Source organism: Brachionichthys hirsutus, chromosome 16 (genome assembly GCF_040956055.1).
Source record: "Brachionichthys hirsutus isolate HB-005 chromosome 16, CSIRO-AGI_Bhir_v1, whole genome shotgun sequence".
In the NCBI taxonomy this organism is placed as follows: Eukaryota; Metazoa; Chordata; class Actinopteri; order Lophiiformes; family Brachionichthyidae; genus Brachionichthys; species Brachionichthys hirsutus.
The window spans coordinates 12,807,907-12,864,248 of NC_090912.1; the positions used below are offsets into that span (position 1 = coordinate 12,807,907).

At 45.6% G+C, this 56,342-nt stretch overlaps 2 protein-coding genes across 2 annotated transcripts in view; both read right to left on the reverse strand.

Annotated features, from left to right (window-relative positions):
- Positions 1 to 935, reverse strand: part of LOC137905754 (SWI/SNF-related matrix-associated actin-dependent regulator of chromatin subfamily E member 1-like) — a 16,961-nt gene extending 16,026 nt beyond the window's left edge. The window contains exon 1 of the mRNA XM_068750012.1: positions 917 to 935. Coding sequence (XP_068606113.1) covers positions 917 to 935 — 19 coding nt within the window. The remainder of the gene's footprint in view (positions 1 to 916) is intronic.
- A 7,818-nt stretch (positions 936 to 8,753) lies between these two features.
- On the reverse strand, positions 8,754 to 47,741 carry clpp (caseinolytic mitochondrial matrix peptidase proteolytic subunit). The gene is made up of 7 exons (XM_068750219.1): positions 47,659 to 47,741; positions 25,665 to 25,766; positions 24,989 to 25,060; positions 24,808 to 24,904; positions 20,927 to 21,114; positions 20,744 to 20,849; positions 8,754 to 9,363 (listed from the first exon to the last, which is right to left on the reverse strand). The coding sequence occupies exons 1-7, from the start codon at positions 47,668 to 47,670 to the stop codon at positions 9,149 to 9,151; spliced, it is 792 nt and encodes a 263-aa protein (XP_068606320.1). The 5' UTR covers positions 47,671 to 47,741; the 3' UTR covers positions 8,754 to 9,148.
- Between the last annotated feature and the right edge of the window lie 8,601 nt (positions 47,742 to 56,342).

Genomic DNA, 56,342 nt, shown 5'->3' on the forward strand with positions numbered 1-56,342 from the left:
ACGCTGCAGGAACCGACAATTAGCGGTCACAGGGAAAACGTGGACTGGAGTTTCAGTGATGTGGCCATTCTCTATATACGCCATGAAAGTGAGGGGAAACTGATTCATGATCAGATTTAAGTAAATAATGACAGGTTATATGTTTATTTATTTAAACTCATATTCTGGTGGCATTAATTGAATATGTTGACATTTGTTGCAGCCTGAAGAAAAAAAATTATAAAAAAAAAAAAAACTTTTGTTATAAAACAACCCCAAATTATTTAGTGGGGCTGAAGCCCCCCTAAAGTAGGCCTAACGATGCCGCTGCCCTGCACAGATCCGTCATGGTGAAGAGAGAGCTGAGCCCAAAGGAGAAGCTCTCGATTTACCGGTCGATCTCCGTTCCTACCCTCACCTACGGTCACGAGCTTTGGGTAGTGACCCAAAGAACGAGATCCCGGGTACAAGCGGCTGAAATGAGCTTCCTCCGTAGGGGGGCTGGGCTCTCCCTTAGAGATAGGGTGAGAAGCTCAGTCATCCGGGAGGAGCTCGGAGTAGAGCCGCTGCTCCTCCGCGTTGAGAGGAGCCAGATGAGGTGCATCTATTCAGGATGCCTCCTGAACGCCTCCCTGGTGAGGTGTTCAGGGCACGTCCCACCGGGAGGAGACCACGGGGAAGACCCAGGACACGCTGGAGAGACTATGTCTCTCTGCTGGCCTGGGAACGCCTCGGGATCCCCCCGGAAGAGCTAGAGGAAGTGGGAGAGGGAAGTCTGGGCTTCCCTGCTGAGGCTGCTGCCCCCGCGACCCGGCCCCGGATAAGCGGATGAAGATGGATGGATGGATGGATGGATGGATGTCTCCTCTCTAACACTGTAGACCTGCCCCCAATGCTCCGGTCTGGAGGTCGCCGTTCCGGCTGTTGTCCTGCTCGCCATCTTGTCTCCGTGTCATGCAGCTCCTTCTGCACCTGGAAGATATTCTTAAACTCCTTAAGCAGCACCTTTCCTTATTACATGTTTCCTTCTCTCATACTTACCCGTTCTCCATTGTCTTCCAGTTCTCCCTTCTTTCTTAAAATACTTTTTCCTTTACTTACCGAACCACATGACTTCTTCCTTTTTTTTTTCTTTTTTACCTTGTCTGCATTCCTGCTCCACAGTAACAACGTACACAACGTCAGTCTCTGCTAGAGTTCTATGCTTTTTATTCTTATAGTGATTGTGACCGTCACCTGCCCTCTTGGCAGACTAGCCTATTCCTATTTTATTGATTTTATTACCTGCTTACCGCCGTAGAGGGCTGTGCACACCGCAGTGAACACACAACATGGACAAACACAAAGTGACAAATACACAGTGTTCTGAGAAGAGAGAGAGCAATGGATTTATTTGTGCTCCTTAATTCTATCCCTTCATCCAATCATCACCAAGAGTTGTCCCAATACACCAGGTTCACATCAGCCTCCAGAGGAAAGTCTGGATCACCAAGTTCTCAGATCTGAGGAAGAAGAGAGAGAGCTTAGTGAGAGCCACAAACACTGAACCAGCAACCTCCACTGACTCAGAGATCTGTGGGCGGAGTTAACTCTCAGATCGAGTTTTGATAGGTGCTGGAGTGGTGGATCTGGCATGCGTGAAACCTCCACCTAAGAACGGGGCAGCCATCCCGGACCCAACAACGGCAACATGAGCCCCCAGATCACCCCAAGCAGCTACAGCAACCCAAGAACGACCACCATGGCCCCCCCAGAGCCACACGCAGAAGAACCAGCCCAGGATCAGGGAGCGACCCCCGGGGCCCCCCCAGAGCCACACGCAGAAGAACCAGCCCAGGGCCCGGGGGTGACCCCCGGGGCCCCCCCAGAGCCACACGCAGAAGAACCAGCCCAGGGCCCGGGGGCGACCCCCGGGGCCCCCCCAGAGCCACACGCAGAAGAACCAGCCCAGGATCAGGGAGCGACAGTCACCGATGCAGCAGATGAAACCTAGGCCAGCGCAGCGGCACGGGGCACAGCGGGCCGGCCTGACGCCCCACCAGCACCCAACACCACGCCCCCCACAAGCGCTGCTCTTTTACTCCGGAACCCTAATTAGAATTATACGTCAAAAACGTCTAAACAATTTCTGCTGCTTTTATTTAACGTAGAGCCAAATCAATATTATACGTTAAAAATGTCTTTAAACAATTTCCGCTGCTTTTATTTAACGTAGGACCAAATCAACATTACACGTGGCTGGGTCTTGAAGCCGTTTTCGCGCTGCCTTTAGCCACGTGATGTAATTAATCTATAGTGCTGGACCCGCTACCTGTCGCTAACGCACTCACAACCGGGCCAAGTAGGCCCGATGGCCTATCTAATATTTAATCTTTTCGTCCTGGGGTCTTGAAACCCGCCGCGCTGCTTTCCAGGGCATTAATTACCACACAGACTATATTTTAATACGTGAGAGGATGAATTGTGGTATAATCATTCATAACCAATGCAGTTTTCGGATTGCGTCTCTGCAGAGACCAAACCACGTTTTCAAACGCCCTAACCCTTTATTAACTCTTTACATCAATAACGGGGTCCTTTTGTTTTATAGTGCACACTTTTCTCGTTTTATCACATTTATTCTTATCCTCTCCAACTGCGCTGATCTGCTTTTCACAGAACGCAAACTTTAACGTTACTTTATTAAACGGGCGTTACTTCAAATACGACTTGAACTCGTACGCTCAGCTACTATCTGGCAGAATTAATCAAACAGGCTCTGCTCACCGGAGTAAAGACTGCATCTTTAAGCAAAGAGGTGTTAAAGCGCCACGTCGACGGGGGTTCAAAGGTCGCTGCGATTTGTAAGGTGAGCGTGACCGGAGCATGATCGCTGATAATTATTGGATTAATTTTAGTAGAAATATTCTCAATCACAGAATTATTTGTGAGAAAATAATCAATTCTTGAGAATGAACGGTGCACAGAAGAAAAGAACGTGTATTCCCTCTTCATTGGATTCTTTCATCTCCAGCCGTCGCCAAGGCCAAAGTCATCCATATACTCCAGTAGTACTTTGGCTGATTGTGAACGCCTCGTGTGTACTGTAGTACTGGAGCGATATACTGATGGATGTAGAACTGTGTTGAAGTCTCCGCCGATGATGATAGTTGAGTCTGCTGTTAGCTCGAGTAGCTGAGAGAACAATGTGTGGAAGAAGGCCGGATCATCACTATTAGGAGCGTACAGATTCACTATTGTGTATAATTTATTGAATAATAATGTATCGGCCCTCTGGATCCGTTACAGTGTTGTTTAACGTGAAGAGTAGTCTCTTGTGTATTAATATAGAGACTCCTCTTTGTCTGCTGTTATAGCAGGCAGAATAAACTTGACTGAAGTTTGTGTCTGTGAGTAATTTCTCTTCTGATTTTTGTAAATGGGTTTCTTGTAGGAGACAAATGTCTGCTTTTAATTTTGAGAGATGGTCTAAGATGTTGATTCTTTTTGCCTGAGAGCGAGCGCCACACACATTCCAAGATACCAAAATTAACTTAGACATACCGATGGTGAGCAGTCAGGTCTAAATGTGTGTATCTCTGTAAGCTGCTTACTATTCTCTGCATGTGATGAGTTAAAGTCAAGGTGTTGGATGGTTGGATAGCTGAGAGGGATATAAAGAGTCTTAAATGTGTGCACAGCAGAATCAAGAACACTGATACATAAACAAGTATAACAAACAAGTGATAGACATAGAGGGTGTGTGTGTGGGGAGAGGGGAGGGGTGGGGGAGAGGGGAGGGGTGGGGGAGGGGGGGAGTGGATCTGAGGGGAGAGTTGGGACAAGAGGAATACATTAATTCCTAATAGCCCAGTGAGATTTGAATCATTTATTTTTCTATTTCATATACATATATATACGCACATACATAGCCATATACATATATAAACATGTACAATTACACAAAAATATAACTACACTTACACATATACACATTGATGATGTATTATGTTAAAGCATAATCCTCATCCACATGAAAATGCCTCTAATTCTTGGCTGGATGGGATAATTACGGGTGTTTCTGTCTCAGAATAGCCGGGGGGGGGGGGGGCAGGGTCTCGGTACAGCTGGTTGTCGATATATAGTTTATCCACAACCAGCGTAGCTCGTTTGCCCTTCTGCCTATTCTGCTTCATGATCGGATACAGTACCTTTCGCCGCTCGTTGATCTCTCTCGGGAACTGGTCATTCATCCCGAAAGAGGTTCCTTTAAGCTCCCGTCCTTTGCTCTTTAGCAGCATTTTATGTTTAAAGTGTTCAAATTTGGCGATAATAGGACGGGGCCTATCGCCTCTACGGGCCCCGAGGCGGTGGACGCGGTGAAAGGAGATTGTACTTACCGTCTCCGGGGGAATTTTCAGTGACGTCGTCATAAAGTTTTTAATTAAGGACTCTGGGTTGTCCGCGGCGCTCTCTGAGATGCCTGAGAATATTAAATTGTCTTGCATACTGCACGACTGAATGTCCAGGACTGTCTCTTTGAGCGTCTTATTTTCTGTTTTAATTTTCTCCATTTCGACTGACACAGTCGCAACGGAGGAGCGTAGCTCGATGTTCTCGCGCTGAAGCTCAGCCATCATACCATACGCGAGCTCCAAGCTAGCCTTCAGATCAGGGGTCCCCAAACCTTTTCCTGTGAGGGCCACATAACGTTTCCCTTCTCTGATGGGGGGCCGGGGTCAGTTTGTACAGGAACAGTGTGACGATGGCAGGGGGGCCGAAACATTTATTGTTTTCCAGACAGCCACCAAATAACCAAATAACCCTTTCTTCACAGAAAAAAAGTCAGGACATAAATAATAACACTATTAATAGAATAGATAATAACTAAATAACCCTTTCCGGGTTCGTCACAGAAAAACGTCAATGGAACATTAACTTTCTGGTCGTATGTGATCATCATTAAAATTGTCCCAAATGAAAGGAAGAATGCTTTTCTTCATAATATTAATATATTCTTCACTATCAATATTATTTTTAGGAAACACAAGATCGAATTAATGACCTGTAGCCTGTACTCTGCACAGGAACATGATAATTCACACTTAATGAATGCAACATTAATCATCCCATAATGATGACAATAAATATGGGTCAGGTCAGAAGACCATCGTTCGCTGAGAGAGAGGAAGCAGGAACTGTTTCAGTACCTTAAATTCAGTTTAGTGGACAAGAACAATAAGTATACAATGACATTTAAATTGATGGCCATTCAGTGCAAACACATAATTTACCAAATCTCAACATTTACAATGAAATCAGCACATGAATTGGACAGTTCATGTCCTACGGTCCACAAACAGGGAACGCACAGGATTGTTGTAGTTCCTTGCACGCATCAGCACGATGCGCACATGGGGTAACTCGCAGTTTAGAAACAGTTCATATGGGCCGACTGTATGATGGAGGAACCACACAGGAAAACAGGGGGCGAGTGGAGAAAGGTCAAGGGTCGGCTGCAAGAGCCTCCTACCAACCCGGACAGAGCAGGAAGTCGGGGGTTCTGGAACATTTAGTGAGAAATGCTGTTGTTGGCACAGACTCAGCTATTCCGTTTTTCTCTCTCATTCACACAGCCCGGCACCGACAGTCAGCTCCTCCGAGTTAACGAGTCAGCAATGCAGATCGATAGTGATAGAGTCATATTAACAGTCATGGAAAAACCAGGCAAAAATCCCACCTGCAGCCTCAATTGATTGCGTGTCCCTCACGTCTCCCACCTACTTCCTACTACCTGAGATTTAAAGCTACCCAAGTGGTTGTTCCCGGTCACGTGACCCAGGAACTATTCTCGCAATAGCACGCAGTAGTTTACCAAAAAGTATTTATATTTAACAGAGCAAGAGGATACAGTTTCTCACAAGGTGAATTTGACATCTATGCTACAAACCCCTCTTAAATGCATCGAATACCATTATTGATCCCCCACCGGCTACTCACGTTGTATGGAAAAAAAAAAAAAGAATTTTTCTTTTTTTTTGCTCTGGTATTGTTCAGGGGGCCGGTTCAAACGTGGAGGCGGGCCGTAGTTTGGGGACCCCTGCTTAAGATCTTTAACGTCTGCGTGAAGCACGCCGAGGACGTCCAGTTTTTTATTAATGGAGTCCAGTACGTTAGTCGGAATATCTTCGTTGCCGAGTCGGCCTTTCTTTTCTTGGAGGGATTATTGCCCGACGCGGATTCCTCCATGGCGCAGCAGCTATAATAATAATGATGAATAAATACCTCGAGGTTCTCCACACTGAACGCTAATCCAATCCGTCAATTTATGAAAGTAATCGAAAGAGGCGAATTATGCGATGTCTAATATTGTTCCGTCTATAGTCAAAGGCCTCTCAATTAATCAGTCAACCCAAAGGAAGGACGCCTCCTGAAGGTTGGGTGGAGCAGTGCGGGTGAGAGAGACTCCTTGCTGAACTGATTTATCTAAGTGAGAGCACCTGCCTGCAGCCCTTCAGCAGATCACACTGCAGTTCAGAGTGTGAAGAGCAAAGAACGCCGCTCAGCTCGGGTCAAACCGCGAAGAAGCCGCCGGCACGGCTCGACTCGTCAGATTAACTCTGGGTGGGGATTTTGGTGCGTTAAGGTGATGCATCAAGGAAATGGCAGCAGGTCATGTTGTGTATGGGGTGTTTAACAGAAATAGGCACTTCAAATAATTTAAGTTAAAGTTACACTGTAAAAGCATATCATTTGAATTTTGTGTTAAAGTTACAGTGTTAAACATTAAGAGGAATTGAAATGTTGATTCCCTTTTTGGGTGATTTGAAGGTTTACAACCTGATGACTGATAATCCTCCAATGCACAAAATAAAAAGTGGAGAGAGAAAGGAGTTGTTCCAAGCATGTTTGTGGGTGACCAAGCCCGTTTCAAGTTGGGGCAGAAGCTGAACAAAAGTGAAGAATAACTTGACAAATATTATATTAGTAGCAGAAAGCCATCATGTATTATATCCAAAAATCACACGGGAGGTCTCATGCGATCACATCGTAACCCTCGTGAGGGTTGTGGCATTCCCATTGTGCCCCGCCCCCACCAAACCATGGACCACCTGGAGAACTTGGGGCCGCAGGGCCCTTGGCACCAGCAGCTGCAGGAGATCGCCCCCCCTGTCCCGGCATTTGCCACCTCTGTCATGGACCTTGAAGTTGCCCCACAGAGTAATGTACCAGAGTGGTATGCCTTCACTCCCAGAACAGACACCTCTGCCCACTGTGGATGGCGTCCCGCCTCCAGCCAGTCCCCCACCAATGCCAGTCACATCAGCCTCCTGCTGCTGCTTCAGCTGCTCAGTGGGAGCCCCCCTTCTCCATCATTGTTGGGCCGGGCGCTGGCCACGCTTGGTGTAATTTGTTCCTCCTGCTGCCAGCAGTAGCGACACATGGACGTCGGGAGAGTGCATCAGCATTGCCATGAAGTCACCCCCCCAAAGCCCTGGACCAACAGCCGGGAATATGAAGCCAGTACCAGGAAGCTCCGCAGCTCTGACATTGGCAGGGGTCAGCCAGTCTTGAACTGCAGCCACCTTAGTAGCCACACCACGAGCGCTAACAACATGGCCCTAGAACTCCATCTCCCTAGACAGCAGGCGACACTTGGCAGGGTTCAGCCGCAACCCGGCCTGGCGAATGGCAGAAAAGACCCCACCCAGGTTGGCCAGGGCTCCGTCGAAGTCAGTGGCGTGTACCAGCACCATCTCCATCAGCCGCCCAAACGGCATGACACGGAACTGCCATAGCCCCTGGCCGATGGTGAAGGCAGTTTTTGGTCTCGCTCCGTGGGCCAGCTCCATCTGCCAATAGCCACTGCGGAGATCAAGGGAACTGAACCAGCTGGACCCAGCGATGTAGACGAGGGCATCATCGATGTGAGGGAGTGGGTAGGAGTCTTTCTTGGTGCCCACATTGAGGCGACGGTCGTCTACCCAAACCGCCAATAGCCATTCTTCATCCTCACCAAGGCAACCAGAACCGCCCACGGGGTATTGGATGGCTCGATCACACAGGCAGCAAGCATCTCAGATCTTTTCCTCCACCGTCTAGCGAGGGCCAGTCGATGAGGGTTAAGGGGGGGTCTTCCTTGGAACTGCAGTGGTGATGGCGTGGCTTTGTGGGTCTCTTTGGGTGCCTCCCCTTCCTCATAGTCAGCCAATCTGATGTGGCCGTGGAGCGGGAACCCTCTGTGGTGTCCCTTGACTGGAGAGCACCGCTTCCGCCCGTTCAGCTGAATACAGTGCCTCACCGAGGTACTGGGGCATGGCGAAGCAAACATGGTGCCGTAGTCAGGTGTGAGCCCCACGTAGGAAGGCGCGGAGGGCCAGTTACCCCTGAACAGCTGCATCAAAGTGTGGCTAGCCCTGCTGGGCATACAGCTGCAGGTCTGCGGCAAAGGTGCCCAGATTCCCTTCCTCCCGGCAGCGTCATCTGACCAGCTGCTCCCTGCTCTGGCCAGTGAAATGCTGTTACCCAAACCGCCTCTGTAGTGCAGTTGTCAAGTTGTGGAGGTCCTGTTGTTCTGCTGGGGTGAGATCAAGGATCTTGAGCTATTTAAACCTTACAATTGATCTTGTTGACTAGGTTTTTGCAAACAGCTGCTAGATAGTAGATTAGTCAAGTAGATAGATTTTGTAAAGGTCAATATAGTTGAGTGATTTTGCTTCCAGCTGTACTTCGGAAGCAGGATGACAAGACAAAAGTTCATTTACTGAAGATAAGAAAAATGTCAATTGGTCAAAATTGCCATTTATTACAAATATGAATATTCTAATACAGGTCATATAGTTCTTCTCCACTCTTCAGTGTCAGCAGAAAAACATGGCTCCATCTTAACAGGGTTCCCCTCCCTTAAATGTATATCTTACCCAGCGGTGCATGAGGATCATCTCAGTTAAAAGTTGACGCCACATCTCCTACATTGAGTCATAAGATGTCTTACTACTTCTCAGCCATTCCTTGGCTTTAATTTTAAAGACCACAGGAATCAATAGCTCAGATTTAAATTAAAATCCTGGACATAAAACGAAGCTGCATTTTGTATAGCGTGCATATGTCCACCGGTTTGGGTACGAGGTAGAAAGAAGCTACCAAATTGAGGCTCGACCTTGTTCTGGGGAACAGCTCTGTGGTGGGTTCATGGCTGAGGTGGAGGGGGTGTCCCAGTGGTGGCCTTCTCACTGACGAGAGACTCCGCCTGTGGGGAGGCACTAGTTACGGCTGACTGCTCTTTCTGCACCAGCTCAGGCTCATCCTGGCCTGCCTGGGGTGGGTGAATCAGTACCCGATCGATGAGACCAAAGTCCTGGGCCTCCATGGGGCTCATGTAGCGATCCCTTTCCATGACTGTCTCTAAAAGGAAGGAGAGGCACAGAGATTTGAGCAGAGGTAGCGACCCAACATTAACATAGATTTTAAAGGCATCACAGTCAAGTTACGAATAATCTGTTGTGTAGAGTTGCAGATTCTACTATAGGCAGTAGACTGGTTAACGGAACAAGTTTGTATTCATGTTAGGGATGCACCAATCAAACGGCCAGCCAATTGATCGGTGCCGATTGCCATAATTTTGCGCGATTGGCCGATTTCTACATATGAAACCGATCTTATCCACCAATCATATCCAGGTCCGCCTACTTCCACGAACCTTTTGCTCCGCCCCCTGCTGATTGAAAGCGAGCACCTGTTTAGCTTGGCTGGACATGTAGTAGATCAGGGGTGCCCATTACGTCAACATATCCTTTGATTGACATGCAGGGCAGCCAGTCAGAGTCATGCGCCACCCTTTTCGGGAAGATGCTGAGGTTGATACACTCGCATCAAAAATCGCAACACTGTTTCACCTGAACCCTTCTGGAGTGGAGATTGAGATTTAGAATCTTCAAGCCGACATCAAACTGAAGTCAAGACCTCGTGGACAGTTCTGGAACTTGCTCACGGAGGAAACGTCCCCCGATATGAGGACGTGCGGGGCTGCAGTGGCTCAGTGGGTTGGGCCCTGGGCTGGGAGGCGGAGAAGTCCACTGCTTCCCTGGTTCGAGTCCCAGCTCTGATGGGATGTGGTGTGTGGGCTGGTGACTGGAGAGGTGCCCTTGAGCAAGGCACCGTCGCCGCAAACGGCTCCAGGTGCGCCGACCGTGGCGGCGCCTTCACCCTGCTCCCTCTCCGTGTGCTAGGGCCCCTTGATGCACGTGTTAGTGTGTGGTTGCTTCAAGGGGCCCGTTGTTCTAGGGCTCCACTTATTTATGCGATGAAGATCATTCAGTCCAAGCACCGTTCCACCATGACCGATGAACATTTGGAAATGTGCTTCAGGCTGGCTGTCAGCTACTGTCTGGACTACGCATCCCTGGCTGATTCAAGTCAATGCAAGTCATCAAAGTAAACTGATGTAATTACAAAAGAACTTCACAGTTAATTAAATCGTGTTGTTCAACATTGGCTTATGCGGTTACGCAGGGTACATCAACATACATTGTAAATAAAGAATCCTCCATATATTTGAAAATACTTCCATGTCTTGTAGATCTTTGTGACTTGGTCATTTTATAAGTAGCTCGCACGCTGAAAAAGTGTGAGCACCCCCGTAGTAGATGATAAAAGAAGTCGCTTGTCTGGTGAAAAAGCAGAAATTACCTGTGGCATGTTAATTCCTGTTGTAATGACATCAAACCTTGTCATTTCCTCTTATTCCTAAAAGCAAAATACTGCTGTGCACTTTATTTTTGGTGAGAGACTCAAAACAGGTCTGCAGTGTAACCTGTTACAAAAGTTTTGCTTGTTTGTAGCGCCCTTAGACTGATGCTAATGACCCAACATTCACGTTAGGTTCGGTAGTTGGACAATTCTTACTTTGTTGTGTTGACCCACTTTAAAGAGAAGACGTTTATACGTTGAACAGTGACACATTTATTGCCTCATAACAATAACTAGCAACATATTTACAATATACAAAATAATAGAAATAAAAAGGTACAAAAATAAATCCCTCCTATAATAAAATAAAATAAATAAAAGTACAATGGAATGGTCTTTCTTTGAATTGCAAGCACGAGAGTTGAGTCCTTCCGTTTCTCCTTTGAGGAAAGGAGAGCGAGTTCATGTAGGTTGTGTGTCTTATCTGAATGTGTGATTCAGATAAGACACACAAGCTACATGAACTCGCTCTCCTTTGAGGAAAGGAGAGCGAGTTCACGTAGCTTGTGTGTCTTATCTGAATGTGTGATTCTTGTGTGTCTTATCTGAATGTGTGATTCTTGTGTGTCTTATCTGAATGTGTGATTCTTGTGTGTCTTATCTGAATGTGTGATTCTTGTGTGTCTTATCTGAATGTGTGATTCAGGTGAATCGCTGCTCTGACGTCTCTGAGGACAGAACCCACGGCTGGCCACGCCGTGCGTCCGGTCCGTCCACAGTCTCTTTGGAACTGGCTCGCCACTGAACCCTCCAGGGTTCAGAATCTGTATTCGGTCTTAATCCGCTAAAAGAAAAACCAATCGGAGCTCAGGTTGAGAGGGCCCGCTGGATGATAGCGGCTCCTCCGTTCAGTTCAATGGCATTCGGTCCAAGGTTCTCTTCAATTTCGCGTGACGTTCTCTTTCGCTGTCTTAGATCAGAATGAGCGAGTATCTGAGTGAGCGCGAGCTTGCAACGGCACTTTTTGAGTGCAACACGGAAGGATGCGTGTGCCTCCTTCTGGCAAGGAGGTGCAACTACATCTCTAAATTATGTATATTGTTTTGGAAACAATATCTTTCATGTGGGTTACATGTTCAATAAAATAAGATTGGAACATTGAAGGTGGATGCTGTCAGGACTGTTAAAAGATCGGCGATTGGCCAGAAAATTGCAATCGGTGCACCCCAAATTTATGTATACACAAAGTTTGACAATACATCCCCAATGTCTTCCCAAATCAGTGCCAACTAAGCTGTTAGCTGTTGATTTTAAAAAGACAAATCATCAGCCATAACTAGAAAGTAATGTCATAACTCCCTTCCCTGAGCTGCCACCTTATCGTGGTGGAGGGGTTAGGGTTGAGTGTCCCAGTGATCCTAAGAGCTCAGTTGTCGGGGGCTATATGCCCCTGGTAGGGTCACCCATGACAAACAAGTCCTAGGGGAGGGGCCAGACTAAGGGTAGCTCATAGACCCTTATGATGAGTGAAATAATTGGTCCAGAGTTTCCCCTCGCCCGGACGCAGGTCACCAGGGCCCCCTCCTGGATGGTGGGGGAGGATACCAAACAGACTTGGGCAGGCCCAAACGGATTGCAAGTGTTTGTCCAAAATCTCCTTTCAGGAGTTTTAACTCCCACCTCCTGGAGAGCTTTAACCATGTACCGGGGGAGGCAGGGGACATTGAGTCCGAGTGGACCATGTTTCATGCCTCCATTGTCAAAGCGGCCGGTCGGTGCTGTGGCCGTAAGGTGGTCGGTGCCTGTTGTGGCAGGAATTCCCAAACATCTTGGTGGACTCCGGTGGTGAGGGATGCCGTCAAGCTGCAGGAGTCCCACAGGCCTTTTTGGCCTTTGGGACTCCGGAGGCAACAGACAGGTACCGACAGACCAAGCGGAGTGCAGCTACCGCGGTTGCTGAGGCAAAAACCCGGGCATGGGAGGAGTTCGGTGAGGCCATGGAAAACGACTTCCGGACGGCTTCAAACAGGTTCTGGACCACCATCCGGTGTCTCAGGAGGGGGAAGCAGTGCACGGTCAACACTGTGTACGGTGGGGATGGTGCGCTGCTGACCTCGACTCGAGACGTCGTAGATCGGTGGAGGGACTACTTCGAAGACCTCCTCAATCCCACCGACATGCCTTCCAGTGAGGAAGCAGGGCCTAGGGACTTGGGGGTGAGCTCCTCTATTTCTGGGGCCGAGGTTGCCGAGGTAGTTAAAAAGCTCCTCGGTGGCAGGGCCCCAGGGGTGGATGAGATCCGCCCGGAGTCCCTTAAGGCTCTGGATGTTGTAGGGCTGTCATGGTCGACACAACTCTGCAACATTGCATGGACATCGGGGGCAGTGCCTTTGGATTGGCAGACCGGGGTGGTGGTCCCTCTTTATAAGAAGGGGGACCGGAGGGTGCGTTCCAACTATAGAGGGATCACACTCCTCAGCCTCCCCGGTAAGGTATATTCAGGGGTACTGGAGAGGAGGGTCCGCCGGATAGTCGAACCTTGGATTCATGAGGAGCAATGTGGTTTTTCATCCAGGCCGCGGAACTGTGGACCAGCTCTACACCCTTGGCAGGGCCCTTGAGGGAGCATGGGAGTTTGTGGATTTGGAGAAGGCATTCAACCTTATCCCTCGGGGAGTCCTGTAGGGGGTGCTCCGGGAGTATGGGGTGTCCGCTCCCTATATAACCGGTGCCAGAACTTGGTTCGCATTGCCTGCAATAAGTCGGACCCATTTCCAGTGATGGTGAAGAGGGAGCTGAGCCGAAAGGCGAAGCTCTCGATTTACCTGTCGATCTTCGTTCCTACCCTCACCTATGGTCACGGAGCTTTGGGTAGTGACCGAAAGAACAAGATCCCGGGTACAAGCGGCTGAAATGAGCTTCCTCCGTGGGGGGGCTGGGCTCTCCCTTAGAGATAGGGTGAGAAGCTCAGTCATCCGGGAGGAGCTCGGAGTAGAGCCGCTGCTCCTCCGCGTTGAGAGGAGCCAGATGAGGAGGCTCGGGCACCTATTCAGGATGCCTCCTGAACGCCTCCCTGGTGAGGTGTTCAGGGCACGTCCCACCGGGAGGAGACCACGGGGAAGACCCAGGACACGCTGGAGAGACTATGTCTCTCGGCTGGCCTGGGAACGCCTCGGGATCCCCCCGGAAGAGCTAGAGGAAGTGGCCGGGGAGAGGGAAGTCTGGGCTTCCCTGCTTAGGCTGCTGCCCCCGCGACCCGGCCCCGGATAAGCGGATGAAGATGGATGGATGGATGGATGGATGGATGGATATTCACATATCATGAGTTAGGGTAGCCTTCTATGTTACATGCCTAGAAAGTGAACTTCTAGATAAGTACAGTGATGCTATACAGTTAACGTAAGGATGTCGACGTTCTTTGTGTTAAAATAGAGTAATGATTTAAAACAATAAAAACGCACCATTTGTTCAAGAGGTGTCCGACATTGAGTGTCCAGTAATAGTTGGGATGAAACATGTTTATTGAAATGGCAGGTTACTACTATGCTGACACGCCTTTCTCTCAGCAGAGATGCAGATACCCGTGCACAATGCGGACGTAGCAGTGGACTGTTATAGTGCACAATGACGTCTGCTGCAGGCATATGACATTAACAGGAGATCACTGAGGACAGTGCCTCATCTGCCTATATTTTATGCATATCAATGTGTGGACATAATTTCATGATGTGAACTGGTACTCATGTTTGGATGCCATTACATTTTTGAGGGGAGAGTGTGAGGATTGTGAGTTCTGGTAGCAAAGCAAGGCACCCCCACACTCTTACATATTGTTCATAGGTGTTCTTGAGTATTTTTCTGAAGTATTGTTACTGATATTCTTCAGGGTATGGGTTTGTTGTGAAATGTTATACTCCATATTCCTACATGCAGGCAGTATACGTTATCGGTGTTATTACCGACATACAGTAGTCCCTCGATATAATGCGGTTCATCTTACGCAACTTCGCCGCTTCGGGGAGTTTTAATGCAATTTTTCTGATTTTTTCTTTTTGCACTTGAACGCGCCTTGAAGCGGCGCAAGGACGAAGGCGCGGTCGGAGGAACTGTGAAATACGCGCAAGTTGCTATTAATAACTTCTCATGTGTTCAACCTCGTAGGTTGATCATTAAAATTAAATTCGTTATTTCTAGAAGCTATCATGTTTATTTGTTAAGCGTTTGTTTAATAGCGCTCTTATTCTCTGTGTAAAAAGAGGCTTTTATTTTGTAGGAGCATAAACGTCACGTCCCTTTTGGGTTTCGTTTCTTCCTGTTGATACATGTAGCCGCTGCCGTTCCGCTGTGCTAAGCTATCCAATAAAGCAGCATGAGAGGCTAAAGACAGCACGAGTAGAATATTTGTTCTTCTGCACTCCAAGCGGCTCTTTCCTCGACCTGCACGCCTTAACATTATTAACAGGAAAACGTTTACTGTACGTACTATATATTTATATTCCTCAAACAAATGTTTAGTTCTGAAAAGGTTTTGATCTTTGGTTTCATTCTATAATACTGAAACAATCTATTTAGATTAATGCCTGACTGTTAAACGTGTATAAAGTGTGTGGCGAGGGGTTTTACAGCCTTAAAACATTTATGTACATGTACAATAATTTTTTTTAAATTAAGATCACTACTTTGCGTATTTCACTTATTGCGGGTTGTTTTTAGAATCAGAATCAGAAGCAGTTTATTGTCAGTGAGGGTTTAGACTAGGAACGTTTCTCGGTGAAGTCGTGCTTCATGTAACAGTAATGACTAAATACAAAAAACAAAAACCATACAAGTACAGACACATCAGCAGCAGCAGGAGCGGATACACAGATGTGTACTAGCAGCAGTAAACTAGCGTAATCACGCAGTGCAAATGGAACAGTGCAAGTTGTGTTCAGGAGTCCGGGACAGAATTATTAAGTGTTCATGAGTCTTACAGCTGAGGGAAAGAAGCTGTTCTTGTGGCGGGAGGTTCTGGTCCGGATGGACCGTAGCCTCCTGCCTGAGGGGGGAGGGTCAAAAAGTCCGTGTCCAGGGTGAGAAGGGTCGGCTGTGATCCGACCTGCACGCCTCCGAGTCCTGGAGACATACAGGTCCTGGAGGGACGGCAGCTTGCAGCCAATCACCTTCTCCGCAGCACGTACAACAGGGGCGCCCACACTTTTTCAGCATGCCAGCTACTTTTAAAATGACCAAGTCACAAAGATCTACCCACTAAAAAAATGCTAAACATAGAAGTATTTTCAAATATATCGATTATTCTTTATGTACAATGTATGCTGATGTACCCTGCGTACCCACATGAGCCAATATTGAACAACACAATTGAATTAACTGAACATGTTTTTGTAATTGCATCAGGTTTGGAAGGACTTCTTGTTATTAATGATGACGTGACGGAACGATGCCTCGGTGGCGGCTTTCGCTTTTGAAGTATGTTGTGTGTAAAATGGCTGCTGTCCGGACAGCTGGGATCTTAATTCATGAACCTTTCTGTTTCTCAGCTCGCTTTTCGGTGGAAAGTCGGTGTCGTATTGTCGTTATTGCGATTGTAGACTGGCAGTGTAAATGCAGCGCAGCTGCTTGACGTTTATTTTGAAATGTGCGCTCTTATTTTGTAGTGCAAGGGGAAGTTGCAGCTGTGCTAGCGTTAGCGGCAGAGAGGAACGCTCAGGTTTCATTAGTTTCATTACTCCGAGTATCTGATGAAGAGTACTGCAGGAAGAAAACTGCCTCTTGGTCGTGTTGAAGCAGCCGAAGTGTTCTCCGGTGATCAATAAATAAAACATCTGGAGAGCGATCGATGGGCGGCACAGGCAGAAAGGCGTTTAAACGACATCGTGAAACAAACTTGTTCCCATTCCGCGTTAAAGTGATGTGTTTCTGTCTTCTTACGATGGTGATAATCTTTCTGTAGTTTTAAAGAAAAAAGCGAGGGCTGAAGATCGGAGACAACTCGTGACTCGTGCTGTGAGTGTGTCTGTGTGTGCGTCCAGCCCCTCCCCCCTCGGGAGAGAGACAGAGAGAGAGAGAGAGAGCATGGCGCAGCGACACTGCGCTTAGCGCCTATTTGCGCATGTGCGGTCAGAAAAAACAAGTCGTCATCTGACTGGCTGCCCCGCATGTCAATCAAACAATATGTCACGCGATCGACCCACTTTACCTTCGCGATCTACCGGTCGATCGCGATCGACGTAATGGGCACCCCTGACGCACAATGCGCTGCAGTCTGTCTGTCCCTGGTGGTGGCGCCAGCGTACCACATGGTGATGGAGGAAGTGAGGACGGACTCCACGATGGAGGTGTAGAACTGCACCTACATCTGGGTCGGCAGCTTGAGTTTCCTCAGCTGCCGCAGGAAGTACATCCTCTGCTGAGCCTTCTTGATGAGGGAGCTGATGGTCGGCTCCCCCTTGAGGTCCCGGGTGATGGTGGTGCCCAGGAAGCGGAAAGAGTCCACGATGGAGATGGGGGTAGGGGAGTCTGTGAGGGCGAGGGGGGACGGTGGGGCTGTGACTTTCCTGAAGTCCACGATCATCTCCACTGTTTTCTGGCTGTTCAGCTCCAGGTTGTTGCTGCTACACCAGGACACCAGCCGGTCCACCTCCCTCCTGTAGGCCGACTCATCACCGTCCGAGATGAGCCCGATGAGGGTGGTGTCGTCCGCAAACTTAATCAGTTTGACGGACTGATGGCTGGAGGTGCAGCAGTTGGTGTACAGGGAGAAGAGCCAGGGGGAAAGTACACAGCCCTGGGGGGATCCGGTGCTGATAGTCAGGGTGTCCGAGACCGTAGACCCCAGCCGCACATGCTGCCTCCGCTCCGTCAGGAAGTCGGTGATCCACCAGCAGAGGGAGTCGGGCACATCGAGCTGGAGCAGCTTGTCCTGGAGCAGTCCCGGGAGGATGGTGTTGAAAGCTGAGCTGAAGTCCACAAACAGGATCCTGGCGTAGGTTCCTGGGGAGTCCAGATGCTGCAGGATGAAGTGGAGGGCCAGATTGACTGCGTCGTCTACAGACCTGTTGGCTCGGTAGGTGAACTGCAGCGGGTCCAGGAGGGGGGCGGTGAGGGTCTTCAGGTGGTGGAGAACCAGGCGCTCAAAAGACTTCCTGACTACAGATGTCAGCGCTATCGGTCTGTAGTCATTAAGTCCTGTGATCCTTGTCTTCTTGGGGACAGGAACAATGGTGGAGGACTTGAAGCAGGCTGGAACATGACAGGACTCCAGGGAGGGGTTAAAGATGTCTGTGAAGACAGGAGTCAGCTCACTGGCACAATGTTTCAGGGTGGGGGGGAAACATAGTCCGGCCCCGCAGCTTTGCGGGGGTTCAGCTTTGTGAACTGTCTGTGCACATCTTGCTCCTGGATGCAGGGGACAGTGGGGGGAGAGTCTGTGGAGGCATTTGGCAGTTTGCCCTCCATGTTGTGGGTGGAGGAGGGGGTGACTGGAGGGTCCGGATAGGTGTGGGGGGCTGGTTGAAGCAGCAGTAGTGCATGTTTAAGCGCTGGGCAAGCGGCAGGTCGTTCAGAGCTCGGGGGGCTTTGGGCTCGTCGTTGGTAATGCCCCCCCCCCCCCCCCTCCCCCTCCAAACTGCTGCAGGGTCGTTGGCAGAGAACTGCTGCTGGAGTCTGCGTGAATATGCTGATTTAGCGTTCTTCAGCTCCCTGCTAAACCTGTACTTCACCTCCTTGTAGCTGTCTCTGTCTCTGCCTCTTTCTCACGTCTGATCTGGCTGAGCTTCGGCGTGAACCAGGGCTCGTCGTTAGCGTAACTCACCCTGGTGCGCGTTGGTACGATGCGCTCCTCATTGTAGCTGATCCATGAGGTCACCGTGTCCGTGTCCTCGTCCAGGTTATCCGTAGCAGCCCTAAATATGTCCCAGTCTGTCGTCTCCAAACATGAGCGGAGCTCCTCAACAGCCTCACCGGCCCAGATCTTGGTTGTGCTTGCTACTGGTTTAGCAAGCTTCAGTCTCTGTATGCTGGGATGAGGTGGATGACCACGTGGTCTGATAGTCCGAGGGCAGCATGTGGTACAGCGTGATAGGCCCCGCCCACCGTCGTGTAGCAATGGTCCAGCGTGTTCTCCTCTCTGGTGGGGCATTTCATAAACTGTCTGTATTTGGGAAGTTCCTGGCTCAGATTTCCCTTGTTAAAGTCACCAAGAACAATAACAAGAGAATCAGGGAAGGTCCGCTCCAAACATAAAATCTTTACCGCGAGTGCACGTTGAGCAGCGGGTCACGATCCGCGCGTAAGAGGCGGAAATCCTCCAGCTGCAGCGCGCTGTCCGGGATCTGTGCGCTGAGCCACGTCTCCGTAAAGCACAAAACACAAGAGGAGGAAAAGTCCTTATTTCTCCTCATCAGCAGCAGGACCAGCTCGTCCAGCTTGGTGCTGAGAGAACGGACGTTGGAGAGGAATATTCTGGGTAAGGGGGTGCGAGATCCGCGCCTGCGGAGTCGGACGGGAGCGCCGGCACGCTTCCCTCTTCTCCGGCGTCTCACTCGTTTCACCAAAACATGAACTAATTCTGCAGCAGAAACTAAAAAAACGGGCAAAAGGTCCGTGGGAGTCGATCTAAAGTTTAGAAGCTCTTCACGGATGTAAGAGCACGCAGACGCACAATTAACGTTAAAAAACAAACACAGAACGCACGAGAGCACCAGGGCGACCGTAGGAGGCGCCATCCGGAAGTAGTTACCCCCGCGGAAAATGAGGGACTGCTGTACGCCACCAGAGGGAGTGTGCTGCTTGGTGAGCACATCTGCACGTTGCAGCCACTTCTCCTCTAACTCACCTCCTACCTGTGGAGCGTAAGAACTTCTCCTCCTCCTCTAACTCACCTCCTACCTGTGGAGCGTAAGAACTTCTCCTTCTCCTCTAACTCACCTCCTACCTGTGGAGCGTAAGAACTTCTCCTTCTCCTCTAACTCACCTCCTACCTGTGGAGCGTAAGAACTTCTCCTTCTCCTCTAACTCACCTCCTACCTGTGGAGCGTAAGAACTTCTCCTTCTCCTCTAACTCACCTCCTACCTGTGGAGCGTAAGAACTTCTCCTCCTCCTCTAACTCACCTCCTACCTGTGGAGCGTAAGAACTTCTCCTCCTCCTCTAACTCACCTCCTACCTGTGGAGCGTAAGAACTTCTCCTCCTCTAACTCACCTCCTACCTGTGGAGCGTAAGAACTTCTCCTTCTCCTCTAACTCACCTCCTACCTGTGGAGCGTAAGAACTTCTCCTTCTCCTCTAACTCACCTCCTACCTGTGGAGCGTAAGAACTTCTCCTTCTCCTCTAACTCACCTCCTACCTGTGGAGCGTAAGAACTTCTCCTCCTCCTCTAACTCACCTCCTACCTGTGGAGCGTAAGAACTTCTCCTCCTCCTCTAACTCACCTCCTACCTGTGGAGCGTAAGAACTTCTCCTCCTCTAACTCACCTCCTACCTGTGGAGCGTAAGAACTTCTCCTTCTCCTCTAGAACACTCTGCACCAACTCCTCCTCCATTCCTCTTTCCTCTCCTCCGTTATAAACAACTTGAATCCTGCTCCTCAGCTTCTAGCCTTGCTTCCTTTCCTCCTGGACACACATCAACCTTCCTCCTCATCATCATCATCATGTCCACCAGCTCTCTAGCTTTTCCCGTCATCCTCCCAACATTCAGAGTCTCTCCTCTCAGTCCCTCTTCTCTCGCTGCGGATGCACGGGTTCTCCTCCTCTTCGTCATTCCGTGGGCTAACGAGACTGCTGGCGTTCGTTGCTAACCCGGGCCTCAACCAATCCGGTATGTCTTTCTAAATCACATTGATTTGCATGTTCAGTTTAGCACATTTTACGATGGATGCCATTCCTGTCGCAGCCCCCTGCATTTATCTGGGCTTGGGACCAGCACAAGGGAAAACTGGCAATGCTACATTAGCTCCTGCTAACGGCACTCCCCATGAGGCTGCATTACCTTGTCACACACAGCACACTCCTTAATTACTGGATAGCAGGTAGAGTACACGCCGTGTGCAGTATGAACTGTGTCGGGTCGTATCCTATTCTGACTGCCAACATACCGATGGTCTCCAGCATCTGTCCTGTGTGTTTGGCATAGATGATATTGATCTGCCTCTTGAGCTTCAGAATCTCCTCAGCCTGGATGGCGATATCTGTAGCCTGACCCTGGACACACAGCGGTTTGGATATTATTACACTGAAGCGATCACAGCTCTAATTTACGTTTAACAGGATCACCTTACCCTTGCGCCTCCTGATGGCTGATGGACCATGATGCGAGCATTGGGCAGTGAATGCCTCATGCCTGAGGTTCCTGCTGCTAGCAACAGGCTGCCCATACTGGCTGCTTGGCCAACGCACCACGTGGAGATGGGATTAAGGATGTACTGCATGGTGTCATAAATGGCCAGGCCTGATGTCACCGCACCGCCTGGAAGAAGGGAAAGGATGAAAAACAGTGGTCATGTTGGATTGCTTACTCAAAAGAAAAACAGAAGCAGGAATAAAAGGCTAAAGAACGCTGCGTGAAGCTCAGAATCACCTTATTGGATCATTCCGCAGGTTCACCCATAACAGGTGATAAAATCACGATTGAGTGCGCTCGTCAACTCGTGTTCGAGGATCTCTGTGTGTGTGCGTGTGTGTTGTTTAGTGTCGGTGTGTGTGTGCGTGAGTGTGTTGGTTGTCCTCAACAGTATGGCAACGTTGGATGCCGAGGGTTGACTCGCTGCGCTCGTCAACTTGTCGTCTTCTGCGTTGCAAAAGGCGCTCGGGCCTAATTACGCCTAAAAACAACAAGGAACTTGAGGCTTTCACCACATACAGACCCAGGGCCATTCACCCATTCATTTACATGAAGTAGCCACACAACAGAAATTTGAAAATTACTCTTAATGACAAAAACTGAAGTATATAAGAACATTACAAGAACTTCACAACCAATTTCAATTAAATTGAACAAAATTTACTGATCACAAACAGCTGATTATTCATAAAGACTGCAATCATCTGCTGGGTAATATAATGCTAATTCTCACATTAGTTTAGCAGGACATATTTCAGCCTTCTCTACTCATTAAAGTCATCAAATTAACAATTCACAATCAGGAAGTATGACACTCCACAGAATCAAAAGTGTTTTCTTGATTCTAGGGTCATTAATAATGTCACTGAAACGGAGTCTTTGAACGAGCTCCCTCTCAACGGTCAACATGGCTAAACTGTTAGCCTGCCCTGGGACAGGTGGAGCGCAGGTCGTCTTTAATTATCTTCATTTTCCTGAAGGGACGCTCTCCTTCAGCTGGCCAGGACAAGAGAATGTGCAGCAGGACACACAGGTTAACTGAAATACTCTGTAGTTACCCCCGCCCATTGGGTCTGTTTGTCTACGCGCATATCTCAAAAACTAGTAACCCAATTGACTTGAAATTTTGGCTCGGTCCTCCCCAGAATGGCGTTGATCCGGATCTGGATCCAAATTCTAGAATGTTTTAAAGGATTCTTTAACATTGCGAGATAGGGCACTTTTTGACATTTTTCTTAATTTCTTCAAAACGCATGGCGGTATGGATCTGAGAAGAATCACACATAAGTACTCCTTAAAGGTCAATGACCAGGACTAATTTCGGCCGGATCCGGATCACAATCCGGATCTGAGAGCTAATTTTCGTTCTAAAATCTGCATTTCTCAGGAGTCCATCCTGACCTCAATTCTGGAGCTAGAGACTTCAGATTTGGTGTGAACACTCATAGTTCATTCTAGTTTCATATGTGTTACAGTTGTAGTTGTATCTTTTCCCGTTCCGGAGCAGCAAGCTAGAGCAGTTTGGCCCCTCTGATCCGGAAGCCCTGTTTACTGTCTCACAAGATCCAATAGTCTATTGGAGGCGGGGTCGCAGGCTCTGATTGTCTCTTGTTCCAAAGATGCATTAAGCAGGTCTGGATGTCCCAGCATGTCCTCCTTAGATGTTGCTGCATATATTTTATACTGAGTAACTGTAACAGGTGTCGCGCTGTTTAAGTCATGGAATTGTATTTGGGCTTGTTACAATACACATTTGGGGTTTAAATCATATTCCCAGGGGATTCCTGTCACACCTCATCCAACGTCCATCCATCACCATGGGAAACAAACAGGAAACTCCCCTGTTACTGCTACTGACACACATCTCTGCCCCTCCAGACTTCCTCCTGCAGTGCTACAGTTCCTCTCTGGGCACCCCGTTATTCTTTCTCTAGATCTACAAAGACACAATGCAGCTCCTTCTGAGCTTCTCTGTACTTCTCCATTGCTAGCCTCAATGCTAACACTGCATCTGTGGTAATGTTCCTCGACATAAAGCCATACTCGTGCTCACAAATACTTCTGTACTTAGGGTGCATTCCCGCTGCCGCCGTTTGCTCCCTTTTAAACTGACCAGAGTTCCTTTCCTCGGATAATCCGCTCCGTTTGGGCCAGTGTGAACGCGCATCTGGACTCTGGAGAGGATCAAAAAAGTCCGCCTGAAAAGGAAGGTCTCGGTTCCTTTCGGCGGAGCAAAGGCAGGATCAACTGTCCGGAATGACGCTACGCGGTGCGTCTCCGGTAGAGGAAGTACAGCGAGTACTCCAAGCTGCTCTGCAGGGGAAGCTCAGTTACCAGAAACACAAAGCTACCCCCTGATTACCCCCTCCTATAGGACTAACATGGGTAAATCATCTTTTTACAATACTGCCCCCTAAGGGTGGAACTGTTTGACTCCTGCCCTCAAAACATGCACCTCTTTGGCCTCCTTCAAAAAGGCCCTAAAAATACACCTTTTAGGGGGACAGAAACGGAGATAGTCATCACAACTCTCTCCGGATCAACCCCCCCCCCCCCTTTTTTGTCCACCTATGTTGCACATATTAAGTGTCTTTGTAATTTATTGTAATTCATTGTCATTTATTGTCATCTATTGTCATTTTGCATTGGTGGTGTAATTTATTTTAAATTTATTGTTAGTTTGCACCTGTGGTGTAAAATTATTTTTATTTTATTTTTCTAGTGTTATTTTGCACCAATTGAGTAATTTAATATTGGTTTTATCTTTATTTGGACTGTTAAATTTGTAGTGTTAAATGTCGATGATTTATATACCAAGGACTTTTTAGAAATGCTCAGACAGGATGTTTGTACTCTAACATTCTATCTAATATATTCATTCATTGAAGTGGTGAAATATGTACCACTGTGTAGATTTCACTAACTAAATATGTGTTATAATACTTTAATCTTTTGTTCAGAACCAGCTACGTATCACCGGTAACTGACGCGACTTCTCCCCGCAGCGTCACGGCGCTTTAACACAGCCCAGCAAAGTGAACGCAGACCTTTCAACTCATTATAAATGCAAGAATTTGCTCTGCTCCCAAAGGAACCGAGTCCTCTTGGTGCAGTGTGAAGGCACCCTTAGTTTAGTCCAGGGGGGTGCAACCTAAGACACTCATCATGGATGGCACGCAAGCGTATTTATGTTGGCACGTAGAGAATATTAACTATTTCAGTGCCATTGGCATCGAAAGACGTTTTTTCTAGCCCAAACATTCACTGCCAACCCCGACATTAAAATCTGCCTTTCTTCAACAGTAGGAATCAATCTCAATCCTAAACTCTTCCATTCTCTCTTCTCTCGCTGCTGATGCACCAGTCTTCCTCATTTTCCTCGTCTCCATCTTCGACCTGCGCTGTATTATGAAGAGCCAAAAACGACATCAGAAGCCTGTGACCTTTGATCAGATTAAACCATATATGAAGCAAAACTGGGAGTGTTGAGAGAAAAGGTGACGTAACACAACGGTAAACGTAAAGCTGTCCACGTTTTTAGAAACGTCTTGCTGGCATAAATTTAGGAACGAGTGCATTTATAAAAGCTACAAAGTTTATTAGTTTGAACATTAAATGCTAATACCATCAATAGTATTTTGATTCAAAATTATTATTAAATTATTGTAAAATCTTCCAACACTTTATATAAAGTTCAAGCTTTTAGGGAATTGGGATTTTTGAAAGAAGTGGCTTAATAGCAGAAAACAGTCTAACTGTACATTTCTATTTTATTTGCAATCTACACTTTCTGCATGCACGGCATCAGACATGTCTTACCAGGGCTGTTGATGTACATGTGGATGGGCTTGTTGTTGCTCTCCGATTGCAGGAAGAGCAGCTGGGCAATAACCAGACTGGCTACAGAGTCATCAATCTGAGCAGGGCAGGATGAACAATGTGAGAAAACATCGGAGATGTAACGATAAAGAGACTCTTTCAACCTCCAGGAGACACTTACTGGACCCATGACACAGATTATCCTCTCTCTTAAGAGGCGAGAATAGATGTCATATGATCTGTCTCCTCTCCCCTGGGGTAAAAGAAATTGAGATTTCAGATCAATCCAACAATCGGACGCTGTGACAATCTAAAAAGTGGGACTGTGTACAGTCAGTACAAACTCGTACATGACTATCAATTCAGCGTTTGTTACTTACTGGAAATGTTACACATCAATGCAAGATCCTTTTTTCTGTCATACACAAGGGACATTTTACTATATACAGTTATTCATGTACACGTACACAGTTAAACTGTTATTCTCACTAATCCAAAGCTTGAATAGGCTTTCGGTCTAGAGATGTAATTGAAGCATGTTCATGTTGTGTTGTCCAGGAAAATAACACAATGTTATTGCCGTTTTGTTGTGTTCTAAAAGTCGTCATGAAGCTGTTATACCAGCTGCCATAATTCCTAAAATGGAAGAAGCTACTGTGAGTGTTCCATCACAGCTATAAACCCGTCTACAGTCTGTAGACTGAGAATTCCAGCACATTTTGGTCATCCCCTCCCAAATTCCAATTTTTTCAGTTGAAAGTTTCCATTTTTAGGGTTTTTTTCTCTCTAGTTTGTTACATGCCAACATCTAAGTGAGGAGGCTCTGCAGACACGCAGTTAAACGTCATCTCACTCACCGTTTGCTCCACCACTATGGGTACAAGAGGACTCATCCATGCTGAACGGTGCTGGAAGGACCTGCAGTGTTTCAGCGTCAAGCCTCCGATGTGCAACACCCTCTGACAGACACGAGCACAACACAAACCGTGAACTCTACATTTTGATATTCCATGGAAGAGAAATACATAATTGTGATTATGTTTTACAAAATTACATTAACATTTACAAGGACACAACAGTTAAATGCAAAATTATTCAACCTCTATGTAAGATTTACTAACAAACCATATGTCTCAACAATACAAATAACATAAAAATACTATAACATAAATAAGAATATTTTAAACATTTAAATGCCATAAAGTTAAAGCCCCCCCCCCCCCCCCATTCAGCACAAAAGTTAGCTTTTACCAACTGCTGCAGCCTCAAAATGACATCGTCACCTAACAAGCATCAAATGTTTTCAAACTATAAATTAAAAACTGTCTTCACATTTTAACACACACTATAATGTTGTTAGTGTGTGTAGTGTTAGTATGATTATTAAGTCTTTCAAATTCGTTACTGAGGTTCTCCTTGGGAGTGACCAGGTTGGACAGGATTCGAAATGAGACAATAAGAGGGACAGTGAAGGTTAGAAGTCCAAAGTTAGTGCAGTCTATTTACCATTAGAAGTTTTGGAGACAAGGTCAGAGAGACCAGACTTGGATGGTTTGACTATATCCATAGAAAAATGTTGAGGATAGAACTACCAGGGAACCGGGCTAAAGATCAGTGGACATGTTTCTTGATCAGCGTACCCAAACGGACCCCGCCCCACCCCATCTTTCCAAGAAAGTAAAATTACGCACAGCCCCGGGTGAATGATGATGATGAATATATTTATTAGATAGAATGTTAGAGTACAAGTACAGTCAAACAGTAGCATGTATTACAGTACAAGTACAGTCAAACGTCCTGTATAAGAGGAGCATTTCAAAAAAGCCCTGGCGGTCTTGTTTCCGTTGAAAGTCCTTCATACATAAATCAGACATTTAACAATACCAATAAAACTAATATTAAATTACTCAATTGATGCAAAATAACAATAAAATAAAAATAAATTACTCCAGATGCAAAATAACAATAAATTACACTAAATTAAAAAGACACATAGTATGTACAACGTAGGTGGACAAAAAAGAGAGGGGGGGGGGGGGGGGGGGGGGGTTGATCCGGAGAGAGTCGTGATGACTATCTCCGTTTCTGTCCCCCTGAAAGGTGTATTTTTAGGGCCGTTTTGAAGGAGGCCAAAGAGGTGCATGTTTTGAGGGCAGGAGTCAAACAGTTCCACCCTTGGGGGGCAGTATTATAAAAAGATGATTTACCCATGTTAGTCCTGTAGGAGGGGGTAATCAGGTTGTTGTTTGAGCTCCCTCTAGTGTTGTGGCTGTGAGTGTCACTAAATCTGTGGAGGTGTTTATTCAGGTATGCAGGGATTGAGGGGACTGAGGGCAGAGCTGCATTGACTATTTTAAATGCCAATCCCATTTTGAGTTGTTTCACCCTGTCTTCTACCCTGAGCCATTTTAGGCTAGCAAAATGTCCAGGAAGAAGGTGGGTCATGGGCCCCAGATTGAGTAGTAGGTGGACATTCAAGATCCAAGACTCTTTATTGTCATTATGCTATGTTAGCATAATGACAATAAAGAGTCTTGGATCTTGAATGTCCACCTACTACATAACAGGGTTATGTTAGCGGCGGCCTCCGAGGAATCAGCTGATGGGCGCAGGGGCGATGAACCCGCGGCCGAAAGAGAATCACTGGAACAACAAGTCGTGGGCTTCTTGGGCAGTAGAAATATCGATGTTGACAGTAAAGACATCGAAGTCTGCCACTTGGATGCCCAGTAAAAACAAAACTGTGCCACCGGCGATAATGATCCGCTTTACAAACAGGAAGAATAAGTATGCGCTCCTCAGACAGGGACGCAAACTAAAGGGTCTAACGTGTACATTGATGAAAACCTCACCAGAAAAAACGCGGATATCGCAAGACGAGCACTGAAGAAGCAAAACATGATCCAAATGACTTGGCACTTCGCAAACTGCAAAGTATTTATTAAATTGGACAGAGGAACGCCAGAGGAGTCTAAAGTTCTTCTCATAAGAGACATCCATGCACTGGACAGATTTGGGGAATAATGGATCTGCTGCTGGATTATCACGGAGGTAGGACTATTTCATTTAAGTCCGGCAAGTCCTTGGAGATAAAGAATGAGTCATTGTCCGTGTAGTTATTTTTTTCTACACCTTTTATACGACAGCTGAATGTCACTACAGTCCATAACTTGATACAGATAAGAGCATATTGTGGGTCACAAATTGCAGCATGCTAACATCTCCTGCTAAGGGCCTTTTGTTGGCTCATTTAAATGTTTGCAGTATCAGGAATAAGGTACATGAACTGAACCATCTGGTCCAGAGGAACACCATCCACATCCTAGCTGTGTCTGAGACTCATCTGGACGCCTCCATTCACAATGTAGAGGTTTCTATTGAGGGCTATAAAATCTTCAGGAGGGACAGGAATAGACATGGAGGAGGAGTGGCAATATATGTCAAAAACCCACTTTCCTGCAACACTGCTTCTGAATTTATGTTTACCAACTTAGAATCTTTATGGATTAGGGTGCATTTTCCACACTTAAAACAGATACTGATAGGTTGTTGCCGGTGGCGGGCGGTGCATTTTACCCCTAGGCCTTCAGTGAAGTCCGACTTGAATAAATACCCCTCATAATACCATTATTTATGACACCACGGCTTCAGAAATAATGTACAAACACACACTTACGCACTACTGGGTGTTGCATCACCTCAATCGTGTACAACACGGGATATGTTTTCCGGAGCATTTAAAAATCAATAAACTGCATCAGCAATTAAAACTTATCACTATACGTGGTACTATCAAAGTTATAAATAAAAGGGAATTTAACATTATTTGTCCAAAGCGTTTTAAAGTCCACCATGAAGCTTTAAATTGCAAACTTGCAGTTTAATATAAGAAAGACTGCAACACAACGTGTTGTACTTCCACTACAATCACACAGCTGCACCGGCGCGCCACATTATTTACACACATTGCATTTACAGTATATCTGTGACTTTATTTCGTTATCATGTTAAATAAATAAAATGTTGGTACTCACCAAAACAGCTGTCCCCCAAAACAGTTATTTGAAAACAAAATGCATTCTCCTCTCTTAAAGTTCCTAAATCCAGTGTTGCTCCAAACATTAAATCGATCCCTTGCAAACAAAAGGCATTCCCAGCAGAACAATTTGCAGCGACCCTCGGAAGCTGTAAGCCAAAAGTTTGAGGCCTGCAAGTGGCGTACAAATCCTTTCCCCACCCGGGACAGGTTAGCTAGCTCCGGAGTTGGACGACGTCGGCTCACAAGAGCTAGCTTCTCTGTAAAGGTCCGTCTTGAAAATGGCCTTTCAAGAATATCCACAACCAAATCCACACTTTCCCCTCCTTCGGCCGTTGTGGGTTAAAAACGCAGGAATAGTTGTGGTTTTATTTTCGGTCGGTCGCGCCGTACCGGTGTGTATTAGTTGATGACGCAATATGCATAGCGCTGCCCTCTCACACGGAGTATCCAATCACAGGCAGGAAGGCCTTACTTTCACCAACTCGTGATCTGATTGGCTATCGCAACTGTCTATCAACTCAACTCTACGAGCCCGTTCACTCACACAACACAGACGGCAAGCAGCGCTGATTCTGAAGGTCTTGGACGGATAGTATTTGCCACTGGTACAATGAAATCCGCCTGGCAACACAAGCTAGCTGAATTCTGATTGGATAAAAACTCTCACCTAAAAATACATCACTGGAATATAATATGACATGAATGGGAAGAATATATATATATATATATACATAAAATTAAATTGATTTTATCACAAACATCATGTATTCTTGATTTCTGGTTATGTTAGGCAAGCAGAGAAGGCCTCGCAGGCCCTGACCGCCCGCCACTGGTTGTTGCTACAGGCCTCCTGGTACTGATAATCAATATCTGGACGATTTATGTGATTTAATTGACAGAGCTGCAGATGTGAAGGGTGATATTTTCATATTAGGGGACCTGAATATTGACTGGCTTGCAAGTCAGTGCCCAATGAAGAATAAGATGGTATCATTAGCTAATGCTTGTAATCTATCGCAGATGATCTCTCAACCAACCAGGATATTTACTAACAGTGCTGGAAATACTTCGGCTACCTGTATTGATCATATCTACACTAACGCTCCTGAACGCTGTACTCATCCAGTCTCTCTACCTGTAGGTTTCAGTGACCACAGTATTGTAGCTATCACCAGGAAAACCAAGATCCCTAAAAGTGGAGTCAAAATCATTCATAAAAGAATGTTCAAGAAATTTGTTCCAGAAAATGTTTTGGAGGACAAACATAAATTGGACCATATGTGCAATACAGGACCCTGAGGCTGCTTTGAATACTTTTATGGACATTTTTATGGGGGTTGTCGACAACCACGCTCTTATGAAAAAGTATGTTGTCAAATCCAGACCAGCTCCATGGTTGAACGAGTCTCTAAAAGATCTTATGAGACTAAGAGACGACGCCAAATCCATATCAGCAAAATCAGGTTCTGTGGAAGACAGGTTCCAATATTGTCAATTGAGAAACCAAGTGACAAAATTGAATAAAAGATTAAAGAGGGAATATTATAAAAACAAAATAAATGCGGCAAAACAAGATGGAAAAGAACTCTGGAGAACATTAAATGAAATAATGGGAAGAAATAAAACTGGGAGCCCTTCCTTTGTGGAGACAGAAGGCAGGTTTTTAACCAAACCAGCTGATATAGCCAACTGATTACTTTGTGAATAACGTTGTTGCCTTGCGGACAGGTATGAGCAGCACAAATTCCAATAATCATAGACTCATACTTAATAATATAATGCTGAATAAAAGTTGCTCATTTCAGTTTAAGAGCGTGGAAGTGAGTGAAGTTAGGAAACCATTGAAGGCCCTGCCAGAACATGGCTCTGTTGGCACTGACTTGTTGGACAGGAAGGTGCTTTGTCTCTCAGCTGACTTCATTGCTAGTCCTACATGTCATATACTAAATAAATGTCTAAAGGAAGGTATATATCCTAGAATTTGGAAAGATGGTAAAATGATTCCCCTGCCTAAAGATGTAAGATTAGCATTTACTGGGCAAAACAGCAGACCCATCACTATTCTCCCGGTACTCAGCAAACTGATGGAGAGAATAGTTCATTCACAAATACATGATGATTTAGAAAATAACGGCTTGAACACCAGACACCAGACACGCTTACAGACACCACTATTCTGCCCGTTCTGCTCTGACACAAATGACGGATGACTGGCTAAAGGAGATCGACAACTCGAGTTACTAGATCTAAGCGCAGCATTTGATGTCATTGATCACGAGCTCTTAATCGATAAATTGCAATGCTATGGATTTAGATCTAGTGCCATCACATTTATGAAGAGCTACCTCTCATGTAGAACCCAAACGGTTTATTATAATAGTAGTATGTCAACCAGGAAAGGGTTGAATTGTGGCGTACCACAAGGCAGCTGCCTTGGACCTCTCTTTATTCCATCTTTACTAATGACTTGCCATCTGTTTTGCATAAGGCAAGTATGCACATGTATGCTGACGATTCAACAATTTATTATGCAGCAAACGAGTGCCTAGAACTCAACCAGGTGTTATCTTCAGAGTTAGAATTACTTCATGATTGGATAAAACAAAATAAGTTGGTGCTTAATATTTCAAAGAGTAAGTCCATTATCATTGGATCGAGATATAAACAGTTACCAATGCTAATTTTGAATCTTCATTTAGAGGGTAAACCTATAAAGCAGGTGGGCAAGGTCAAATTACTCGGACTGAAAGTAGGTAGTCATTTGTCATGGGTGGAGCACATTGACTCAATTGTTAGGAGAATGGGATCTGCTATATCTATGGCAAGAAAATATCTTTCTTTTGTTCCAGCACACGTTCTAGGACAAGTTGTTAAATGTTTAATTTTAAGCCACCTGGACTATTGCTCACCTGTCTGGTCATCTGCATCAAAAAGTATTCTTAAGAAATTACAAACAGCCCAAAACAGAGCAGCAAGGCTAGTGCTACATTGCCCTCCGAGAACGAGCATAGACAGCGTGCATCGTAAATTACCATGGTTACCATTTGAGGACGGACTGGCGATAAACACAGTTACATTCTTCAGCAACAGCATTTATTCTGGTAAACCTGAGTTCTTGCAGAGTCAAGTCATCAAATGCAGTGACGTCCACAGTCATTTAACTAGAACAGCAGGTGAAGGCCAACTCACGTTACCCCACCCAAAATCAAATGCCCTAAGAAAGACAGTTATCTATCGTGCTATCACTCACTGGAATAGCTGCCCTCTGCACATCCGTCTCTCCAGCAACAAAACCTCATTCAAATACAATTTAAGAAAGCATTACTTACAGCTGATCAATGCTCCTGTAATGATCAATTAAATGTTTGTCCTGTTTTCTGGATGCTCTGAGAGATGGTTTTGACGAATACATGATTGTAAAGTCTGTTCAGGTATACTGATATGATGTTCTGTATGGATATGTAGTGTGGATATCTAGTGTGTATATGTATACATGTACATATAGTGCTTTCATGATTTGAGTTATGATGCGTGTAATCCCGGACCCCAGGAAGACTAGCTGATGCCACGGTGTCAATGGGGATCCTTTTCAAATAAATAAATAACAAAATCGTGTAAAGAATATAAACAAGGATACAAAAACAACCACAAAAAGCCGGAAGCCTCGGGCCGCAACGTGTGTATGCGCCGCCATCCCTGAAACAGACTGTAAAAATGTGATCCGAGGCAAAAATATAGGTTTTGGATTTTAATCGACTTGGATCTACTTTTGGAACTCGATGGTGTGGTTGTTTGTCATGTTGCGGCTTTACCTCAGCCATCAGCCACTGGACCAGCGGCAACAGTAACAAATTGGGAAATTCCTAACATTTCAGGAAGTGTGAGTAATTTATTCTGAAGTAAAATGCCACCGAAAATGATGATCAGGTATCGCTCACACAAGTTACAGAAATGTTTCAACATACCAAGAACCCGAAGGGAACCAAGATCTACATTTATGAAGACTACACAGATGCTGTGAGGAGGAAGAGGAAAGAACCGATGCCAGACCTGAGAGCCGCGAGAGAAAGAGGAGATATTGCTTATCTACGGCATGACAAACCAATCATTCGCCCTCGCAACAGTGCTTCAAAGTAGACAGCAAGCAGCAAGCAGCCAGCCAGCCAGCCAGCCAGCCAGCCAGCCAGTCAGCCAGTCTGGGTCACTACACGCACAAGTCCAATGACAGAACACACAACATTCATGCATCCTGAAATTAAGAACATTCAACGATGGATTAGTGAACATGAGGATCTGGAAATAAACCCTTTTCATTACACTGACCATCATCCACAGGACAATGACATTGATCCAGAAAACAACCTTCTCATTAACATAAATAACAAATGCCACTATTACACGGAAGAACAATTCAACGACACCATCATTCCTAGAGACAAAATATCAATAATTCACTTTAACAGCAGAAGTCTGTATGCTAACTTTGACCATACAAAATATTTCCCAAGCCAGTTCACACAGCCTTTTATCATCATTGCCATCTCAGAAACTTGGATGAATAGTGACCTTTGAGCTGGATGGTTATGAACTGGTGTATGTGAATAGAGAAAATAAGAAGGGTGGTGGCGTTGCGTTGTTTGTGGACAGGAAAATGCTTTTCAAGGTGGATGAAAAGCGGTCGGTGGTAGTGGATAATGTTCTTGAATGTATTACGATAGAAATATTATTAGAGAGAAAGAAAAACGTCATTGTGCGTTGCATATAGGCGCAGTGGTAAGCGTTGTTGCCTCACAGCAAAGATTTTGCGGGTTAAAATCTGACTTGTGGCATTTCTGTGAGGAGTTTGCATGTTCTCTCCGTGTCTACGTGGGTTCTCTCCGGGTTCTCCGGGTTCCTCCCACCACCAGAAACATGCAGCTTAGGTGCCTCTCTCCCATTGACTGCTGAGATGGGCTCCAGCTTGGCCCGCAACCCGGTAACGGACAAAGCCGTTGGAAAATGAATGAATGAGTTGCATGTACAGAACACCAGGTTCAAACATAGACCTATTCAGGGACTGGATGGAAGATCATTTTTCCATAAGTCAAAGAGTCACGTTTACTTGTGTTGACTTTAACATTGACTTACTGAACCAAAATGAACATAAAATAACAACTGAATTTATCAACACATTATACAGTTTAAGTCTTTATCCTAAAATCACCAGAGCCAGCCGTATTACCTCTCATAGTGCCTCGCTCATTGATAATATTTTTACAAATCATATTGACAATAATACATTGAGTGGATTACTAGTCTGTGATATCAGTGACCACCTGCCAGTCTCCACAATTTACAACAATAGCTATAGAAATATCCAGAATGACGACAACCCACAATATAGAAGGGTTAAGACAGAAGAGTCTTTGGATAAACTGAGGAATGATCTACTAGCGCAGGATTGGGAAGTTGTATATAAAGAAAATGAGTGATAAAGCATATGATTTATTCTTAAATATTTTTAGTGCCTTATATAATATATTGTCCAATTAAACAAAACAGAATAAAACAAAATTATAATTATAACCAATGGATTACAAAGGGTCTTCAAAATGCTTGTAAAAAGAAGAATACAGTACATTATATAGAGAATACCTAAAGTATAGAAGAATAGAAACTGAAAATAAATATAATATAAAAATAAATTGACGAGTATTATGAGGATATGTAAAAAGGAATATTAGAAAATAATAAAGGCAATATTAAAGGAACTTGGAATATTCTGAACAGAATAACAACAAATGGCTCTACACAGCATAAATTCCCAAATTTCTTTATTTATAATGATTTAAAGATTGATAATATGAAGGAAGTGGTTTACAAGTTTAATCAGTTCTTTGTAAGCGTTGGCCCAAAATTGGCAGAAAAAATACCCAATACAATATTGACTGGAACCTTCGAGGAAGTCATAGAAAGGAGTTCTTCTTCAATGTTTCTTAATGCAATACAGGAAAATGAAATAATAAATACTGTTAATAAATGTAAAACTAAAACATCAACTGATGATTATGATATGAACATGAAGATGCTAAAAAAGGTCATCATGGGGATCTCTGAACCACTTACCGTATTTTCACAACCATTAGACGCACGTAAAAGTCTTAAATTATCTTCAAAATGTGCCGAACGTCCTATGGTCCGCACGCCCTATGTTTCGTCGCGGAGCGATGCGTACCGATGCTGTCCTTCAGCATAGAGTTATAGTCAGGCGCCTCGCAGAGTGATACGTGCCGATGCGCTTCACCATAGTATTATGGCGTGCTGGAAGCGGAGTTCCAACTCGAGGCTGTCGGTCCCGCAGCAGAACACGGGAACAGAGCAGCGGCGAGAGAATCCAGCATTAATGAATCAATGGAGGAAGAGGAGGAAGCAAGAAGAAGACCTGCAGCAACTCGGCTCCTGCGATCTGCGACTCCGTGCGCGCCGATCTCACCGACACGGTCTAAACCGGAGTGAAGCAAGCTAACGCGCTAACGGGCTAACTAGCAAACTATCTTATCATCGTCATCCCCAGTGGACTAACCAAAGAGCTCCAACCGCGCAACGTTAAACTGCGGGCTGCGTGGGAGCGCTGGACGACAGAAGGAGAACACAGTTCCACTGAGTGGAAGGCAGCGCAGCGCCACAGTTTGTGAATGGAGTGTAGATGCTAGGGCTAACTGTCTGCTAGCATTGTTGTTCGAGCCTTCGCAAACGCCGGCATCATTTCTGAGGCGCTGCACGGCACGGAAAGTGACTGACAATGAAGAAAGGGAGCCCGGCATGCTTGACGGAGATCTAGCGCAGCTGTTCACTACAGAAACAGAGGATGAGGACTTTGATGGGTTTGATTAATGACTCTGTTTTGCTCCGGCTCTATTTTTTAAAACGCGCACTAGTATGCTTGTTTGGTTGATGACGATTAAAGACGCGAGTACCAAACTCAGTTTTGCTCCTGCTTTATTTTGCGCACCTATCATGCCGGCGCCGTTTGAGCCCCGCGCCCTTTGTATGTTTAAAATACCGAAAAATCAGCCGTTAATGAGACTGCTCAGCAGTTGCCTCATAAGGCCGTGAAAATACGGTACTCACATCTTTAATATTTCATTTCAAACTGGGCAATTTCCACAACATATAAAGATACCAAAAGTTATACCGATATACACAACTGGGGATTGTCACTATTTCACTAATTATACAGGCCAGTCTTTCATCTTCCTCAATTTTCAAAAATTCTATAAAAACTTGTTTATTACAGATTAGACAAATTCATAGGAAAATATATAGTCAATATGGATTTAGATCAGAACATTCAACATCACTTGCTTTAACTGAACTCGTAGAAATGATAACAGATTCAATAGATAAAAAGCAATATGCAGCAGGAATATTCATTGATTGAGGATTTTGATACAATTAACCATGATATATTGATTAAGAAATTGGAGTTATATGGGATCAGGGGTGTGGCTTTGAACGGGGTGAAAAGTTAATTAGGAAATAGAGAGCAATATGTTAAGGTCGGTGACTGTTCTTCAGAAAGACTGACAATTACGTGTGGGACCGAAACTATTTATTCTTTACATTAATGACATATGCAACGTATCTAGCCTGGTTAAATGTATTCTGTTTGCTGATGACACAAATGTTCTTCGTACCGGTAAGAATATGCAGCAACTTTTGAATGTTATCACTTCGGAATTATCTACCCAATCCATCCATCCATCTTCATCCGCTTATCCGGGGCCGGGTTGCGGGGGCAGCAGCCTAAGCAGGGAAGCCCAGACTTCCCTCTCCCCGGCCACTTCCTCCAGCTCTTCCAGGGGGACCCCGAGGCGTTCCCAGGCCAGCCAAGAGACATAGTCTCTCCAGCGTGTCCTGGGTCTTCCCCATGGTCTCCTCCCGGTGGGACATGCCCTGAACACCTCACCAGGGAGGCGTCCAGGAGGCATCCTAAATAGGCACCCAAGCCACCTCATCTGGCCCCTCTCAACGCGGAGGAGCAGCGGCTCTACTCCGAGCTCCTCCCGGATGACTGAGCTCTAAGGGAGAGCCCCGCCACCCTACGGAGGAAGCTCATTTCAGCCGCTTGTAGCCGTGATCTTGTTCTTTCGGTCACTACCCAAAGCTCGTGACCGTAGGTGAGGGTAGGAACGAAGATCGACCGGTAAATCGAGAGCTTCGCCTTTCGACTCAGCTCTCTCTTCGCCATGACGGATCTGTGCAGGGTCCGCGTCACTGCAGACGCTGCACTGACCCGTCTGTCGATCTCCCGCTCCATCCTTTCCTCACTCGTGAACAAGACCCCGATGTACGTGAACTCCTGGGCAGGATCTCCTCCCCAACCTGGAGGGTGCACTCCACCCTTTTCCGGCTGAGAAACCATGGCCTTGGATTTAGAGGTGCTGATTTTCCTCCCGGCCGCTTCACATGCGGCTGCGAACCGATCCAGTGAGAGCTGGAGGGCACGGCCTGATGAAGCCAACAGGATCACATCGTCTGCAAAAAGCAGCGATCCAATCCTGAGGTCACCAAACCGAACCCCCTCAACGCCCTGGCTGCACCTAGAAATTCTGTCCTGAAAAGTTACGAACAGAATCGGTGACAGAGGACAGCCCTGACGGAGTCCAACCCGTACTGGAAATCGGTCCGACTTATTGCCGGCAATGCGGACCAAGCTCTGGCACCGGTCATATAGGGAGCGGACACCCCGTATGAGGGGGTCCGACACCCCATACTCCCGGAGCACACCCCACAGGACTCCCCGAGGGACACGGTTGAATGCCTTCTCCAAATCCACAAAACACATGTGGACTGGTTGGGCAAACTCCCATGCACCCTCAAGGACTCTGCCGAGGGTGTAGAGCTGGTCCACAGTTCCACGGCCAGGACGGAAACCACATTGCTCCTCCTGAATCCGAGGTTCGACTATCCGGCGGACCCTCCTCTCCAGTACCCCTGAATAGACAGCCGGGGAGGCTGAGGAGTGTTATACTGAACTATTTTGTGTTGATCTATGCGGTAACCTTACAGGGATTAATTTTCATCGAGTCCCAGGAAGTACTTTTACCGAGGATATTGGAAAGAAATGGATCGTTTCCGAGCGCCGCTTCTTCAGCGCATTTTAAAACTCTGGACGATCCGAAGCAGTTTCAATCCAGGAGGAGAAACGCGCATCATCTGGACGGCAGGACAGTAAGGAAAATCATCTGTATGAGCCTACTTCTGTCGGGAAATATACACCCAAACCCGGGACCCGGAGACGCGAATTCTACGTTCACGGAGACGCCGTTCGACACAGCCTCCGTCGCCGCTCACAACATCTGGAGCAGCGACACGTGGAGGACGCGCCCCGAGGACTTCACGACAAACCTCCCGAGGACAACCCAGCCAAACGCCACATCGCCCGCCACCGTACCCCCCCAGCAGCAAGACGGAGAAGGAGCTGCGCAAGCGTTCTCCCTGTTTTCACTTCCGGCTCTTCGCGCCGAGGGATGCAGCCGACGCAGATACGTCACGGCGATGGAAGGGGCTTCCCCCACCGCCCTGGGAACACAGACAGGGTCACATCGAGCAGAGACCTCGGAAATGCGGATTATTCCCCCGGAGTTTTTCGCCACGAAGCAACGCCTGAGAACACCAGCTGCACCCCCCCCCCCAGCTGCACTCCCCCCCAGGTATCAGTTGGCCATTCCCTTTGTTTACGACCGATACCGCCACCCCAGCGCCCCCCTCCTGCCCAACGGCCCCACCCTACCCCATTCACCGGCGGACAATACCCCCCCATCGATACCCCCTCCTCCCCCCAGAGACAGTGAATGACAAAGGCTTCTACTCCACGGAAGACATGAATAACATTTTCTCGGGGAGAGGTCTTCACATTATTCATCTCAACATGAACAGCTTGACATGCAAATCCAAGATGTCCGAGTTAACATCGATGTTTGGCAACGGCAAGGTTGGAATTCTCTCCTTTTCTGAAACCAAACTGGATGCTTCTTGTAAAGACACTGAGATTGAGATTAAGGGTTACACTGTTGTCAGGAAGGACCTCAACTTCACCGCTCTACCAGAACTAGGAACAGACACAGAGTCTGTCTGGGTAAAGATCATTTATCCCAGAGCTAAACCTCTGGTCATTGGTGCAGTATACAGACCCCCAGACCAAAATTCATTCTATGATTTATTGGAGAAGCATGTGATCGGCTTGGGAAGCTCGGAGGTCATTCTGATAGGAGATTGTAACACCAATGTCCTTCGGAAAGACACCCCGACTTTCAAATCCTTCAGCAGCTTCTGTAATCTGCATAACTTTACCCAGCTGATTCAGCAATTTACAAGGGTAAGCACCACCTCTAGAACCATCATAGACCTAATCCTGACATCGGACAAATCTAGAATCAAAAACAGTGGTGTCGAGTGCAATCTAAGTGATCACAACATGATCTTCTGCACTCGAAAAATTCGTAGACCTGCAGCCCATTGTCATACCACAATAAACTGCAGAACCATGAAGCATTATTCACCATTAGCTCTAACAACAGCGCTGGAGGAAACTGATTGGTCTGATGCTTTAAACTCTGCCTCTGTCAAAGGGACCTGGTCTTCCTTTAAATTTGCATTTCTGTCTGTAATTGATAAGATAGCACCCATAACAGCTGTTCGGGTCAGAGCCCGTACAGAACCTTGGATGAAGGGGGAAATATTGAATGGCATCAAGCTCAGAAACAAATGTTACTCTGAGTACAGAAAAACCAACAACGAGGAACTAATTGAAAAAAGCAGAAAACTACGCAATGAAGTTAACAAAATGATAAAAAATGCCAAAAAGAATTTCTTAAATGAGAACATTGAGGCAAACAAAAGCAACCCACAAAAACTGTGGGAGGCCCTAAAACAATTAGGCTGCAGCAACAGACCCCAAACAAAAACCAGTAATATCTGCATTAACTCAAGTGGTTCGCTCCAGACCGACAGGTTGGTGCTAGCTAATTGTTTTAACAGCTTTTTCACCACTATTGCCCCCTGTTGGTCAGCAAACTCACCCCGCATTCAGGTCTGTACGGTTCTGACCACATCCAAACTCACTATGAGAAGCTAGGTGTTAAAAAGGACACTTTCTCCTTCACACCTGTAAATACCGTTGATGTGCTAAAACAACTAATTGCCCTCGACCCAACAAGGCCACAGGCCTTGACAACATACCCACCCGGTTCCTCAGTCTCCGTCTCTATCGCCGTGGTAACCCATCTGATAAATTTATCCATCAATCAGTGCCACGTCCCACAGGAATTCAAGACGGCGCGGGTTATCCCTCTGTATAAAAAAGGAAACAAATTAGAACCTGGCAACTACTGCCCTGTTTCCATCCTTTGCTCCGTCTCAAAGGTTATGGAGAGAATAATCCAGGAGCAAATCAACCGCTACCTCGCCGAGCATAACCTGCTCTTTGAATTCCAATCAGGCTTCAGAACATCCCACTCCACTGACACGTGCCTCATATATCTGACCGACTACGTCAAGCGTGAAATAGACTCGGGCAAATACTGCGGCATGGTCATGCTGGACCTCCAGAAGGCCTTTGACACCGTTAACCATTCAATCTTATTGAATAAACTAGGGGTGAATGGTTTTGATAGCACATCAACAAACTGGATGAAATCGTACCTTGAGGGACGAGAACAAATGGTGGACATAAACGGAACCTTGTCCTCGTCCCTCCCGGTGAGCTGTGGGGTTCCTCAAGGCAGCATTCTAGGACCATTACTGTTCCTCCCATACATTAACGACATGAATGCTGCCTGTAACTGCAAATTGTTCCTGTTTGCTGACGACTCAGCACTCCTGATTTCGGGAGAGGACAAAGTGCAGGTTGAGGAAGCTCTCAGCTCTGAGGTCACCAGAATCCGTACTTGGCTTACGGATAAAAAAAACTGTCACTACATCTTGGTAAAACCGAATCGATTCTTTTTGGGTCTAAACACTCTATACGTGAGATAAATGTTAATGATTTCAAGGTCACAGTTGATAATACAGTAATCTCCAGCAAAGAAGAGATTACCTATTTGGGCTGTGTTCTTGACAAATACCTGTCTGGCGATAGTATGGCAACTAAGGTGATCAAAAAAGTCAATCAAAGAACAAGATTTTTGGGCAGAATGTCTGCTTTTGTCAACAAAAGTGCTCTCCGGACGCTTGCTGGAGCCCTCGTTCAGCCCCTCTTTGACTATGCTAGCACCTCCTGGTATTCGAACATCAAAATGTCCCTGAAAACCAGGCTCCAAACCTCCCAAAACAAACTGATTCGGCTACTCCTCAATCTGGGGCCCATGACCCACCTTTTTGCTAGCCTAAAATGGCTCAGGGTAGAAGACAGGGTTAAACAACCCAAAATGGGATTGGCATTTAAAATAGTCAATGCAGCTCTGCCCTCAGTACCCTCAATCCCTGCATACCTGACGGAACACCTCCACAGATTTAGCGACACCCACAGCCACAACACTAGAGGGAGCTCAAACAACAACCTGATTACACCCTCCTATAGGACTAACATGGGTAAATCATCTTTTTACAATACGGCCACCCAAGGGTGGAACTGTTTGACTCCTGCCCTCAAAACAGGCACCTCTTTGGCCTCCTTCAAAACGGCCCTAAAAATACACCTTTTAGGGGGACAGAAACGGAGATAGTCATCACGACTCTCTCCGGGTCAAACCCCCCCTCCTTTTTTTTGTCCACCTACGTTGCACATATTAATTGCCTTAGTAATTTATGTAATCTATTGTCATTCATTGTCATTTTGCATCAGTGGTGTAATTTATTTTAGATTAATTGTTTGTTTGCATCGGCGGTGTAAAATCATTTTATTTTTCTAATGTTACTTTGCATCAATTGAGTAATTTAATATTAGTTTTATTTGTATTGTTAATTGTGGATGATTCAAGTACGAAGGACTTTCAACGGAAACAAGACCGCAAGGGCTTTTTTGAAATGATCCTCTTAGACAGGATGTTTGACTTTATTTGTACTGTAATACATGCTACTGTGTGACTGTACTTGTACTCTAACATACTATCTAATAAATATATTCATTCATTCATTCACACTCCCCTCAGGCAGGAGGCTACGGCCCATCCAGACCAGAACCTCCCGCCACAAGAACAGCTTATTTCCCTCAGCCGAAAGACTAATGAACACTTAATAATTCTGTCCCGGAGTCCTGAATACAACTTGCACTGTTCCATTTGCACTGCGTGATTACGCTAGTTTACTGCTGCTAGTACACATCTGTGTATCCACTCCTGCTGCTGCTGACGTTCCTAGTCAGTGAACACTCACTGACAATAAAGTACTTCTGATTCTGGGTCTGGTTGAAGCTCTCCCGGAGGTGGGAGTCAAAACTCCTTCTCACAGGAGATTCTGCCAGACGTTCCCAACAGACCCTCACAATACGTTTGGGCCTGCCAGGTCTGTCCGGCATCCTCCCCCACCATCAGAGTTGACTCACCACCAGGTGGTTAGCAATTGACAGCTCCACCCCTCTCTTCACCCGAGTGTCCAAGACATGCGGCCGCAAGTCCGGTGAGACGACTACAAAGTCGATCATCGAACTGCGGCCTAGGGTGTCCTGGTGCCAAGTGCACATATGGACACCCTTATGCTTGAACATGTTGTTAGTTATGGACAATCTGTGACGAGCACAGAAGTCCAATAACAAAACACCACTCGGATTCCGTCCCCCCACCCGAAGGCGGAGGGAGGCTACCCTCTCGTTTATTGGAGTAAACGCCAACATACAGGCACTAAGCCGGGGGGCAATAAGTATTGCCACCCCTGCCCGGCGCCTCTCACCAGTGGCAACTCCAGAGTGGAAGAGAGTCCAACCCTTCTCAAGAAGGGTGGTTCCGGAGCCCTTGCTGTGTGTCGAGGTGAGGCCAACTATATCCAGCCGGAACTTCTCAACCTCGCATCACCAGCTCAGGCTCCTTCCCCGCCAGAGAGGTGACGTTCCACGTCCCTAGAGCTAGTTTCTGGAGCCGAGGATTGGACCGCTAAGGTCCCCGCCTTTGGCTGCCGCCCAGCTCACATTGCACCCGACCCCGCTGGTCCCTCCTATGGGTGGTGAGCCCACGGGAAGAAGGTCCCACGTAGCTTCTTTGGGCTATGCCCGACCGGGCTCCATGGGTGAAGACCCGGCCACCATGCGCTCGCCATCGTGCCCCACCCCCAGGCCTGGCTCCAGGAGGGTGCCCCGGTGACCCATGTCCGGGCGAGGGAAGCCCAGGACCAATACTTCGGAACTAAGTAATATAAAAATATTGTTTAACAAAAATTAATTGTCAATAAATCTGAGCAAAACAAAAATGATGTTTTCATGTCAAGTATGACCTTGATGGAAAGCACGTCGTGGAGAAAAATACAACGGTATGTGGCAAGTATAACAATAAACTACGTCGGTGGAAATGGCACAAACAAGACAGTACATTTACGCCGACATCACCCCGGTGTGCACAGATGCGACAAACTTTACCCGGGTCGTTTAGACATCCATTAGCACATAATTCAAACCGGGCGATGCTAGTTTTATTGCTGCCAGCATGCAACCCTTTTCTGTTGTGGATAACACCTGAGTAAGGTAAGGTGAGGTGACTATTTGTACCCGAAGGTAGATTTGGCTTACAGCAGTTACACTCTGCTGCTGGTCGCCTGGTCGCATGCGCCCGGGCAATGTGGGTGAAGTGTCTTGCCTAAGGACACAACGACAGTGTACACATGTGCCGGGGATCGAACCGCCAACCTCTCAACCACTGCGCCATCGTCGTCACCTGAGCTCTGTTAAAAGCTAAGTGTACTAGTAGCACTCCAGAAGATGGGTGAGATGCAGCTCCATCAGAGAGAGATTTATGATTGGGACCTGTTTTTGTTTAATATGCTTCTGAGAATATACCCCAGAAGATGTAACGTATGGTAACGGGGTTTTCTTAGGAGCAGTTTATTTGTAATTTCTACTCTGCTGCAAAAAGCACCCCACAGAAGAAGGGTGATTTCTCCATCGGATGCATTTATTTTTTTATAATAATTATTATTATTATATAGTGCTAAATATGCACAGCAGAACATTTGAGGTACAGATGCACCAGATACATTTAATTTCATTTAAAAACTGTACTTTTGAGTTGAATTTTGTTTTGTTAATTTCAATAAACTATAAGATTAAAAAAGGCAAGGTAATTTCTCTTTTGAATCAAAAAAGTAGCGAACCGTGACAAAAACTTTACGTACCGATTACTACCGAACCAAACTGTGAATTTTGTTTATCGTTGTACCCCTAATACATACATATACAATACATAAACACACTGGAAATCAAAAGCAGAAAACAATCTATAATTTCCTAAATGTTAAGGTCACTGCATAGTGGGGGCGTAACAGTAGACTGAAATGTAAATTCGGTTCGGTTCCTTGAGGTGCTCGGTTCGGTTAATTTTCGGTACAAAAAATGCAGACAAAATTACTTAAAATGCTTTTATTTTAAAAAAATGCTAATACAATACAATTTGTGCAAATAAATACAAGCAACCAATATGGATGATATTTCAAATAAATTAGACTGAGATAAAACCATTGTATTGTAACAATTTCAAAATCTTAAACAAGTTAACGCAGTTCTCAGACACTTGGTCAAAATAACAGACAGATGCTGCAGGACAGCGTCCCTCATTTCTGTCTCAAACAGATGCTGCAGGACAGCGTCCCTCATTTCTGTCCGAAACAGATGCTGCAGGACAGCGTCCCTCATTTCTGTCTCAGACAGATGCTGCAGGACAGCGTCCCTCATTTCTGTCTCAAACAGATGCTGCAGGACAGCGTCCCTCATTTCTGTCTCAAACAGATGCTGCAGGACAGCGTCCCTCATTTCTGTCTCAAACAGATGCTGCAGGACAGCGTCCCTCATTTCTGTCTAACAGATGCTGCAGGACAGCGTCCCTCATTTCTGTCTAACAGATGCTGCAGGACAGCGTCCCTCATTTCTGTCTCAAACAGATGCTGCAGGACAGCGTCCATCATTTCTGTCTCAAACAGATGCTGCAGGACAGCGTCCCTCATTTCTGTCTCAAACAGATGCTGCAGGACAGCGTCCCTCATTTCTGTCTCAAACAGATGCTGCAGGACAGCGTCCCTCATGTCTGTCTCAAACAGATGCTGCAGGACAGCGTCCCTCATTTCTGTCTCAGACAGATGCTGCAGGACAGCGTCCCTCATTTCTGTCTCAAACAGATGCTGCAGGACAGCGTCCCTCATTTCTGTCTCAAACAGATGCTGCAGGACAGCGTCCCTCATTTCTGTCTCAGACAGATGCTGCAGGACAGCGTCCCTCATTTCTGTCTCAAACAGATGCTGCAGGACAGCGTCCCTCATTTCTGTCTCAGACAGATGCTGCAGGACAGCGTCCCTCATTTCTGTCTCAAACAGATGCTGCAGAACAGCGTCCCTCATTTCTGTCTCAAACAGATGCTGCAGGACAGCGTCCCTCATTTCTGTCTCAAACAGATGCTGCAGGACAGCGTCCCTCATTTCTGTCTCAAACAGATGCTGCAGGACAGCGTCCCTCATTTCTGTCTCAGACAGATGCTGCAGGACAGCGTCCCTCATTTCTGTCTCAAACAGATGCTGCAGGACAGCGTCCCTCATTTCTGTCTCAAACAGATGCTGCAGGACAGCGTCCCTCATTTCTGTCTCAAACAGATGCTGCAGGACAGCGTCCCTCATTTCTGTCTCAAACAGATGCTGCAGGACAGCGTCCCTCATTCCTGTCTCAAACAGATGCTGCAGGACAGCGTCCCTCATTTCTGTCTCAAACAGATGCTGCAGGACAGCGTCCCTCATTTCTGTCTCAAACAGATGCTGCAGGACAGCGTCCCTCATTTCTGTCTCAAACAGATGCTGCAGGACAGCGTCCCTCATTTCTGTCTCAAACAGATGCTGCAGGACAGCACGCTCTTCTTTTTCAGGTGTTTCTCTACACAGAATCTCAGGGTGTGAATAAAGCCTAATCATGAGGCTTTATTCTACGCCTCTCCCTCGTGTACTCAAACCGAGACAGATATGTCACAGACATGAACGAGTAGAGCGTGTGGTTTCAGCTCAACCTGCCGAGCTGGCAATAAACCCACGCACACACGGCGCGATGATTTATTCCGTCCAATAAAGTCAGGACAGAATAAAAATGCTTTGAATCATCCATCATTCTATCCATCTTCAAACCGCTTATCCAGGTTCGGGTCGGGGGGGGGGGGGGGGGGGGGGGGGGGGGCAGCAGCCACAGCAGCGAAGCCCATACTTCCCTCTCCCCGCCGCTTCTTCCAGCTCTTCCGTTCTCAGGCCAGACGAGAGACACCGTCACCTAAATAAGACGCCCGAGCCCCCGAGCCCCCGAGCCCCCCGAGAGCAGCCAGACGACGGAGCGCCTACGGAGGAAGCTCATTCCAGCCGCTTGTACCGGCAACCTCGTCCTTTGGGTCGCTACCCAAAGCTCGTTACCACAGGAGAGGGTAGGACCGGAGACCGAGCGGTGAATGGAGCTTCACCTTGACGGTGGCACTGCGGCAGCGTCGCTGCGCCGATGTCTGCCTCCGTCCGTCCCCGGCTCCATAAAGCGTCTCGTTCAAACACACACTAAAACATTTTGGCCCATTTTCGCCGGAACATTACCATCAAAAATAAACTTTATGCAGGGAAATGCCGTAGAGCGTGGACGAGCAGAACGCACACACACATCTCGTGAAGTTTTCATAATAACGGATAAAATTATAAATAAACAAGTTAACACTGTAGACTTTAAACACTTAGCAGAAACAGCCTGAATGCACAATTTAAAGACAAGAACGCTCCAACAACGATGTTCTGCTCTTATAAAGCGCTTTACATTCACCCTCACATTCACCCATTCACACCCATCACCCTCCAGTGGGAGACTGCTGCCATGCAAGCTGCTTCCAGACCCACCGGGAGACATTTGGGTTCAGTGTCCTGCCCAAGGACACTTTGACACGCAGACAGTCAGAGCTGGGATTTGAACCACCGACCTTCTGATCACTGGACGAGCCGCTCTGAGGCCTATGGTGGGACAGAACTTTACGGGCGAGCCCCCACCTTCAAGTCTCTCCTCTCAAGAGGTGAACAGAACGGTAACACTGTATAAAGTATTTTGGTGCAGATCTCTCTGCTGAATTAAGTTAAATACTACTAAAAAACTCTGAGATGTTTGAGAGGCTCCTGACTGAGAATACTCAGATGCTTTCGTACAGTACTCTACGCTTATATCCGGCTAACATGTGTTTGATGCTGAACTATTTTTGTTCTCCCTGTAGCTGAGTAAAAGCAGCAAAACCAGCTCCTCATTGCATGAGACAGGGCGGGAGGCTGGTTGAGGAAAATAACCTCAAATGTTGTAAATGTTATCGTGGATGTTAAACAATGTGATTAAATTTTTATAGTCCCACACGAGTAAAACACGCCATAGATTAGCTAAAAAGCTAATCTATTCAGGTTGCTTGTGACCAGTGACGTAAACTACCGGTCTGTAATAACAGAACCAGAGTGCGAACATTTATTCCGGATTTGACGTCTTTTTGGACACAATGAACGTGTCCATCGCAGAAACCATGTCAGGTCAGGAGGTAGTGCCACGGCCGAATGCTACAAGCTAACGGCTAACACGCGAGCCGCCGCGCTTATATAAAACATATTCACGATAAGACGCGTGTCGAACGCGCGTTGAGCCGGATACTCACTCGGAACAGCATCTTGTCGCCTCTTCAATCAACCTTTCTGTGAACTTCCGACAACCCCGGAAGTAGTCACAACTGTTTCCCTCTTTCTTCTTCGTGGAATGAAAAGACGCACTGTTTCCGGTTTATGTCATATAGCTCCCTCTAGCGGTGATGTTCGAGACCACCGAGTGACGTTTTATTGGGACCTACGGAGGCCCTTATGGGACATTTGGAGGAAAAAAAATACATCCCGAGAAATTTCCTCGCGAACCTGACTGAGTTTGTCGGGATCCTGTGAAGGTTTCTCAGGATACTATCGATCCGAACTTGTTGAACTTCACATGCACTGTCCTGGAGATTGTCTTATCAAAAAGAAAAAGCTGTAAGCAACCAGGCCAGCATATTACATCGGTAGATTGCTTATTTAAAAAGAGTGATCTCTTGTTTTACGTGTAAGTTTGCTGCAACACTTTAACATATGAACCATCAAAGGTCATCAAAAAAAAAAGGTTGTACATTACTGTGTATCACAATATTCCAAAGAGTTTTCATTTGAGATATGGAATTACTGTCAACATGCGGGGTTTTAGATTTGGTTTATGATCAATATCTATATGCAGGTAACAAAACTGACACAAACTGCTCGTTCAGAACATGAAATAAGTTCCCATCTGAAACGTGTTAAAAATAATGACAGTTTTCAAAAACATGTGCTTGATGGTGGTCAATTAAGCCAGGAGATGGTAAAGGTAAATGAGCAGGTAAAACATTTGTTTTTCTTTCAAAAACTGCACTCCTCCCACAGAGCTGTATTGTGCCCCTTCCCTTCCTCTGAGATTATGACATTAACTTGTAAAATATTCGAATAAAAACTATAAAACGATCACTCAGAAACACATTCAGTAACTGGACCGTGCATTCACTAGAGATTACATGCATTACTGACGTATATGCACTCAATGATTCTTTCTCACATCACTTCCTGCTTAACAGCCTGGTCGCAGGCCAGTACCACTACTCTAATACCTCTGCAGTCTCTGTACAAACACACACTTAAAATACTGGACAAAAAAACAGCACATTTTCATCACTGCCCGATGTTACATAAATACAAATTCTTAAACTGGGAAAATTTGATTAGATACATAAATTCATGTCTGATGTTTAAAATTATTAATGGTTTAACATCTCCTCCGCTCGGACAGTTTGTGGATGTAAGAACTGCCTCACATCGAGTCTCTAGAGGTGCTGCAAGAGGGGACTGCGTTATCCCACTCAGGAAAAGCACATTTAGTCAGTCTGCCTTTTCCTTTAAAGCTGCACATGAGTGGAATTCCATCCCAGAGACCTGTAATGTGTTTAAATTTAAACTTAAGGAATGGCTCATTAGCACACAGTTCTGTCACCACTGAAACAAACTGTTTAATTTGTTGTTGTTTACTGTCACCTGTTGTTTTATGGTTTTAGTTGCTTTATTAATTTTTAGTTGATAGGCATCATGCTTTACTGTGACTTGAAAATGTTTTATTTGATATAGTTTTTAATTGTGTGGTTATTTTATATTATTATTTTTATTTATTTTATTTCATATGTATATATATTTTGGGGCCATGGAATCTCTGTCCAGGGACAGCAGATGTAAAATAGCCTTTTGGCTAATTCTGGCACATTTACAGAAATGTTTATTAATGTGCGCTGTCCCCGTTAAATAAACGAATAAATAAATAAAAATCAGTCAGCCTGAACTCAGCTTTCTGCTTCCCATGTAGAAAAACATCAAACATGATAGTTTGGTCAGTAGTGGTTGCAAAAAACTGGAAGAAAGCATTAGTGATATTTGGCAAGCATGAGATGGCATAAACATATGAGTGTTGCACAGACGATAGCATCTGCGAACGTGAGCGAGAGAGAAGAGAGAGAGTATCAGGCGAATTGTTGCAGTCACTTCTATGTTGGGGCTTTTGGAGCTTTTGAATGAATTTGATCCCTTTCTTCAAAAACATAATCCCCAATCAAGGGGCCGTGGAGCTTTTGGGCTTGTTGGAGTGTGTCCTCCTCCTTCAGCATAAATTCATTGAGGCTCAGGCAAGGCTTGGATTAACAACTACTGATCTTGTGCAACTTCCAAACACTCGCTGGGAATGTGGGTTGCGATCAATCAGTGCAGTGATTGAGACATTGGCTGCCGTTTTGGAGTGCCTTTCTGCCATTGGCTCTCAGCAGTCTATGCGCTACTGATGTTTCAGTCACTTCTGTCTGTAACTGAAGGACTCCACAAGCTCCTTCAGAAAGAGACTTTAGACCTGGCAGAAGCTTTGATCTGCAAACAAGCAGTGTGTAACACGCTTAAAACTAGTTACACGTATGACGTGTTTAGATTATTACTTTTGGTCAGTGAAAACTTAAAGATTGCCAATTCAGTTCTGTAACACGACCCAACTGGTCAAGACAGATGGTCGTCCACTATGAGCCTTAGGTGATGATGATGATGAATATATTTACTAGATAGAATGTTAGAGTACAAGTACAGTCACACAGTAGCATGTATTACAGTACAAGTACAGTCAAACAGTAGCATGTATTACAGTACAAGTACAGTCACACAGTAGCATGTATTACAGTACAAGTACAGTCACACAGTAGCATGTATTACAGTACAAGTACAGTCACACAGTAGCATGTATTACAGTACAAGTACAGTCATACAGTAGCATGTATTACAGTACAAGTACAGTCAAACAGTAGCATGTATTACAGTACGAGTACAGTCACACAGTAGCATGTATTACAGTACAAGTACAGTCAAACAGTAGCATGTATTACAGTACAAGTACAGTCACACAGTAGCATGTATTACAGTACAAGTTAAACAAAACCTCTTTGTACAAGTTGTTACTATGCTTTGCTAGCTGAATAATAAACAAGCAGACAAAAGGCAAAGAAAACAACCATTTATGGATACGGTCCTGCTGAGGCCTGCTTTATGGATGTTACTTTTTGCACCATATTTCATGGTCAGTACCATTATTTTGAAGCATTGTTGCAAAATGATCTCAGCTCATTATTGGCTGTAATTGGTTTTATTTCATAGGAATCAGTTTATAAAAATAATAATTGGTAAAGTACTGTAAATGAGATCCACCACATATACTGTCTGTAATGATTGCAAACAAGATAAAGTCTACACAAACACCGTACTTTAACATTGTTCAAAGTAGTCTGTAAAATAAACTACAAATGTTGTAAGAAAATAACGAGAGAAGATCAATTCAGATATTAGTACAAAATTATATCACTTAAAGGAATATTTTTTAGAGTTCTCTCTAGTTTGTAGAACGAATGACTTTGTGAGCTGATTAGATCACAAATACCAGTATCTCAAACATTAAAACTCATCCTGATGACACAAACATATTCTATAGTAGTGACAGTTATAAGGAGCTTGTAAATACGGTGAACAAGGAATTAAATGCAATAAAGAAGTGGATGGACACAAATAAATTATCTTTAAATATTCATAAAACTAAAGTAATGATGTTTAGTCGTCTAAAAATGGATTCACAACTGCAAATAACTATTGAAGGTATCCCAATTGAAAGGGTAAATAAGATCACATTTTTGGGTGTTATTATTGATAATAAATTGTCATGGAAACCTCACGTCAGACATAAAAACTAAGATCTCCAAAAGTCTCTCCATAATGAACAAAGTAAAGCCATACCTAGACGTGAATGCTCTCCGTACCTTGTATTGCACGCTGGTACTTCCATACTTTACCTACTGCATTGAAGTGTGGGGGAATACTTATCAGAACACAACAAATCCATTATGCATATTACAGGAACGAGCAGTACGGATCATTCACAAGGTCGGATTTCGGGATCATACTCATAACTTATTTATTCAGTCAAAGTTGCTTAAATTTATGGATCTGGTGAAATACAACACTCTGGTAGTTCTGTTCAAGGCATTTAACAAATCATTACCAATTAACCTGCAACGTTTTTTTACTGTTCGACCTGCAACTCATCATTTGAGAGGATTTGGAGTTTTTAAACTACCTCAAGTTCGAACCACACACAAAAGCTTGAGTTAGTCTGTACGTGGGGTTAAACTCTGGAACGGTCTGGATGATCGGGGGAATAATCACCAGCTACTTTGGAGGATTCAAGTTACGGTTCCAGCAGGACCTGGAAAAGGGGATTGTAACGGGGTGTACCGTAATGTAGAGGCTTGGAAATAGCAAGGCATGGCTTAAAATAGTATTTTAATATAGACTGAATATGAATGAATATATTTATTAGATAGAATGTTAGAGTACAAGTACAGTCACACAGTAGCATGTATTACAGTACAAGTACAGTCAAACAGTAGCATGTATTACAGTACAAGTACAGTCACACAGTAGCATGTATTACAGTACAAATAACGTCAAACATCCTGTCTCAGAGGAGCATTTCTAAAAAGCCCTTGCGGTCTTGTTTCCGTTGAAAGTCCTTCGTACATAAATCATCGACATTTAACAATACAAATTTAACAATACAAATAAAAATAAAACCAATATTAAATTACGCAATTGATGCAACGTAACATTAGAAAAACAAAAATAAAATGTTATTACACCGCCAGTGCAAACTAACAATTAATCTAAAATAAATTACACCACTGATGCAAAATGACAATAAATAACTTACATAAATTACAATAAATTACTAAAGCAATTAATACGTGCAACGTAGGTGGACAAAAAAAAGGAGGGGGGGTTTGACCCGGAGAGAGTCGTGATGACTATCTCCGTTTCTGTCCCCCTAGACTACTCCATCCTTACATTCACTAAATCCCATACACTCGACCGTTAGCTTAGCAGGTTAGCTTGAAACACCATTCACATTTTACTCCAAAAACCTCGTACAAACCCCAGGGGGTGCTAAAAGCAGTTCAGTGTGACTCCTCACTAACAAAACCCTGATGGAATGCGCTGCCCTGGTCCAAGATGGAAAACCAAGAATTTCCTCCGAGACCGTCCAAGAGATCCTGTATCCGTGGCAACGGATACAGGTCGGTACTAGTCGGGTACTGTTTTCCGGTTCAGCTCGCAAAAATCAACACACAAGCGCAAAGTATTGTCCTTTTTACGCACACACACCGCTGGTGACGAATGAGCTGACACCGATTTTTGAATCCACCCCGTTTAAAAGGTTCTGCACATACTCCTTTACCTCTCTGCAGGGCGGTCTGGGGATGGAGTCGTAGCTCTTTTGCACTGGTGTGTGTCTGTGGTGTTGATTTTTAGCTGTAGTCCAGGAATGCATCCAATATCCCCTTCTTCACGGGCAAAAACATCAGAGTGTTCGTAGAGCATTTGGCGAGCAACTTCTTGATCACTTTCTGAGACATTTGGGTGCCACCTCAGGTGTGAAGGAGCTGCACTCAAAATCTCTTTTCCTCACTTTGACTGTCACCTGACACTTGAGCTGTACAACAGAATGACGTTTGTTTGACATTTTCAGGACAACTGCTTATAGGTTGATATGCAACAACCTCTTCAATAAGTCCTAACCCAGTCTTTGGATGTAAGAAAATGTCATGTTTGGTTGGGTTTTGGATTGGGATTTTAACTGTCTTCGTAGCACCAGGGGCTGCATCAATGAGAGCTGGAAATAACTCCAATCCATCAGGTAAGTTACTTCCCACACCTTCAAACAGCATTTCACCTCCACCCGAAAATGATCTGACATGACATTTTACCATCCCAATTTGGTTACTACGAACGGTGAGTCCTTTTCTTCCAACTTTCAGGGTTGAACTTTCCGGTTCTTTTTCAGTTGACTTGGAGTGAACAGCTGAGATGAGTGACTCGACTTTACGTTTCTGGACCGTCAGCGTCTCTGACAACAAGTCCACTAAACTGATATTGTCCCATGATGATCTCCTGAATGACATTAAAGCCCAGCAGTGGAGTGCTTACACTTACCAAGCATTGGAACATACAAGGATACAGAGCCATGTTGTGAACTTGTGATCTCCAGTAAAACTTCTATCCAGCCTTCAAAAGGAACATCCGTCCCATTTGCTGCAGTGACTTTGAGTGGATGATCAGAAAGTAAACTCTCAAGTGGCTGTATTTTCACATTTGCTAATGTTTCTTGTACCCATGACTTTTCTACAATGCTAACTTGTGCGCCACTGTCCAATAACATCTGTAGTTTTTCTCCATTTAACAGACACCTACCGCCCATTACCTGTGCCACACGCTTTTTGTTGGTCGCGTTGTGCCTTTTCTGGGACTTAGCAGTAGATGTTGTTTGTTCTGGTTTCAGTCTCAGAGTGTCGTGGGACTCTGCTGATGTTCCAGTCACTGGTGGTCCCTTCCCAGCGACCTCCTGGAGTTTCCCGACACACTGCCTTTCTGAAGGCAACCTATAGCTCTATGCGCCTCTTTTCCACATCTAAAACAATGCGTACAGTGTTCAATCTCTTGAGCAACACACTGTTGGCACTTTCCCTTAACCAGTGTAGGGGCAGGTACTGAGTATTTCCAGTTACTGCATTGGCCATTGGGTTCAGAGCCTTTTCTAAACTTTTAGTCAGAGAGGAAACCTGTGCTGTCAGCTCTTGGATAGCAACACGATTAGCTCGGACTTCAGTTTGCATTTTGACCTGAGCTGCATTGGCATGAACGTATCTTGACTTTTGACTTTGTCCCAGTCGACTCTGTCTCTCTGTATCTGCACTAACAGCTTTTGTTATTAACTCCAAAATGAAGTCATCGGTGACACTTATGTCTGAGATGTGAGCTTTAAGATCTTGTCTCACATATGAACATTTTCCATTCATACCCTGATATAGTGAATTAAGGCACACCCCATGTACCAACTGGTTATCATAGTGCAACCCACTGCTGTTTTTAGATGCGATCAGCACACGCTGTTTTAGACACATTAGTCTATACATAAACTGGTGCGGTGTTTCTCAGTTCCTGAAATAATTCAGCACTTTTCTTCTCACGTAGCTGTGTCTTTAAGAGCCGTTTTAACTCGGCTACAGTAAGTGTATCTTTGGTGACAAGCATGTCTTTAAAGGTACCAGGCTTGATTATTCTTAACACCGTTCTAATAATCTCAGCCTCTGTGAGCCCTTCATCAAGTCCTTCATCAATCTGTTTGCACAACATGTTGTAACTTAGATCAGAATCAAAATCAGAGATTTGACCACCATGAATCTTGTACTCTCTGCGCGGTAACAGCGACTTAATTTCAGACATCTTCACTAAACCTATAACTGGTTCAGCAACTACTGATGGCGATGAGAACTTCACCGTGGCTTCTGTGGATGCAGCAGCCTCACTGGTCGCAGGTGCAACAACCTCCTCGAGGTCCGGCGGAGACTCTGCATCTCCTCCCTCAGCTGCCGTGGGCGATCGTAGTTCTCTGATGAGGTCGCGGAAAGCGAGCAGGCAAGACGTCCCCTGGTCCTCAAGGCTCTTCAGTTGTGGACTTCTCAGAAAGTCAACCATGAAGTGAAAGAGTTCCACTTCGGTCGATTCTGCACCTGGCACATCTTCTTCCACCTCTTCTTTGAATGACTCTGCCAACTTGTAGAGAATGTCTCTTTTGTGGGCACTGGTCAGCTGGTGAAGCTCTTGCTGGATTTCCCCTCTCAGGTCCCGTAGCACAGCCATCTCTGCTTATCTGGATTCTGTCGCTGTTATCATCGGCTCAGGAATAGGTGATCAGCTTCCCTTGGTTCTTCAATGATTAGTGCCAGGCAGCCAGTGGCACGAATCCCGGACGAGCCCCCAAAATTGTTGCTCCTCTGAGGTTCAGAGGGCATACGTGAGTGAAGCAACCAGCCTGCTGGTGATAAAGAACATGACAATATCACCTTAAACACCTTCGAACTCTGATGATATACTTTAAAATGGTGACTTTTAAGTGTTTACCAACCTGTGATAAAGAATAGAGAGAGACACTGTAGTTAGCTGCGTTTACTTCACAGAACAGGATATAGTTCTTCCTCTACAGGTGCCTTCACTACTCTCTACCAGTGCGCGCTATGCGCCATCTACTGGACGGCGTAGGAATTACATGCAACTCCAAAGAGCTTGTATGGGAACCAAATGAATTAATACATGAAAATAACGCTTTTCACAGAAAATAAAATTGTAGGGTTGTCTGTTTTTAATCAATCTTATCAAATAATATTTTAACCCATGCCTTGCTATTTCCAAGCCTCTACACTAACAGCCGCAGGGAAGGAATCCAGGGGGCCAAGTATGATGTCTGGCATCCGCCAACCTTCGATGAGAGGCTTTATGGATGACCTTACCATAACAACGGCAACCCATGGAGAAGCAAGGTGGATCCTGAATGCACTCGACGACGTGGCAACATGGGCTCGAATGAAGTTTAAACCAAAGAAGTCGAGGAGCATGGTGATCAGGAATGGCAAAGTGGCAATCAAGTACCGACTTGAGGTCCAAGGGGAGGTTATACCATTAATCAAGGATAACCCCATCAAGTGCCTGGGCAAATGGTATGATTCATCTTTAAACGACAGGAGCAGCATTTCCATGTCAGAGAAGCAGGCTGCGGACTGGCTGGAAAGGATCGATAGATCAGGCTTACCAGGCAAGTTCAAGGCTTGGCCCTTCCAGCACGGGCTGCTACCCAGACTATTGTGGCTACTGACGATTTATGAGGTGG

What these genes read in the sequence shown, in the direction of transcription:
- clpp (XM_068750219.1), bottom strand. An exon ending in CCATAGTGGTGGAGCAAACG is followed by an intron (nt 25,061 to 25,664) that starts GTGAGTGAGATG and finishes CTTTTACCCCAG; the next exon opens with GGGAGAGGAGACAGATCATA. An exon ending in CATGTACATCAACAGCCCTG is followed by an intron (nt 21,115 to 24,807) that starts GTAAGACATGTC and finishes CCCTTCTTCCAG; the next exon opens with GCGGTGCGGTGACATCAGGC.